Source organism: Papio anubis, chromosome 9 (genome assembly GCF_008728515.1).
Source record: "Papio anubis isolate 15944 chromosome 9, Panubis1.0, whole genome shotgun sequence".
NCBI lineage: Eukaryota > Metazoa > Chordata > Mammalia > Primates > Cercopithecidae > Papio > Papio anubis.
Genome location: NC_044984.1, coordinates 9204210 through 9276298, shown reverse-complemented (window position 1 = coordinate 9276298; position 72089 = coordinate 9204210). Strand labels below are relative to the sequence as shown.

Below are 72089 nucleotides of genomic sequence, written 5' to 3'. Positions count from 1 at the left end.
AGTACAATGACTGAAATTTTAAAATAATTTTAAAAATTCACTGAAGAAGTTCAACAGCAGATTTGAGAAGTAAGAGATCAGAAAACTTGAAACTAAGACAACTGAAACAATCCAGACCAAGAAAAACAAAGAAAAAGAATGAAGACAAATAAACAGATTCTAAGAAACCTGTAGGACATGAGCAAACATACCAAGATATGCACTGTAGAAATCCAAGAAAGAGAAGAGAAAGAGAAGCAGAAAAATACACTTAAAGAAATAATGAACAAAACTTTCCAAAATCTGGGGAAATATATAAATATATACACCCAAGAGGCTCAATGAACTCCAAAAGGGTAAACTTAAAGAGATCTACATTGAGACAAATTATAGTCAAGCTGACAAAATCCAAAGAGAGAATTTTGAAAGCAGCAAGAATGAAGCAACTCATCATTTACATAAGACCCTGAATAAAATTAATAGCTAATTTTCTCTGAGAAACCATGGAGATCAGAAGGCAGTGGAATGGCATATTTAAATGTCTGAAAGAAAAAATAAAACTGCCAACCATGCATTCTATATATAGCAAAGCTGTCCTTCAAGAATGAAGGAAAAAATAACACATTTTCAGATAACTAATAATTAAGGGATTTTATTACCAGTAGATATGTGCTACAAAAAATGCTAAAGGAAACCTTTGAGGCTGAACTGAAAGGACACTAGAAAGCAATTAGGAGCCCCCAAAATAAAGAATATTCATAAAGGTAACAATAGAGGTAAATATAAAACCCAGAATTACTGTATGTGTCATATAATTTATAACTTCTCCTATTTATAGCTTTCTATATTTATATTTATCTATAATTTCATAGGCAAATGAATAAAAATTATAAATCTATGAGAGTGGTCATATAATGTATAAAGATGCAATCTGTGACAATCTTACGAAGCAGGAGGGATGAAGACATATAGGATCAAAATGTTTGCATAGTTATTGAAGCTATGTTGATATTATGAAATTATATTGTTACAAGTTCAAGATGCTAATTATAATTCTCAAGGTAACCACTAATAAAATTACTAAAAATATACAGAAAAGGAAAAAAGGAAAACAATACACTATAAAAAATCAATTAAATACAAAAAATGTCAGTAACAGACAACTTGAGAAACAAAGACATATAAGATATAGAGAAAACAAATGATTAAATGGCAAAAGTAAACTTTGTTTTAGTAATCACATTAAATAAAAAAGGATGAACCCATCCTATGAAAGGGCCGAGACTGACAAGTTGGCTAAAAACCAAATAAATTAAAAAGAAAAACAAGACTCATCTATATGCTGTCTACAAGAGAGTTGTCTTAGATATAGGGACACAAGTTGAAAGTAAAAGGACTTAGAAAGATATTCCATACAAGCAGTAGTAACCAAAATAGTGTTGAGTGGCAATATTTTTGTCAGACAAAATAAACTAAGGTAAAAAATTTTACAAGAGACAAAGAAGGGCATTATGCATTGATAAAAATTTTGACATAGCAAAGTAATTATCAGTCATAAAATATATGTACTTACTAACAGAACCCCAGAATATATGAAGTGATAATTGCTATAATTTAAGGGAGAAACAAACGGTTGTATGAAAAGTTGGAGAATGAAATATTCCACTTTCAATATGATATTAAACAACTAGACAGAATATCAATAAGGAAATCGAAAATTTGAACAACACTATAAACCAATTATCCCTAATGGGCATATACAGAATAATCGACCCAGCAAGAGCAGAATACTCATTCTTCTCAAGTGCACATGGAACATTCTTCAAAATAGACCATATGTTAGACCACAAAACCTAAAAATATTAATACATTTGAAAAGTTTGAAGTCATAAAAAGAATCTTTTGCAGTTACAATGGAATGAAGTTAGAAATCGATAACTAGAAAAACCGGAAAAGTCACGCATATGAAGAAATTTAAAAACCCACTCTTAAACAGCCAGTGGTCAAAGAAGAAATCACAAGGGACTCTAGAAAATACCTTGAGACAAATGAAGTAAAAATACAAATAGCACATTGATGGTATACAGCAAACGTAGTTCTAAGAGGGAAATTTATAGCTGTGAACAGATAACTAAAAAGGAAGAAAGGTCTCAAATCGATAGCCTAACTGTACACTGTAAGGAACTAAAAAAAGTAAAGCAAAAATAAAAGTCATCTTTATGATTTGGAAGAGTAAAAGATTTACCTAAGAAGTCCCTAAATTTACTACTAATAAACGAAATTGTTTATATATTTAATTGCATTAAAATTCAGAACTTGTAATCATAAAAAGGACAGTACATGCTGACAAGCAAACACAGCAAAGGAAACCAGCCTACACTGCTGCTGTGAGGATAATTTGGTACACTTACATTAGTTTGGTGTCATTTCCTTCTTTCTGAGACAGAATCTCACTCTATTGCCCAGGCTGCAGTGCAGTGGTATGATCTTGACTCACCACAACTTTTGTCTCCCAGGTTCAAATGATTCTCACACCTCAGCCTCCCAGATAGCTGGGATTATAGCTGTGTGTCATCATGCCCAGCTAATTTTTGTATTTTTTTAATAGAGAGGGGGCTTCACCATGTTGGCCAAGGCTAGTCTCAAACTCTTGGCCTCAGGTGATCCTCCCACCTCGGCCTCCTAAAGTACTGGGATTGCAGGAGCCTGGCCTAGTGTCATTTCTTAAAGTTGACAAAAAGCATATCCTGGGGCCTAAAAATTCTATTCTAGGACAAGTGACAAGAATGTCATAGCAGCATACATTCCAAACTTGATAAAACCCTGGTGTCAACCAATAGTATAATAGATAAATTGGGGAAGAGTCATACAAAGAAGTACTATACAGAAACAAAAGTAACCAAATTATCAACAATTTGTCTCAGTTTTAAATTATCTTCTTTTGATATATATAATGTAGCATACCTATTCTGTGTGTGTTACTAAACAATACAAAATAAAAATGAAGAAAATTATGAGTAGGTAAGAATATAGCATAGCAGCAACATTTCTGGGAGAGGATGGGTTATGTTAGATTAATGACTATCATCTCTGTGTTTTCTGAAAGAATTTCCTGTTGAGATATAAAGGCCCCTCTGATCACTGGATTGGGCTGAGCAGAGAGCAAGGCCAACCATGGAAATGGATAAATGGTACTGAATGGACAAGACAGTAAGTTCTGAAAAATCTGGCAGTAATATTTGTATTTGAATTTACTTTGCATTAAATCTAAAGTATTCTCTAGTTACATGCTTTAAAAATTCTCATTTTAAGATTAGTCATAAAAGAAGATGGTGCCAACTTGTATGTTGCAAAGGCTTCACAAGTTCTTCAAATGAATCCAACACCTGTCATGGTGAGGTAGACTGACTGTGAACTTGGCTCCAGGCTTATCTATGTCATTTTCAAACACTTTCATTTTGAGCAAACCATACATTATCTTTAAGTCTGTTCCTGACCTCCACAACAAAGTTAAATTGCACTTGTCCTCCTGATTTCACAGGGTTGATGTGAGGAACAGAGGTTTTTTTTTTTTTTTTTTAATTAATTAATTAATTAATTAATTATTATTATACTTTAAGTTCTAGGGTACATGTGCATAACGTGCAGGTTTGTTACATATGTATACTTGTGCCATGTTGGTGTGCTGCGCCCATCAACTCGTCAGCACCCATCAACTCATCATTTACATCAGGTATAACTCCCAATGCAATCCCTCCCCCTCTTCCCCCTCCCCATGATAGGCCCCGGTGTGTGATGTTCCCCTTCCTGAGTCCAAGTGATCTCATTGGAACAGAGGTTTTGATGTTTCAGAGAAAGATTATGAGTGACAGCAATTACACCTATTATTTAAAATAAAATGATAGTTTTAAAATTTGTAAATGGGTAAAGTTTGGCACTAGAAAATTTAATCTCAGTTGTGTATTTATAGGATATTTAGATTACTAAAAATATTTGAGATAATGCTGGAAAAATTGGATTCACACAATTTCATTCAACGTTTGTCTGAGAGATGAGACGGTTTTGAAAAGCTACTTTATTATAATACATTCATCAATATTGGAAATATAACTTTATTTAATAAGAAGAGCCCCAGACTTGACATTGGCAGGTTTGAAATGAGTTTTTTCTCATTAGCTTTTGACCTTGGATAGGATGGTAAGTTTTAGAAATCAGAGAACACGTACATTTATACATTGCTGTATCTACACTGTCCAGCACATTGTGACTGCTTTATAAATATCTAGAATTAACTTTTATTTCCTATTTTACAATACGGAAGTAGTAAATTTTCTCTACCTAATTCTCAAAATGTTTTTTTTTTGTTTGTTTGTATTTTTGAGAGACAGGGTTTCACTCTGTTACCCAGGCTGGAGTGCAGTAGTACCATCATAGCTCACTGCAGCCTTGACTTCCCTGGCTCAAGTGAGCCTCTCACCTCAGCCTCCTGAGTATCTGGGACTACAGGTGTGTGCCACCTTGCTTGGCTTTTTTTTTTTCCAGAGATGGGGTCTCACTATGTTGCCTGGGCTGATCTTGAACTCCTGAGCTCAAGCAATCCTCCCATCTCGGCCTCCCAAAATGTTGGAATTACTTACTGGTGTGAGCCACCACGCCTGGCCTCTCAAAATATTTTAAGGATCAAATATATTGTTAACTAAGCAGTTGTTAGAAACTGCTCATCACTTAAAGAAATGTGAAATATTATATGATTAAGGTCTAGCGTGTTTCAACAGTTAGCAAATCATATCATAGATGATAGTGATTCCAATGAGCAAAGAGGAGAAATTTATAATCCAAATGCTGACCTAAAATATCTGTGCCAAGTCATCTAAACTCAGCTAAATAGCACTGCAGTTCCAGTACTAAAACAAACAGGGAAGTCGGAGGAATAAAATCAAGCATGGTTTTTAGATATAGCTGCTGAGTCTTCAGTTATTTAAGGCAGCAAAATGTTGGGAAACGGTGTAAAAGAAAACAGGTATCAGATTTCTCCCATCAGCCAGCTAAGGCTTTGGATGTACTGGAAAGAATATTACGCTTACAGACATGAAATAGGTTTGATTCAGGACTTTGCACTATTCCGGTAGTTAATTTATAACATCTCCTGCTAAGCAAAGCCCACTGACTAATTAGTCACCGCTACATAAGGAAAAACAACGTTATTTTTAGAGGTTGAATTAATGTTAGTTTTCTCACTTTCTCATCTTCTTTCTCTCTGCTTTTGAAGACATGTTCAGTGACACACTGATTCTGCTTCTTCTCTTGCAGGTTTCCTATCCTGGGAGCAGGAGAGTGTGCCTATTTGAATGACAAAGGTGCCAGTAGTGCCAGGTACTACACAGAGAGGAAGTGGATTTGTTCCAAACCAGATACATATGTCCAGATGTTACAACAAAGCCCCAACTAATCTTTAGAAGCACATTGGAACTGATAACCCCATTTTTCCCATTTTAGAATGAGCAAAGAATTTATTTTTTAAAATTGTATTTATTTTTTGTTGTTGTTGAGATGGAGTCTCACTCTGTCACCCAGGCTGGAATCCAATGTCACTATTTTGGCTCACTGCAAGCTCTGTCTCCTGAGTTCACGCCATTCTCCTGCCTCAGCCTCCTGAGTACCTGGGACTACAGGTGCCCACCATCATGCCTTGCTAATTTTTTGTATTTTTAGTAGAGACAGGTTTCACCGTCTTAGCCAGGATGGTCTTGATCTCCTGACCTCGTGATCCACTGCCTCGGACTCCCAAAGTGCTGGGATTACAGGCGTGAGCCACTGCACCCGGCAAGAATTTATTTCTTATACTAACAGGTATATGAAAATGTACTCAATGTCATTTAACTGGGAAATATACAAATAAAAATCAAAATATTATGGAATAAAATGTGATGTTCTGATACATGTGTGCACTATGGAATGATTAAATCAAACTAATTAATATTTCGTCATCTCACATACTTATCATTTTCTGTGGTGAGAACATTTGAGATTTATTCTCTTGGCAATTTGGAAAGATCCAATATGCTATTATTAACTATAGTCACTATGCTGTGCAATAAATCTCAAAAGCTTGTTCCTCTTAACTGCAACCTACTACCCTGTGACATGTGGGGAACATCTCTCTATTCCCCACCCCCAGTCCCTAATGGTTGAATACGCAATGGGGAAAAAATAGTTTTTTCAATGAATGGTGGTGGGAAAATTGTATATGCACATGCAGAAGAATAAAATTGGACCCCTATCTCATACCATATGTAAAAACCAACTGAAAACCGATTAAAGACTTAAAACTGTAAAACTACTAAAAGAAAACACGGGGGAAAGCTTCAAAACGTTGATCTGGGCAATAATTTTTGGATTTGTGCAGCAACAGTGAAAATCAACAAATGAAATTGCATAAAATAAAAAAAGTTTCTGCACAGCAAAGGAAACAATTAATGAAGTAAAGAGACAACTTACAGATTGGGAGAAGATATTTCCAAACTCTTGTTGGGGCTCAGAAACGGATACCCTAAAATACAGTGATTTGACCGGTGGAACCAAAGAAGCCTCAAGGTGTCTGTGACCTCCTCCTCAACCCCTGTTTCTTAATCCTCTGTTTTCCCAGAGCACAGAAGTAAGTTGTTCTCTGAAGTTCCTTTATCTGCTTCAAGTTCAGACTCACCAAATAAGAAAACAGCTACTTCTGGTGCCTTCCATGGGTTTTCATTAACTGAAGTTACATTGCAGGAAAAAGAATGAAGTCTCTTAACACACCTGGATAGATTTTTCTCACAAACCATTGTCTTCTCTGCAAGCCCAGTAGACTTTGTCCCAGGCCATTCGTGTGATCTTCACCCCATTAAGTTCTCCCCAAATTATTTACTATTCTCCTAAAATCATCCACACCTCTTCATCTCCCTTTCCTCTAAGAACAAGGATATTTCACCATCTATACCCTATTGCTTGGTGGGGTGATGACTCTGTGATTCTCTCCATGCATTTTTACAGATTTGTTTGCCATTTATCCTATTAATCTACCTCTGTCAATTGATGGTTAGCAAAACTTCAGAGGGGGAGAAGTTTTACTTTGGGTCCTAACTGTATATTCAACAAGGGGTTAATATTCAAACTATATAAGGAACTTGAACAACTCAAAGCAAGAAAATAAATAAACCTGATTTAAAAATGGGCAAAGCACCCAAATAGACCTTTCTCAAAATAGGAAATACAAATGGCCTAATGCTATAGAAAAAAAAAAATAAACCTCAATATCACTAATCATAGAGAAATGGAAATTAAAACCACAATTAGATAGCACCTCATACCTTTTAGAATGTTTGCATTCTCACCCATTCTGTTCTGAAGGAAAAATTATGTTTCATATTATCTTTTCAAATGCAAGAATCTGTTCATTCGGTTTCTCTTTTAAATCTTTCTCCAATGTAATTGCTTTGTTAGCAATTCAGTGTTTCCATATTAAGACGTCTAGGTGAAGACTAGGGATTAGGTAACTCCAGATGATACAGTAACTGGTGATCTGAAACCCCAGGTGGTTACTATCTTTGAGGTTCAAGGCTGTTGGTTGCCTAGATTTACATGTTACTGTTCTCAGCAGAGCAGCTTAATAATGACCTTAACATTCAGAGTGGGAACAAATTCAGGCCTGAGATATTTCTCTGCAATGATTGGCAGCCCTTAGAGAAATTCCCATACCTTCAGCTTTGCCTTTAATGCAGAATTTTGAAAAATTTAAAAAGCTATATCTGGATTAATTTGGTTTGGTGGAAAGATCCCAGGGATGCTTTCCATGGGTAGTGTTCCCAGATTTAGCAAACAAAAATAGAGTATAACTAGGGTTATATTTAAATTTCAGATAAACTGCAAATCATCTTCTGTATAGTATATTCCATATTACATTTGGGACATACTGACAAAAGTTCTTTGCTTGGGAAAACTTGAGTCAGCCTTCGAAATCTTTGGCTAGTCCCATGTGTGGATTTCCTTATAAAATTCAGTTTTAGCAAATAACCCTGCTAAGGCAGTTTAGCAAGAACCACCCATCCTTGATATCTGATCACTCTGGATATCTGATCAGGTTCCTCATCCACCATCGTCCAGGTGATGCCTATGCACCCTGATCTGTCTTCTGCAAGAATCCTGTGGAGTTGCTTTAGCCAGAGTGCCCCTTATGCCTGATGTTCCCGTTAGCAATTTTCCATCCACTGACTCCCACACTGGTCCTTGGCTATAAACTTCCACTTAACCATGTTGTATTTGTATCTCTCCCTCACTGCAAAACCTCATTGCAGTGGTCCCTTTACCTATCCCGATGGTCATAAATAAAGCCTTGCTAACAGTGCTTTAATAAGTATCATTGAATATTTTTTAAAAATAATATACTACAGAAAACCTTTTATCTGAAATTCATTTTTTTCTTTTTTCTTTTTTTTTTTTTTTTTGAGATGGAGTCTTGCTCTGTCACCCACGCTGGAGTGCAGTGGCACGATCTTGGCTTGCTGCAGCCACCGTGTGCTGGCTTCAAGCGATTCTTCCGCCTCAGCCTCCCGAGTAGCTGGGCCTACAAGCGCATGCCACCACACCCAGCTAATTTCTTTCTTTCTTTTTTTTTTTTTTAATTTTTAGTAAGGATGGGTTCCACCGTGTTGGTCAGGATGGTTTTGATCTCCTGACCTCATGATCTGCCCACTTTGGGCTCCTAAAGTGCTGGGATTATAGGTGTGAGCCACCATGCCCGACCTGAAATTTAAATTTTGTCTGGCAATGCTACCTGAAAACTGGTTTTACTCCCCTCATTCCTGGTCACCAACAATCAGGCCTTCATTTTGTCTCTTTTTGTTTAAATTTCGGAAACTGGGAGAAAAAAAACTCCAATAGACATCATTCCAGCCTTTAGTATCAGTAGGTGGCGCTGTGGAATACTGCCGTATTGCTGCTGGGCCTCCTATCAGGCTGGATCAGGAAAGCCATGTAAGCTTGGGGTAAATCCTTCAGCTCTTTTTCCTAGAGCACCAAATTATGTGATGCACAAAGCCTAGTACATATTAAGTACTAAGCACATTAAAACATTTGTTTTCCCTTTTTGATATGATTATCATTTAATTTTAAACAAATATAATTTATATGTTATATCTAAATATAATGTATTATATATTATATAAAATAATACACAGTGCATAACAATTGTATATTTATAAACTCTAATCCCAAATCTGCGAATTTGTTCTATATTCTGGAAGTATATAACCTAGGAGTGTTCTGTAAGTACTTCTCCCTTTTCATTGGAATACACAATTTAATCAGCTGTAAAAAAAAGTCTTTTTTTCTCATCAATAAATGAATTTTACTAAGGATTATCTCCAGCTGCTTAGTTGCAGCTGAATAAATTCCACAGGACTACAGTTCACTGTCAGTTGCACAATACCAGGAATGGGGGAAGAGTTGGAATTTGAGCCCAGATGCTGGCAACACCTGGGTCTAGGGTCAAACAGGGGCACCCCGAAGGCTGTGACCTTTCTGTCATATTTGGCTTAAAAACAAAGCAATGGCAATAAAGCATTATTTGTGTTGCTTCATATTTTCTAATTCTTAAAATCCATTTTCTCTAATTTATATCCCAAATAGAGAAACAGCTTTGCCCAAGCATTGGCTAGTATTTTTCGAGACTTGAAGAAAACAAACAACAACAACAAACAAAGCAAAAATATTCACAGATACAAGCAGATACAAGAGGCTCCTAATTCTCTCTTCAGCATTAACATACCAAGGTCATAGTTCGGAAATTACTACCCAGAACGTTTTATTATTACATAATAACCACTTTTTAAAATTAACATAGAGTGATGAAAAAGGGTTTGCTTTAAAACAACTATTTCAGTAAGACTGCTTCATATAAAATATTGGGTAAGACATTCTAATTTTTTTATAATTTTTAAGAGTGCATTTCAAACAGTGCTATGGTATTACTGGATGCTTGGGATGAGGTTGGAGCCAACATTTCTCATTGCTGATTTCTATACCACTAAATATTTCCCTCAGTTGGCAAGTTATCGGCATATTTTGTGACTTTTAATTATTCTTGATGGAAAGACACTTCTGTATACACTGGAAATCTCAGAAAATTTCTTTTTTCCTTAAGCTTAATTAAAATGTTTACTTTTCAGTAAAATTTGAAGCTTGAGTAATGTTCATGCCTGCTTTTCATTGAAGTAGAATGAAAAGGTTGTACAATAAAACATTATTTTCATGAAATTACTTCTAGTGTAATTCTGAGTAAATACTCTGAAAGGCAGCGAACTGTAAATATATTACAGCTATCTCTCATTCTTCAGGGTGGGTCTCAATTATGCGAAAGATGATTGGCTCTCTGTTTTACGTAACAGTCAGTTTGAAAACACTTTAAAACTGTCAAGTGAAGTGTGATGGCTAATTTTACATGTCATCTTGACGGAGATAAGGTATACTCAGTAGGGAAAGCATTATCTCTGGATGTGTCTATGAGGGCTTTTCTGGAAGAGATTGGTGTTGGAATCACTAAGCTGTGTAAAGATGATCTACCTTCACCAATGTTGGCAGGCATCATCCAATTCATGCCGCCCCTGCCCAAACAGAGCAAAAAGTCAGGAAGGGTAAATTCATTCTCTTCTAAACCTAGGGCATTCATTTCTTCCTGCTCTCAGACATTGGAGTTCCCCAGTTTCCCAGACCTTTGGCCTTACACTGAGAATTATGCTTTGTTTGACTTAGGCATATTTTAATAATACTTCACCTGTTAGTCATGAAGACATTTCCTGGTTCTAAGGCTTTGGACTCAGACTGGATTACAACACTGGCTTTCCTCGTTCTCTAGCTTGCAGAAGAGAATACTAGGAAGCTTGTACTTCCTACACAAATAAGAAGAGGAAACAAACTCTCTGGTTTATAAACTATGTAACCAACCACAATTCACAAAGGTTGCATAATTTCCTTGGCAGGAGGCCAAGATCTAAAGCCCAATATGATTGTGCTCCTCTTACCAGTTTTCTGTAAACAAAAGAGCATAGAACTAAAATAGAGCTTTGTTAAAATAATGTTGATTCATTTGTACGAAATATCAGATCACAGAAAAAACATATTTTTATAAAATATGAGCTCGGTCACATTGGCTTATGGGAAAATTAGGTTGTTTTTTCCAAATAACAAAAAGCCGCACGCAGCAAGCTGCCAGTGCTCCTGCAACACTTCTAACCAGAAAGCCTTATCTGACTTTTATGAAGTTCAGTATAATGCCCAAACTGCGTATTTCAAACTCTTGCCATCAGATTCACCTGAGAAGACAAAAGATACATTGCCTCTGAACCTACAGTCCCAGAGCGCCCGACATGAACTTGCTTACATCCAAGGCGGAGCAGCTTCTTATGTAGTGAATTCCCAAAGCATTGCTGAAATTATGAACAGTGCCCTGCTTCATACTGACAAGTGAAACCTTTATCTCTGATTGCCCAAAAATGTCTAATGAAGCTATAGCATCACTACAAGTTGGAATAGACACTTAATCCAGATTAAAAAGATATAGATAAAAATGAACTGAGTTCAAAGTCAAAAGATAAGAATAAATATGCCCCCCCCACTCCAAAAAAAGATCCTGACTAAATCCTTGGCAATGATATTAGAGATTCCTCGCAAAACTCCAAGGAATAAAACAAGAAACCATAAAGACAGATGGAGATCCACACGTTATAGTAAATCATATAAACAACAAAGAGATGGTAGTCAATTGTGTAAGAATCGTGAAGTTTTGGGTCCAAACAAAGAGAATTATGAAATGAAATAACTATCCAACTAACACAGGAAATAATATGAACAATGGGGTTAGGAGAGCAGAGGTTAATGTAAGAGATGTTTCCAAAAGTAATGATGCTGTCATGGAAGTTGGCAGATGATCAAACTATCAGGCATGTAAAACTGATCATGAAGATGTTCCAAGGAAATTATTCTAATTGTTTCATCAATATCGAATAAAAAATTAAATCAACCCAAACATAGAAAAGAAAAAAAGGCAAAAGGCATAGTATAATGATTCTCTTTTTACTCCTTTGGAAGGGATTGATAATATTGCAATTACTTCCTGTATAAAGAATCATCCATTTATAGATGACTACAAATTCAAACCTAAACATTCAAATAAAATGAAAAGAAAGTATGTACTGAGAATTGGAATGACTACTCACCTAGGTCAAACTCTCACCTAGGAATGAGGCATCAGGCACACAGTGCACTGAGCAAGGCTGAAGGTGCATTGACTAATCTAAAACCTACTCCAGAATGAATGAGACTGGTACAACTCCATTTGTGCTACATTTGGAGATATGAACAATATTTTGGAGTTAAAACTTAGACTGAAGGTTTCAAATCTACATAAATAATCAATTTCTTTTTTTTCTTGCAAAAGCAGAAAAGATGGAAGGACATTGGCACCTGCCAAGAGTGCTGATGAAACGGGATAGTTCCCTGGCCCCTCTGCAAGAGTGGCAAAGGGGTTGGCTTGTTTACTCAGCCCACAGCTCTCCACCCCTCATAGGAGGGGGAGTTCACAGGTGAGTGGTGTAGGGGCCAGGAGGAGGGCTACTGGGTGCTAGCAGGAGTAGAACTCTGTGCTGCCCCATGGCAGCATCTAGGGGGGCTTCTGTGACCCCCAAAGCCCCAGAGGGTGAAAGTTACAGTGTGCTCTTTTAACTTTTCTATCCACAGATGACTTAGGTATTTAACAGCTCAGTGGAGGGTCAGGGTGACAGCCTTTTGGACTTGCCCTCTTGGTACCCCAGTTCTTGTTTAGCGCCCAGGAAGAATCAGGTCATGCGAACAAATTGAAGGGTGGTGAATGTAGAGGATTTTATTGAGGGGTGGAAGTGGCTCTCAGCAGGATGGGGAGCTGGATAGGGGATGGAATGGGAAGGTGGTCTTCCCTTGGAGTTCACTGTCTTCAGCCAAATTCTTCTCTGGGTTCCCACTATCAAGCTGTCCCTCTGAGCTCAAACTGTTTCTCTCTGACATCCGGCAGCTTCTTCTTTCTTTCTTTCTCTGCCACACTGCCACTCTGCTTTTCTGCTGCTCTGCTGCTCTGGTGGTAGGACCTGTGGTTTTCATGGGTACAGGATGGGGTGTGGGGTGGGCCAAAAAGCAACATTTGAGTGGGAAAACAACAACAAATGTTGTCACTTTGGTCTGTGGTTCCAGGCTTGAAGATGTGTGGCTCTTGCTGGGGACTCCCCTCTTCTACCCAGTATTTCCCTGCCTCCCATCCGTATCACCAACATTGCTCCTAACCCTATTCAAAATGTACATTAAAATACAGAGGTGGAAAGTTATATGCTGCTACCCTCAGAGCAAACCCTTTCTCTCTTATATGAAATAACTAACTTTCCTCCACAGCATAATTAAAAAGGAAAACTAATAGTGACATTAGTCAGAAATCTGTAGACATCTCTACTCCTCCAGCAACTCTGAAAACTGGGTCTTCTAATGCGTTGGTAGCACTAAATCTGAAGACTGAAAATTTTCTATTCTGTTCCTTCTCTTCTTACCCTTATTTTAGTGGAACAATAAATTTCAGTAAAACTAGTGAAAGTGTATCTGCCAAGGTTCCAATTAACACAGAGGAAGAGAAGAATTGTTCTACAACTAAACTAGTAGAAAACTCAGAAAAATATCTCTACTTATAATAAACAGAAACCTAAATTACTGCATCCAACTACCTGACCATCATTCATTTTTAAGAAACAGACTTCCTTAACATTCCAAAGTTCTCACCCAAAAGAGATCTGATAGTTTTCTGACTGCAATCCATTCTGGAGAAGTTGCTACTAAATTAAATAGAATAAAGTTATTGTTCCTTTAAATACAGAATGGACAATCAAGACTTATGTCCCTTAAGGCACAGGACAGCTGTTAAATGTTGTTCCTCCATTGTACTAATCAACTTCATACTACTGGAGGATATTTGTAAAAATTATTTGTATGTATACACATACACACACATACTCTTAAAAGAATTTGTGCTAGGTCTTTTATTTATTTATTTATTGAGATAAGGTCTCACTCTGTTGCTCAGGCTGGAGTGCAATGGCATGATCATAGCTCACTGCAGCCTCGGCTTCCCAAACTCTGGTGATCCTCTCACATCAGCCTCCCAAGTAGTTGAGACCACAGGCATGTGCCACTATGCCTGACTAATTTTTGTATTTTTTGTAGAGACAGAGCTATGCCATGTTGCCAAAGCTGGTCTCAAAATTTTGTGGTCATTCTGCCTGCCTTGGTCTTTCAAAGTGTTTAGATTACAGTTGTGAGTCAAAAGAACACTTGCCAGTATATATGTTTATTTTATTTTTTTGCCATTTCTTTGTCTTAAACCTGGAATATCCTGCTTTAAAACTTTAAGACAAAGTATAAATTACTTTCTTTTTTTAATGAGAAATAATCACCTTTTGTCAATTTTATTTGCTGATTTTATTGAATTGCATATTCTACAGCGGAGACCTCAACATATTCTATGTGTTGTGTTTTAGTAGCTAGGTGAACATATATATGATATTTTCTACCCTAATGTTACTCTTTAATGCTATTTTAGCTTTTCTACCCACAGAGGACTTAAGTATTTAACAGCTCAGTGGAGGGTCAGGGTGGCAGCCTTTTGGACCTGCGCTCTTGGTACCCCAGTTCTTGTTTAGCATCCAGGAAGAATCAGGTCATGTGAACAAATTGAAGGGTGGTGAATGTGGAGGATTTTATTGAGGGGTGGAAGTGGCTCTCAGCAGGATGGGGAGCTGAGTTACATTATACGGTATAATTTACGTTAAAGCCTATTTTATGTTGAAAGAAGGAGCTAGAAAACTAGTGATGTTAATGTGTTAACATTTATTTTCAGTGATGAATCATTTAGTTTACAAGATGTATCTTGTATTTCCTTTTGTAATTGCCAAATCAGAGTCAAATTTATGGTAAGTTCATAGTACTTTAATATTTTACTAATATGAAATACTTGATTTTTACATCTTTAGAATTTGAATTGCACAAGGAGAATTTCCAATAAATATTTTCTGTATATAGCTATGACACTTTCTTCACAAATATTACATATTCTATGTGCCAAGGTCTTAAACAATTTCTTATGGAAATGTTGCGGTATTGTCAGTTATTTCCCAAATTTTATAGAGAGAGGAATAGGGATCAAGTTATGTTCATTTGGTTTTTTAACTTTTATTTTAAAATCAGAGATACATGTGCAGGATCTGCAGGTTTGTTACACAGGTAAATACATGCCATGGAGATTTCTTGCACTGATTATTTAATCACCCAGGTATTATGCCTAGTATCCATTACTTTTTAAAATTTTCTCCCTTCTTTCACCCTCTGCTGTTTTGTAGGCCCCCGTGATTGTTATTTTCCTCTATGTATATATGTGTTCTCATCATTTCGCTCTCACAAGTGAGAACATGTGGTATTTGGTTTTCCATTCCTGAGATAGTTTGGGAAGAATAATGGCATTCAGTTCCATCTATGTCCCTGCAAAGGACATGATCTTGCTCCTTTTTAAGGCTGCATAGTATTCCATGGTGTATATGCACCACATTTTCTTTATCCAGTCTATCATTGATGGGCATTTAGGTTGGTTTTGTGTCCTTGCTATTGTGAATAGTGCTGTAATGAACATATGTGTGCATGTGTCTATTATAGAACAATTTATATTCCTTTGGGTATATGCCCAGTAATGGGATTGCTGGGTCAAATAGTAGTGCTGTCTCTAGGTCTTTGAAAAATTGCCACACTGTCTTCCACAATGGTTGACCTAATTTGTACTCCTACCAACAATGTAAAAGCATTCCTTTTTCAATACAACCTTGACAACATCTATTACTTTTTTACTTTTTAATAATAGCCATCTGACTGGAGTGGGATGGTATCTCATTGTGATTTTGATTTGCATTTCTCTAATGATCAGTGACATTGAGCTTTTTTTCATGTAATTGTTGGTCACATGTATGTCTTCTTTTGAGAAATCTTTTCATGTCCTTTGCTCACTTTTTAATGAAGTCATTTTGTGTGTGTGTGTGTGTGTGAATTTGTTTAAGTTCCTGATAAGTGCTAGATATTAGATCATTGTCAGATGCATGAATTACAAAAATTTTATCCCATTCTGTAGGTTGTTTACTCTGTTGATATTTTCTTTTGCTGTGCAGAAGCTCTTTAGTTTAATCAGATCCCATTTGTCAATCTTTGCTTTTGTTACAATTGCTTTTGGCATCTTCTTCATGAAATCTTTGCCTATGTCTATATCGTGAATGTTATTGCCTAGGTTTTCTCCTAAGGTTTTTATAGTTCTGGGTTTTACACTTAAGTCTTTAATCCATCTTGAGTTGATTTTTGTGTATGATATAAGGAAGGGGACCAATTTCAATTTTCTGCATATGGCTAGCCAGTTCTCCCAGCACTATTTATTGGAGAATCCTTTCCCATTGCTCATTTTTGTCAGGTTTGTCAAAGGTCAGATGGTTGTAGGTGTGTGGTCTTATTTCTGAGTTATTTATTCTGTGTCCATTGATCTATGTGTCTGTTGTTGTACCAGTACCATGCTGTTTTGGTTACTGTAGCCTTGTAGTATGGTTTGAAATTGGGTAGTGTGATGCCTCTGACTTTGCTCTTTTTGTTTAGTATTATTCAGGCTATTCAGGCTCTTTTTTATTCCACATAAATTTTAAAATAGATTTTTTTCTAATTCTGTGAAGAATTCAATGATAGTTTAATGGGAATAGCACTGAATCGTAAGTTGCTCTGGGCAGTATGGCCATTTTCAAGATCTTGATGCTTCCTATCTATGAGCATGGAATATTTTTCCATTTGTTTGTATCTTCTCTGATTTCTTTGAGCAGTGGTTTGTACTTCTCCTTGAGAAAGCCCTTCACTTTTCTTCTTAGTTGTATTCCTAGGTATTTTGTTCTCTTTGTAGCAATTGTGATTTGGCTCTCCACTTGCCTACTATGGGTGTACAGGAATGCTAGTGATTTTTGCACATTGATTTTGTAACCTGAGACTTTGCTGAAGTTGCTTCTCAGCTTAAGAAACTTTAGGGCTGAGATGATGGGATTTTCTAAATATAGAATCATGTCATCTGCAAACAAAGACAATTTGACTTCCTCTCTTCCTATTTAAATATGCTTTATTTCTTTCTCTTGCCCAGTTGCCCTGGCCAAAACTTCTAACGCTATGTTAAAAAGGAGTGGTGAAGAGGTTATCCTCATCTTGCGTCAGTCTTCAAGGGGAATTCTTTGAGCTTTTACCCATTTAATATGATATTGACTGTAGATTTGTCATATATGACTCTTATTATTTTGATGTGTGTTCCTTAAATACCTAGTATTTTAAGAGTTTTTAACAAGAAGGGCTGTTGAATTTTATGGAAAACCTTTTCTGCATTTACTGAGATAATCATGTGGTTTTTGTCTTTAGTTTTATTTATGTGATGACTTACACTTATTGATTGGTGTATGTTGAACCAAACTTGCATGCCAAAGATGAAGCTGACTTGATCGTGGTGGATAAGCTTATCGATGTGTTGCTAGATTCAGTTTGCCAGTATTTTATTGAGAATTTTTGCATATGTTCTTCAAGGATATTGGCCTGAAGTTGTCTTTTTGTTTGTATCTCTGCCAGGTTTTGGTATCAGGATGATGCTGCCCTCATAGAATGAATTAGAGAGAATTCACTTCTTTTCAAGTTTCTGGAATAGTTTCAGTAGGAATGGTACCAGCTTTTCTTTGTACATCTGGGTGAATTCAGCTGTGAATCCATCTGGTCCTGGGCTTTTCTTGGAGGGGTTGGTAGATTATTTATTACTGCCTCATTTCAGAACTCATGATTGGTCTTTCAGGGATTCAATTTCTCCCCTGGTTCAGTCTTGGGAAGGTATATATTTGTCCAGAAACTTATCCATTTCTTCTAGATTTTCTAATGTATGTGCATAGATGTATTTTATATTCCTTTGAAAAAACTGAAGGATTACTTGGAGTACCAGAAATTTTAGTTTTAATTCTAGTAAAATGATTAAATAAAATTATGATGTAGCCATGCAATAGATACCAGTTTAACGTTCTGCAAATCTCATCAATCTAAAAATTATGAAGGGTAAAGATTATAAAAGTTTTATACGAAATTAGAAGTATTAGCATCTAAAATTACATAGTAATTTTATCACTTTATTAGAATTAAAGCCGAGATTTCGTAAATATTTACACATACATTTGGTATGGGAGTGCTGGGAAGGGAAGAACATGGTCCCTTTAAATGATATGGAGTGGGGAAAGGGGAAGTGCTAGGTAGATGAGGGTGTGGTCTCTGGCTAGGGCTCCACTTCTGCTCCACTGCCATGAGGTTGGAGCCCCACAACCTGCCTGTCTCTGTATGCTCCCCTAGAGATTTGAGCAATGGGGCACTGAAGAAGCAAGCCACACTCCCATCACATGCTCTGCAAGGGGACAAGGGAAATTTTTCCATTTCACATGGGGACTTGCCCAGGATCTCAGAAGTTGAGTGTGAGCAAATACAACACTATTGGGCCTACCTTTCTTCCAAAACCTTGCCACTTCTCTTTCTGTGGGTAAGATGCTCTGCTTTCTCTTTGTCTCTTTCCTCTCTCACATGGTTTAAAATGGCTATCTCTTCCTTTATAGTGTTAAGAGTTTTGTTACAGGCTGCAGCAATTTTATTAAGTAAAATGAGCATTTGGCTCAGCCAACAAAGGTGCCAGTCAGACCAATTGTTCCTAGAAGTGCCCTGTATGCCTCCATGTTGACAGCCACAGGTACACATGGCTCAGGGCACTTCCTGTTACCCTTTTTCCTCCCAGCTCGGGTGCCTGGGTGCGCCCACAGCAGGCAAAGGCCAAGTTCAACAGCCATGAGGGGGGTGGGAGGAAGTTGAGGCAGCAACCAGGACTCTACCAGGTGCTTCTTACCTGCCGTGCCAATGGAACCTCCCCTGGCCAAGGAATTCAACCTCGTCTGAACTGGGGGAAGAATGGGAAAGTTATAAGGATTAGGAGGGCCCACTTGCACTAAGCAAGTGGTTCTTCCCTCAGAATTGCTCCCAGTTTTGCCCCTTAAGCTATTTTTCTGGGTTTTTTTTCCTTTTTTAAGTGAGATGGCTCCCCCTTCCAACCCTGTTTCTGATAGGGAAGTTAATGGTGAAACGACCCCTGCTGGCTGAGAACTGCAAATTCAGCAGGGCATATTTGAGAAGCTCTAAATGGACACAAACGGTTTCTGAAATGCCTTTTCAGTCCCAAAGTTGATTCCAAGCTTCAGGCTGAGGTCCCAAAAAGGAAAACCAGGTCTGAGGGATCCAAAGACAGGCAACAGACACAGCATAAATGGGCAGAACTAATTTCTGCCAATTGAAACCTCCACCCCATGGAAGGAGGCCATGCTTCGTGGCATAAACAGGCCCAGGGAACTCAAAGTTTGCCAACAGCAGGGAGAAAAGTAGACGTAGGTGAGGGCAGCTAATTCCTAGTCTCCAGATTTTCTCTACTTCATAGGTACCTACTGCATTGGCACCTATGTCACTTGCCAAGGTCACTGGGGCTTAGGGACAAGAGGTGGAAAGTGAAGGGGGACACTCACTTTCTCTCTCCATTACACCCTGAGTATTCGCTGAAAGAAGACAATGATGGACTCCTCTATTCCCTGTCTTTCAGAATGGGCAACCAGTTCTCTTCACCACCTCCAACTTATACTCCTCTGGAGTGTATCCTGCAGTTGGGACTGTTCTGACCCTCATAATCTGGAGGAAAAACACCTCATAGCCCTATGCACAAAAGTTTGGCCAAATTGTGATTTACAGGAAAGACTGAGTTGGCCTCAGGAAGGAATCATTCATTTCAATACCACTTGGCAGTTGGAAGTTTTCTGCAGACATGACGACAGATGCTCTGAGGCCACATATATGCAGGCTTTCTCTACCTTGCAAGGCAATCCAGACCTTTGCTAAGGATAGATCCAGCCCTCGTGTTTGCCATCTCAGGGAAGGCTGCAAGGGGCAAGCCTAGAGAATTAAAGATAGGAGTCCCAGAGGCACCTCCAACAGAGAAGCCAGCTCCCTTTAGCCCTGCTCTTCCAGGTCCACCCCAACCTCCCTATCCAGCTTCAGCCTCTCACTTGCCCCCTCCTAGAAATCTTCACCCTAAACAAGCCCCAGTCTCACTCCTGCCCCTCCAACAGATGCCCAGTGAATTTGAGCCCAGTGAGGTCAAGGTCTCCTTCTTCCTACAAATTAAGGAGGATATTGACAAGTTTTCAGATGATCCTTATAGATACATAGAGGCTCTCCAGAATCTCACCCTAATATTTGAACTCCCTTGAAAAGACGAAATGTTACTTTTGAATCAGACCCTGATGGACACTGAGAAACAATCCACTCTGCAAGCAGCAGAGAGATTTAGGAATGAGCTTTGTATCACATATAGCATCAGGGAAGGGGATGAATATTATCCAACTGGAAGAGAAGCAGTACCGGTGAATGACCCTAAATGGCATCCCGATGATGAGATGGAAGACTGGAGGAGGACACACTTTCAGGTATGCATAATGGAAGGCTAGTATAAATTTATTACTCAGGCAGCCCCTGATATCAGGAGGAAGTTGCAGAAATGAGCCCTGGGACCAGATAGTACATTAGAGAACCTCCTGAAAGTGGCTACCTCGGTCTTTAATAATAGAGACAGGGAGGCCCAGGAAGGAGAGAGCAAATACACAAAAGAAGCAAAAGCTTTAAAGGCCACGATGCAACCCGACAAACCCTAGAATTCCCAGGAGACACCTGTTAGTTGCTAAAGATGTGGCAAGAGCAGTTACCTCTCTTCTAAAGTTTATTTGCCCCTGTACAAGGTTTCCTTTCTTTCAACAGAGTGAAACAGCTTGGGGTACAATGTTATTGTTAGTATATTTTTCTTCTTATCTCTGTAATATTTGGCACTAAATTCTTTCCTTTAATAATATACATGTTTAACCCTTGCATACTTAACCTTATAAAACTTGTGTTTTCTCTCATGCCCAGAAGTCATCAAACTTCGTATGTTCAGGCAACCAGAGCATCAGATGATGGTTCCGCTTTACTAGGAATCCCTAGGTAGACCTCTCGGAAGCCTCTGACAGCCATTTACCCCAAAACAATGCCCCCTGTCAGCAGGAAGCAGCTAAGACCAGTCACTGTCCATATTCTAATGGCAGTTAGATACACCTCTTCAGAGAGGGGAAATAATATGGGAGTGCTAGGAAAGAGAGAATGTGGCCCCTTTAAATGATATGGAAGAGGGGAAGAGAAGTGCTGGGTAGAGGAGGGTGTGGACCCTGGCTAGGGCTCCACACCCATGGACCTAATTGAGGACAGGCATTTCCTGCCCAATGTTGCAATTCCCAAGACCACCCTGGCCTGCCATGCCCCTATCTTGTGCCTATAAAAACCTGAGACCCTAGCAAGGCAGACACAGAAGTAACTGGACATTGAGAGGAGCACATCAGTGCAGGAACACACAGGCGGAGGTACACATAGGTAGCTGGACATTGATAGAAGCACATCAGCGGAGGAACACACAGGCGGAGGAACACATAGGTTGCTGGAAATTGAGAGGAACACAGTGACAGGCACCAGCATGCTGGTAGGCCACTGACTGACAGAACAATGCAGAGTGTGGCTGCGGTAGCTGGAGGAGAGCCTGGGCTGCTAAGCAGCCTGACTCCAGGGGAAAACCATCTCCCTTCTACCTCTCCCATCTGCTGGGAGCTATTTCCACTCAATAAAACCTTGCACTCCTTCTCCAAGCCCACATGTGATCTGATTCTTCTGGTATACCAAGACAAGAACCTCAGGATACAGAAAGCCCACTGTCTTTGTGATAAGGCAGACGTCTAATTGAGTTGACTAACACAAGGCACCTAGAGCAGCTAAACTAAAAGAACAAAACTGAAAGAGAACGCTGTAACACATGACTACTGGGGCTTCAGCTGCAGACATTCACCCCTAGACGGTTCTGTGGGATTGGCGCCCCACAGCCTGCCCGCCTGTAAGGTCCCCTAGAGGTTTGAGCAGTGGGGCACTGAAGAAGCCAGCCACACCCCTATCTCACACCCTGTAAGGGGATAAGGGAACTTTTCCCTTTTCACATTCAAGCCAGAACTGTTAAGAGAAACAATGGGTAATTTCCTGGCTTAATCTGGGTTCTAGAGAAGGTTGGTGTTGTTTCTACCTTCAGAATTGCATTGGCTACTTAATCTAAAAGCTTTGGTCAAACGAGCTGATTGTGGAGTTAACTGCTCTTCATTAAAGCTATTTAGAGCTTTTTCACTTCATATAAGAAACCCACCTATTGGGTATTATACTCAATTATACCTGGATGACAAAGTAATGTGTACATCAAACTCCTATGACATGCAATTTACCCATGTAGCCAACCTGCACATGTACCCTTGGAACCTAAAATAAAAGTTGGGAAAAAAAATGTTTAAACCACACATTTTATGTGATGATAATGTTAATTAATCACAGATGTTTGATAACTTAAGCATCAAATGCCTAATTATATATTTTTTCTTCTTAAAAGTAATATGAAAACATCAAATATCTGGAAACTGGAAAATAGAAGACAAATGTAAAATTTGATCAAAACATAAGTACTATGGCTATTTCTTGACATTCATATACATATTTTATATAGGCTTTAATTACCTAGCTAAAGCAAATTAATAATGTTGATTTTAATTTTTTTGTTAGTGACTATTTTCTTGAAATGAGGAGAAAATGATTTCCCTTTGGTATCAACATTGAGACCACAAGCAAGAAATTATAATTAGGAATTTGAAGGTCTTTCTTCAGTCAAACAATTAGAAGATAGCCTCAAGCAAACTCAAACTTTTTTTCTATAAAAAAGTTAAAGGTAACTTATTTGATCGTTATGAAAGAGAAAAATAAATGAACAGAAAAGGAGGGTAGCCTGGTGAGAAAGTAAGAATAAATATAAAATTTGACTGGTGGTCAATGAATATTTTCTAGGGAAAAAGGAATCTCGACCAAGGAATTACATCATCACAATTTCATTTGTAAGTCTTTTCATACATGGAAACTGAGGGATTTGTACATTGAGGCAGAGCAAGATTGTCTCAGTTCTTTTTTATTTTGGTTGATGACAGGAAGAGAATTTACAGCAAAGGAGAATCTGTACTTTTGTTTTTTATGATGGTATTTCAGTGTGAATCAATACAGTTACATTCGATGTGTTTCTGAGTCTTCTTTTTTAGTTTGCATAAGTTAGAATCCCTGAGCAAAAAACAACACTTCTATATCTTCACATGTATGGGCCAGATTCTTGCTGTGGGTATCTCTAACCCATAGCCCCTGGGTTTTTGGGTACACACAGTGAAAAAGTAGCCCCTTGTAACTGTTGCTCCTTGAATTCTTATTGTTTTAAAAAAGTTCCAGGAAGAAACTGAGCCCAAGAGATTGGATCCAGAGATATCTGAGTTGGAGACAAACTGTAGCTAACTCATCGTTACCGCAATAAAAGCCATCCCAGGGAGGGGCTTACTTGCTATTTTCTATACATGCAATGTATATGGAAGCATGATCAGTGACTGCACTTGTGCTCCCTTTACTCCATCTCTGCATACAATGACTCAGCTCATCAGCCCAATAAAAGCCTGGTTTTCGCTTTTGTTCGGGGTGGCACTGCTTTGGGAACTATTACCGATGCCCTCCTTATTTGCGGCAAGTAATGAAATCCTCAGGTTAAATCTTTCTTGGTTTTGGTCCTTGGACTCTCTGTCACTTGCCAAGCCACTGAACCAACATGTTGTGTAGGTAACATTTCCTGTTCAGTTGAAATCAGTCATCCCTTAACGTGAGAAGCAAACACCACTCCTGACGTCTAGGAAACAGCATAGTACTAACAGCTAGCCTTTGATGTTACTAGGTTCTGATGTGGCAGTCACAGTTAGACCTTGGGTTTTTCCTGCTGAATATGAGGAATATCACAGAGCACAACGTCAGCCAAGGTCATTCTGTGACAGTAATAAAGTGATGCAAAGAACACTTCTCAAAAACAAAAACAAAACAAAAATCAAGACCATCTCATAATTGTATCTAACCACAACAAAACAGTCATGAAACCCACAAAAATGCCAAATGCCATCTCCTGTCTCATGATCTCTGTCCCTGCTAACATGACTGATGCTGCTTTTTTTTTTTTTTTTTTTACAAATTACAGCTATAGTCTCACTTTATTTTTAATTGCCTTAAGATGCATTGAGTTAAATATGGTTAACTGTTCAAAAACCAATTAGTTGAATTTCTTGTATTCATCTGGAGGAAATCTGTTATTTTTATTCTACACCAGCACTGTCCAATCAGCTATCTGAAGTGATGAAAATGTTCTATATCAGTGCACCCAAAACTGTAGCCATTAGCTACATGTGGCTATTGAACAATTTAAATGTGGCTAGATTTTTGGTTGTATTTAATTGTAATGAATTTAAATTTATATAGCCACTTGTGATTGATTGGCACAGACATTGCTGGACTGAACAAAGGAGGATAAATGTGTCAATAAAGACAAAGACAAAAGAGTATATTTGGACGAAGGGGTCAGTAGTCTCCTTGCTTCTGAGCCTCTAGAGCCCTTCATATTTATTGAGTAAAGGAGATAGGGAGAAGGAGGTGGTTGTCAGTCAGCTGCTTGACTTAGTGCAGGCCTGCATGACTGTATTCTTTGAACAGTAGTCGCCAGATGTTCCAGCTGATAACCTCAAGGAGTGTGATGCCAGGGAGTGACTGCCTTGAGCACCATGGAGTGACTGCCCTCAGCATACCTTCTGGCAGCAGGAGCAGAAGTGAGTTTCCCCACATTCTGCATTCCTGATCAACAGTTTGCTATTTGATCATACAGCCTCCAGTGGAATGCTGAGTCTGTCATGACCCTTAGGTTTTTGGCTCCCTACAATTGATGGCTACTATATGGGGCCGAGTAACTCTGTAGGTCTGGTTTGGATCTAGTCATTACAGCACTTAGAGAACAATTGTTTCATGATAAAATTCCTTATCAGGATTGGGGTGGCAAAAGCAATACAAACTTCAAAATGAGCTCTTGATTACTGCTTGTGAAAAGTTGGTACATTTATAGATTATAGACATTAATCAGATATTTGTTTGCTATGATTACACAAATTAGCACCTACTCACAGCATAAGTCAAGGATTGATTTCAAAAGACCTGATGCTTTGGAAATCAGTTAGAAGAAATCGTGTTGGGGATGCAGTAAATTAGTAAAAAATTAGATACCATGTCTATAAAGTGCCCAGCAGGCTGGCAGATACTTGGTAGACACTCAAATCTACAAATCTATCTATAAATAAACAGTAGCTTCAAAAAGCAAGCAAGCAAACAGACAAACAAACAAAAACAAAACTAAAACAAAAAACAAAAAATCTGTGCTTCTACTCACCCCTAGGACCAAACTAGAAGTCCAGAGTTTGGTTGGTCTATTTGGATTTTGGAGAACACAGGCTCTACAGCTGGCCTGCTCCTTTCCATAAGACTACCTGAAAGAAAGCGGTGTACAAGTGGGAACCTAAACAAAGGCGGGTCTTATCTAAATTGCAAAAACAGGTAGCTTTCTCAATGCCTGTGGACCTTTATCATCTCAACTCAAATAAGATTTTAGAAGTGTCTGTCACTCCCATGAATGCAGACCGGAGCTTATGGCAACAGCTCCTAAGTGCCTCCCAGTGGTTACCTTGGGGATTTCGGACCAGAAAATTTCTAATGGGGCCACCTGGTACACACCATTTGGGAGACAATCATTAGCTGCTATTGGGTATTAACTGAGACTGACTTAATGACTAAAGGACATAAAGTAATCATGAAATCTGAGATAGCTGTAATGTCTTGGGCGATGTCAGAGAAAGGGTCTAACAAGGAAGGCAGTGCTCAGAAGGGCTTGACAATAAAATGGAAATGTACACAGGAGCATGCAACCAGGGGGAATGCAAGGAGGCACCCCCCATATTCATGAACAGGTGGCCTCCTTTCCCCCAGGACTGACTTTGGAAGCATCTGAGTTGCTGCTGAAACCTATTGCCATGTAGACATGTGCCCTATGAGCAACTCTCAGTCAACTAATAAAGATCTGCTTGGGTTAGGCATGGCAGCTCCAATGTGAATGGACGGTTTCCTGTTGGAAACTTACCACACATTAAGGCCAATGGATGGAAAGACTCTGAAGAACGTTAAGAATTAATCACCCTAATGTGCTGAATTTCATGCTGTTTTTCTAGCAGTAAAGAAGTGAACAATAATAAAACTCCTATGTTTAGATTTTTACTAACTCATAGGCGGTAGCCAGTGGCCTGGCCCTATAGTCAGGTAGGTGGGTGATGGGAAACTGGACCCTTAAAGCATGTTCATAAGGGATGCCACCCTATGGAAATGACTCTGGGAATTTAGGAGTGCATGAAAGTGAGACATGTCAATGTCCATCATAACAACACTCATTCAGGTGCGGAAGGTGATTGGAAGCTTTCATAGTAGATGTAACTGGTAGATGCAAGTGCTTGAAATACTATTGAATGATTGCAACAAAATATACTGTACCAATTTGAGCTGTTCCAGATCTGGACACTTCCTATTGCAGACTCTACCGCAGACACATTTTAACAAGCATTGCTATGTATTGCCAACCGTGGGCGATAGAGACATACCAGTGTCAATATGAGACACAATCCATGGTGTGCATATCATCCTCAGGTACTAGTTTATTAGAGAATTGAAATGAGTAGTAAGAACATTTGTTAAGATCAGGGGAGATAAATAGGCATGAAGCTCTGGCCTTCACGCCTTCATGATTGCGTGCTGTCACTCAACATGAGGGGGTCTAGGAGAGAGACCCCACTGGATAGATTCCTCTGTCTTTCTGAATGATTTCTGGAAGAAAGAGTGGAGGAAGGTGCTGGTTTAACTGTGTAATTCTTCCCAATATAATCTCAACTCTCTGTTTGTCTACCTAATACAGTGGTTCCAGAAACAGAAATGCAAACTGCAGATTCCTGAAGCAGAAATTATTCCTAAACAGAAACTGTAACTATAACATTATTATTATTATTATTATTATTTTAGACAGAGTCTCGCTCTGTCAGCCCAGCTGGAGTGCAGTGGCACGATTATAGCTAACTGTAACCTCTAACTCCTGGGTTCAAATGGTCTGTCTGCCTCAGTCTCTAGAGTAGCTGGGACTGTAGGAGCGCACCACCATGCTCCGCTAATTTTTAATTTTTATTTTGTAGAGACGGGGTTTTGCCATATTCCCCAGGCTGGTCTTGAACTCCTGGGCTCGAGCCTCACCTCCCACCTGGGTCTCCCGGAGCGCTGAGATTACCGACGTGAGCCACCGCGCCCGGCTGAACGCTTTTGTTTAATGGCGCCATCTTCTGGAAAGAGCCTGCACTGTTTGGCTTTGTTACCCGACAGACACAACAGGTGCAAGGACAGGATTGGCAAGTCCCTAGAAGTATCTGGAAAATTTCCAGGGATTTGGCCCAGAGGTAAAACCATTGTTAACCGCATTGTGAGGGGACCGAGGAGGAGGAAGTTCTGGTCCTCTGGGCTTCTCCTTTCTTTGTTACCCTGCACCCGCCTCGCCTTACCCTTATAGGGAAATTTCATTCTCTGGAAATTCTCGGGCTTCTGTGGTCAATGTGTCCAGTCTAGCAGTTTATTTTGCAGTGCAAGGCCCTGTGTTAGACCTTCTCCCTTGTCTGCTGCCATCTGGTCTTACTTAGCCATAGAAATGTAACCGTCTGCGTCTAAAAAGGAAATTCTCTAGCCCAGGCTGCTTAGCTTTGGATTTGGAGCGAGTGTGATCTTTTCCCCAGTGCTTCCACTTTCCTATCCATACCAGATTTTCCTAAAGAGCCCTTGGGAGGTCTCTAACATTTTAGGCTGTCCCAGCTGCCTTTCTAGTAGCGGCAGGTGGTGCTCTTTTGACATTTTCTTGTCCCGAGACTTACAGAATCCTGAGACGTCAACCACGCGAGATCCAACTATCTCAAAGAGGATGGATGGAGTCTTCCTTCTAGGCCATTATCTTACTGTGGATACTTTACCCTGGAATTCTTGAGTGACCCTATAGGGGCCATCATCCAGCCCACTCTGACCACAGACCTCCTGGCCTGCCGAATTTGGCTAAAGGGCCTGCTTAACTTCATGTTCCCCTCTCCTGAGTCCTCTATCGTTGCTCCTGGGTGCAACCAGCAGGGTGACGGGTCATTTAACCCTTCGGGTCATTTAACCCTTCTTACGGCCAAAATGTCCAGCCTTTCAGAGTGATAATAACCCTGGGCCAACATATGCATACAAACATTGGCTTCCCAGTGCCCTAGGTTCTGTCTCCTCTGCAAAGGGAGCCTCAGTTGGCCCTTGTAGTACTCAGTTAGACTTGATGGATACAGATTTTGGCACGGAGGGAGGTTCTAGAGAAGCAGAGTCTTCAAGATGAACATTCTGAATTGATTGTCAGGTTTCTGGAATTAGTTCTCTAATCTGTTAGATTTGATTGCATGAGTGACTCCGTTTCCAGTGTAAAGACGGCACTGGTGCTCTATGGTGTATCTGGCAGTAGAGTTAGGTAAAACATCACCACTGAATCCTCCCGATCAAATGCTTATAAAAGACAAGGTTCTGGGTGATTATGTATTTTATACCTTAGAACATTTTAGCGAAACTGAGGAGTACAGTGAGATGAGCTGCTTGTTTCTAACTGCACTGGAAAAACTGGGGGAAGGAAACAATGACCTTAGGACTTTGAATTCCCAGCTTAAGCTCTGTTCAAATAGTCTGAAAACTTTGATGTCTTCCCTGAAGGAAATCTTTATTTTCCATAGCCGCAGGGCTTAGATCTCTAAAAAACAAAACCCAACCAACCCCAAAACAACAACAAAAATCAAAACCAAACCAAACAAACCATATTCTTATTTTGCAAGGACATAAATTGTAATGATCCCATTACAATATAAATGGAATACCTAACCTTGCAGGATTTCTTCTGTTAAAGTGGTAGCATTGATGGAAAAAAAAAAGGGATCCCAAAAATTAGAATGGGAATGAATGGAAATATCCAAACCAAGCTAGGGACATCAAAACTCTAAATTCCGCTGAGTCGTTTTTGCCAGTAGAGGTCTCCCTTCCACCATTGCCTATAGAAATTAACAGGCAATTTCCTCCCTTGACCGAAGAATCTGTAATGCCCTTCCTTGGATAGAACAATTCTAGGTCTAGCTAACAGAAGTCTAATTGGAATCACCAGCACAGAGTCACAACTCCAGAATCAATTTCCAGACTTGAATCAGTTTCCAGACCCAGAACTCCTTCAATTAAGTGAGGACGGCTAAGTCTGCAGAGGAAGGATTCTGTTAAGCTGGCTAAATGTATACAACTCAATCTTTCACTGACTCTTCCTCAAAGAGACATGTGACCACGTACCTGGGTGACTCCTAAGTCTGTCAGTCACAGACTGGGTGATTGTGCATTGGAATAAAAGAAAATAATCAGACTTTGAGGGGGTTACTGGACACTGGCTCAGAATTAACACTAATAGCAGAAGACCGAAAACATCACTGCCTTCCACAAGTGAGAGTAGGAATCTGGCAGATTCCCCACATTAACTGAATGACCTGTGATGTTAGAGTGATTATGATAGAACAGACCAAGTGGAAGCCACTAGAACTGTTTCTACTAGGGAAAATAAATCAAAGCAATACCACATTTTTGGAAAGACTACTGAGATTAGTACCACCATCAAATATTTAAAGTAGGAGTGGTAATTACTAATAAATCCTCATGCCACTCACCTATTTGGACTGTGCAAAAAAGAGATGGATTTTGGAGAATGACGGTGGACCATTGTAAATTTCACCTGGTAGTGACTCCAGTTGCAGCTGCTGTTCCAGATATAGTTTCAATCTTTGAGCAAATTAACCCTACTGGATAAGCATCTACTGATCTGGCAAATACGTTTTTCTTAATATCTGTTAGCAGAGACCACCAGAAGCAGTGTGCTTTCACTGGAAAAGTCCAGCAATACACCTTCACTGTCCTACCTCAGACACAGATCAACGCTCTATTCATATGTCATAATTTACTCCACAGGGAGTTTGATCATTTTTCATTTCCACGAGACATCACACTGGTCTATTATATTGATGATACTGGACCTGGTGATTGGACCTCGTGATTAAGAATTAGTGACTACTCTATTGACGAGACATTTGCAAGCCAGGGAGAGGGAAATTAATCTGACAAAATTTCAGGGAACTTACTTCTCAGTAAAAACTTTGAGGGTCTAATTGTGTGAGGAATGTCAAGATATCCATTCTATGGCGAAGGACAAATTATTGCATCTGGCCCCACCTACAACCAAAACAGAGGCCCAATGTCTAGTGGGCCTCTTGGGTTCTAGAGGCAAGATACGCTCTATGTCAGCACCAAATATGTGGCCCCATTTTTCCCGTAGCCAGTTTTCAAAGTTCTAGGAATCAACGGGTGAAAACATCAGTGGCCCACACACTTTTATCTCTAGTGATCCACTAGAAAAAATGTTCTTCTCATTCCTATGACCTTGTGCTCTGCTGGTCTAGTGGTCTGAGTTCCAAAGAGGATAATTCTTCCACCATGGTCACAATAATAGTTCCTTTGAACTGGAAGTGAAGACTGCCACTTGGCCACTTTGGGTTGCTCATGCCTTTGAATCAACAGGCCAAGAAAGGAGTTACTGTACTGACTGGTGTGGGTGATACAGATTCTAAGGGAAAACTGGACTTCTAATATACATTGGAAGTGAGGAAGAGTGTGTCTAGAATACAGGAGATCCCTTGGGGGCATCTTTTAATATTTAATACTACCATCTTCTGTAATTAAGGTCATTGGAAAATCACAATTCAATTCAGGATGGTCCAGACCCTTCAGGAGTGAATGTTTGTGTTACTCCATTAGGCAAAGAAGCACAGCTAGCTGAGATGCTTGCTGAGGGCAAAGGAAATACAGACTGCATATTGATGCAAGGTATTAATAAGTACCAACTATGATTAGGTAACTGTTGCAGAAATGAGGACTATAATTGTTGTATTTCTTTCTTATTTTGCTATGCATATATTATTTATATGTAAAGTCTATACAAAATATATTTTTGTGTGTATATATACAAAGAATATATACGTATATAAAAATATATGTATATGTATATATGTATATCCAAGTAATATACATATATATTATTTACCTGTTGATATATGGTATATAGAGAGAGCACAAATTTTTTGGTTTTCCTCTCTTTCTTATCCTTTTATCATTTAAGATAAGATGTATTAATAACAGTGAACTTTACATGTATACCTGCCATCTGCCAGATTCCTACTCTCACTAGTGGAATACAGTGAAATTTTCAGTCACCCAGATACATGGCCATATGTCTCTTTGAGGAAGGGTGGATGAAAGATTTAGCTATTTAATGTTACATCTCAATATTTCAGTTACATGATTATCAAGAAGAGTGAATGTTACACAAAGACTCTGCATCCTTTTTTTGAGGAAAGGTTTTGCATATTCTTAGTTGCATGCAAGATAGTTGTGTCATTTTAGGCAGAATTATGCCTTTGTTATCATCTTTATTTGGAGATTAAGTATGGTTTAAGGAGATTATGTATGAGTATCAGACTGACAACATGTGGACTGTGATGATTTGTTTTACATGTGGACTTGGCTAGGTTTCAGTACAGTCATTCAATCACACACCAGTCTAGATGCTGCTGTGAAGGTATTTTGTAGATATAGTTAACAGCTACAAATAAGTTTACTGTATGTAAAGATCATTCCTAATAATGTAGGCGGACCTTATCCAATCAGTTGAAAGTCCTGAGGTTTTCTGGGGAAGGAGAAATTCCACCGTAGACTGAAGCATCAACTCCTGTCACAGTTTCCAACCTGTCCCTCCTATGGCATGCCCTGTGGATTTGGGATTTGCCTAGGCAGCCCTCACAATTGTGTAAATCAATTCCTTGCAATCATCATTCAATCAATCAATCAATCACTCAATCAATCAAACAATCTCTCTTCCTTTCTCTAGCTCTCGTTCACAAATTTTTGGTTTTTTACTCCTCTACCTTCAGCATCCGCTCTCCCAGCTGACACTCCAGAGGTCCAATTACCATCTCCACCATCTCAGCTCCACTGCTGAGCTCTCTCCAGTTCTGGCCTTTATTCCATCTTCTTGTTCTGACCTCTCTTTGGAGGACTTTCATCATTGGTTCCGATCTTGGCTCTGATTCTCCCTTACCATCTCAGTTTTTCTCATGTTCTCATAATGTCACATTGGGTCCTGTTCCTGCAGCACTCCTTGCTGACATCATTGGCCTCCTCTCTGCCATCAGAGGCCCCTCTGACATTGGCCTGCACATTTTCACTACTTTTTTCCCTCCTGCCCACAAATTGCCTTGTATCTTCTGCCTTCAAAGACTTTCTGGCCCCTGGGTTCCACTCATCCGTCATGTGTTCTTAGCTCACCTTCACAGTTGACTTGCTTATCTTGGTTACCAGGGCCTTCGCTGCCATGAGTCCTTGCTCCCCACATCTCCTTTCTGGCTCATTCTCACCACTTTGGTTCTGCCTCCCCAGCCCTTTGCATGACTGTATTTTATGTTCTTGTGGGACTGTCTTCTGCCCTCACAACTTGCCTTTTCCATGCTTTTCCTGGAGCAGGCAGGCCCAGGATCCTGTTCCTATATCTGTGTCTCACTCTGTCTCGGGACACCTTCTCTCATGATATTGTCTTCTCGCCAAACTTGGTCATCTTCATTTATCCCACTGATTCATATTTCTTTTATCTGCTATCACCAGTCACTCTTCTTCATCCTCCTTAGACTTCACTGTGTCTCTGACTAACACTAACTCTGACTCAGACAGGGCATGGCAACTTGATGAACACTGTCCCAGAGAGGTTACCTCCAGATGATTCTATTTATTGGTCTTGAATTTCCCAATAACCTGGAAATTGACTGTCTATTTCAGCCATCTCCTGGCGGCTGGTGGCTGCCAAGAACTTGTCCCATCCCTCTTGCTCAAACTGGGATATCAAGCAGAGCTTTGTTCTCTTCATCAGAGGCCTCTTCCTGAGAAGACCCCAGAGGCAGGCATATGGATGCCTGTAGCCTCTATCTCCTCAGCACTGAAGTCTAGGAACTTCTATATGCATATGTCAACAAAGATTGGATTTCTAGATTTGAGAGGAGAAAGAAAATAATGAGAGATCATTCCCAAAACATTTGAGGCAAAACCACTGAATGGATTATTATGGGACCATCCTAGAATCACTTGCTAGACTCCATCTTGGAATCACATGAGAAGTAAACCACAACCCCCATGTCCTTGTGTGAGCTGGATGCAAACCAGAGCACTGACACATCTCTAGCCGGGTCTGAATCCTAAGAACTTGGTGAACCATTAGCAGCATGAACAATGTCAAGTATTGTTGTGTCCATCCCTCTACCCGGCGAGTCCTGGATGATTATTATTCCTGGAAGTATTTCTGTGTTTTAAAATAGCTTAGTTTGAAAATTAGTGAAACAAAACTGGGCGCGGTGGCTCACGCCTGTAATCCTAGCACTTTGGGAGGCGGAGGCGGGCGGATCACGAGGTCAGGAGATTGAGACCATCCTGGCTAACACGGTGAAACCCTGTCTCTACTAAAAATACAAAAACTTAGCCAGGCGTGGTGGCGCACATGTAATGATGATGGGTGTAATAAGCAGAAACCCTGTAGCAGTCCAGATAATTATGTCAGAGAGACCACCTACTGCATATATTCTAAGACAAGTTTTCCCCCAGTGCTAATGTTTTGGAATTGGAAACGTCTTATCAATGACTTGCAGTAGTTTAATGGGCAACTTTATTTTTGCTTTCTAATTGATATTAATCTTACACCTTATAACTGAAAGGACCTTAGATTCAATAAAATAAGTAAATATTTATCTTGTTTAAGCTTGTTTTGCTTCTCAGTCACCTACAGCTGAATTCACTTAGCATATTAAGTGATATAGCTATTTGCTGGAAAATAGTAATTAGGCATACAAGTGAGATAATAGCTTTCCTGCATGAATTACCTTTGTACTATGTTTAAAACAACCAGTTGACTATATGTGCCTGGGTCTATTTTGAGCCTATCTTTTCAGTTTCACTCATGTATATATCTCTACTTTGACAGTTCTACCTGATCTTAACGAACTTAGCTTTATAGTAAGACCTGAAATTGAAGAGTGTAAGTCTTTCATTCTGCTTGCTTTGGGTTTAGCTTGCTCTTCTTTTTCTGTTTTTTTTTTTTTTTTCCTTTAAGTAGATGCTTGGATTATAAATTCTACATTATCTCCTTTTCAAATATAAGCATTCAATATTATACATTTCCCTCTAAACTCTGCTTAAGCTAAAATCCATTAGTTTTGATACTTTATGTTGTTATTTTTATTTTTTATTTTTATTTTATTTATTATTTTTGAGACGGAGTCTCACTCTGTCGCCCAGGCTGGAGTGCAGTGGTGTGATCTCCACTCACTGCAAGCTCTGCTGTCTCCCACATTCACGCCATTCTCCTGCCTCAGCCTCCTGAGAAGCTGGGACTACAGGCACCCGCCACCAAGCCCGGCTAATTTTTTTTGTATTTTTAATAGAAACGGAGTTTCACCGTGTTTGCCAGGATGGTCTCGATCTCCTGACCTCGTGATTCGCCCGCCTTGGCCTCCCAAAGTGCTGGGATTACAGGCATGAGCCGCCGCACCCGGCCTATATTGTTATTTTTATACAACTCAGAATACATTTTTAAAATTTCCCCTGATTATTCCTCTTTGGCCTATACATTATTTAAAAGTCTGTTGCTTAATTTCTAAATATTTAGGCACTTTCTTTCTTTTATTAATTTCTAGTTTATTATGATTTGAGATATATATTTTATATATCTATATTTCCCATATTTGTAAATATTTTCAGATTTTTATGTCCCCAGATATGATCCACATGAACATTTCATGTGCACTTGAAAAGAATGTATAATCCCTGTTGTTGTACAGAGTTTCCAATAATGTCAATTAAATCCAGTTGGTTGATAGTGTTGTTTAGTTCTTCTGTTTCCTTACTATTTTTTCTTTTTGTCTATTAGTTTAATTAGTTACTTAAAGAGGTGTCTCCAGCTACAATTGTGAATTTGTCCATTTCCCCTTTCAGTTCTGCAGTCTTTCCTTTGGTGCATGCACATTTATAATTGACCCTTGTTATGGGCTGTGGGGCCCAGAGAGTGGAATATTATGGGCTGAATTGTACTGCTCCAAAATTCATATTTTGAAGTCCTAAACCCTCAGTATCTCCGAATGTGACTGTATTTGGAGTCACAACCTTTAAAGATGTAATTTACTAACAGTGAGGCCATTGGGGTGGGCCCTAATCCAATCTGACAATGTCCTTACAAGAAGAAATTTACACAGAGAGACATCAGAGATGTACAGTCATTGAAAAGATGCCTTATGAAGGTACAGCAAAAAGGTGATCATCTGAAAACCAAGGAGAGATGTTTCAGAAGAAACCAAACCTGCCAACAACCTCAATCTTGGACTTCTAGGCTTTAGCTGTGAAAAATAAGTTTCTGTTGCTTCAGCTACCTAGTCTGTGATACTTTATTGAAACAGCCCTAGCATATTAATACAACTCCTTTATCATTATGTAATGTCCCTCTTTATTCTAAAGAGTGTCTTGGGTATTTGTGTGTGTGTGTCTTTTCATATACCTCTTACTTGTTTGTTGAAAGTTGTACATCTTCATCTTGTCTAGGACAGTGGGAATTGAATTAAAATGCTTTTGTACTTGGAAGTGAGCACACAGGTCCTTCTCCTAGGTCTTTAATGTGGGGTTTGAGTTAATCATTAAAAGTTGGAGCCAGGTGCGGTGGCTCAAGCCTGTAATAGCAACTGTTCATGACACTGCCGTGGGAGGAACCCTTGAGACCAGGAGTTTGAGAACAGCCGAGGCGGGGCGCGGTGGCTCACGCTTGTAATCCCAGTACTTTGGGAGGCCGAGGTGGGCAGATCACAAGATCAGGAGATTGAGACCATCCTGGCTAACACGGTATTTAGTATTCTCTACTAAAAATACAAAAAATTAGCCGGGCGTGCTGGCAGGTGTCTGTAGTCCCAGCGACTCGGGAGGCTGAGGCAGGAGAACGGCGTGAACCCGGGAGGCAGAGCTTGCAGTGAGCCACTGCACTCCAGCCTGGGTGACAGAGCAAGACTCCATCTCAAAAAAGACAAAAAACAAAACAAAAAAAAGAAGCAAAAAAGAGAACAGCCTGGGCAACATAACAAGATGCCCATCTCTAAATAAATAAATAAGCAGAGTGTGGTGGTGCATGGCCTTCTGGAGGCTGGGAGGGCGGATCCCTTGAGCCCAGGAGTTCAAGTGGGCTATAATCACATGACTGCAGTCAGCCTGGGTGAGACAGAGTGAGATCCCGTCTCTAAAAATACAACCAAACTAAAAAGAGTTGGTTTGGGTTTGTGATTTGTTCTTGCTGTGATTATCCTCATTGTTTCACACACTTTAAATTCCTGTAGTGATAGCTGGTGTTTAATCTGGAGATTTGTTTGCCAGAAAAATATCTTCTGCATCCTGGGCATTTTAGTTTCCATTTGCGCAGTGCCTTGGAGAAGATTACTTGGCACATTCTGATTTCTCTTCTTTTTCTCTTCCAGCAGCATTCTCTTTCACTCCTTTTCTGAAAATGCTATCTTGGTAGTGCAAGGCAGTGAGTGGAAGGGGAGATTGCTGTTCTCACTGGAATTCAATCTTAGGCACTGAGTGAGTGCCTGTAATGTTAGTACCTGGCCTGCTCAGGTCTCTGCCCCTACCCTGGATATAGTTGTTGGTCCAGTGTGTATTCCTGCCCCTCTTACAAGAGTAGATTTTGTGTTTTGGCTCTTTCTCCCACCTGCAATGCTGTTCCCCCAGGTCCCTAAGCGCAGAGATGTTTGTTGCCCTTCTCCCCAGCACACACAGTAGGTCTTTTATTTTATTGTGTAGATAGCAGACAGGGGAGAAGGTGCTCTGTGGAATTTCATGCCATCTCTGTATTTTTTTTTTTTTTTTTTTAGACGGAGTTTCGCTCTTGTTGCCCAGGCTGGAGTGCAATGGCTGAGATCTTGGCTCACTGCCACCTCCACCTCCTGGGTTCAAGCAATTCTCCTGCCTCAGCCTCCCGAGTAGCTGGGATTACAGGCATGCACCACCACGCCCGGCTAATTTTGTATTTTTTAGTAGAGACGGGATTTCTCCATGTCAGTCGGGCTGGTCTCGAACTCCCAACCTCAGGTTATCTGACCACCTCGGCCCCCCAAGTGCTGAGATTACAGGTGTGAGCCACCTCGTCCAGCCGCCACCTCTGTATTATCACTGTTTTCTCTCTCCAGGTCTGCATCACAATGGATACGAAGAATTTCTGCTTCTTTCTCATCATTTCTGTGAGAGTCAGGTGGAGTTTGTAGAGAAATAGCCTGGGCGAGGTGGTGGGATTCTCTAATCTCTGCAGACCCCAGGAGCTTCACACTGTTCTGCCACCCTACACTTAGCCCTAATCCATCTTTCAATTATCCTGGCTGAATTCTTACTGGAATCTGGTGTTGGATTTCTCTATCCTAAATAAGTGAGATGTGTCTCCTCTCTCTCGCATGTGCCTATCACCATAGATTTTGGCCAGTTGGTTGTTCTACAAAGTTCATTCTTCAATGGATTTGAAAAATACTGAGAAGTTAATTTGGCTATTTTCCATTATACAAGGGGTAGCAGCATTTCTCTGAGATATCTGCAGCATGGAAGTGAAAGCCATACATCTCCCTTACTTCTTTTTATGCCTCTTTCCCTGCCTCTCTGCCCTCCTTCTCCTTTTTCCTTCATACTTCTTATTTTATTTGCCACATGATGACACTTGGATACCCTGGATGGACTATGGACTAATAATCCTTTTTTTTTTTTTTTTTTTTTTTTGCCATTTTAACTTTAACTTACTTGAGAACTTGAGAATAATTGCTAGAAAATGATTTTATATTTCTTGGAGTAAATGTTCTTGTAACCTTTTATCTGTTTTTCACTTTTTTGGGGGGGAAGGTGTTTAGAAAGGGACATGCTTATGCATAAATCATACACTAATTCCTTTTAGAGTCTTGTTTATTCTTGAAAGGGAACAGTTGGGTCTGACTCATATATTTACTTAGGAATGATGTGAAGAGGTAAAGCTTAAACTGGAGGAAGTAAGTTTCTGTTAAAATGTGTTGTCTTAGACCACCATTCTCCTAAATCTGGTTTATTGTTTGCTGAGAGACATGTTTTTCTACATTTTCACATTTTTCCTTTTGATTGTGAGCAGGAGATATATGAGATTCTTTTTTTTTTTTGAGACGAAGTCTCGCTCTGTTGCCCAAGCTGGAGTGCAGTGGCCGGATCTCGGCTCACTGCAAGCTCCGCCTCCCGGGTTCACGCCATTCTCCTGCCTCAGCCTCCCGAGTAGCTGGGACTACAGACGCCGCCACCTCGCCCGGCTAGTTTTTTGTATTTTTAGTAGAGACGGGGTTTCACTGTGGTCTCAATCTCCTGACCTTGTGATCCGCCTGCCTCGGCCTCCCAAAGTGCTGGGATTACAGGCGTGAGCCAGATATATGAGATTCTTAGTGAAGTCATTCATTGTGCAATGGCTCCATGCTATTATTTATTGTTGATTCCTTTGAGAACACTCTTTTTAGATGCTTTTTAGTTACTCCCTGCTTCCTCTTTCTTGCTCTTTAAAATTGAGCTCTAGAAGAACGAAGGTCTCTTATCAATTGCTAATTCCATTCTTGATTTGGCTCATAGTTTGCTGCGCCTGACAGAGTCTTACAGTTTGACATTTGGGGTAATGCTAGTTTCACTGAAGATATTAATAGGTTACTTCTCTTTTAGTTTTTCTTGGTGTGGATTTCTGTGAAACTCAGGAGGGACTTTTTCCCTCAGATGTCTCAACAGCTGCCCTTTTCTAAGTTCTGTCAGATGGCTGATGTTCAACCAGGTTTGTAAAGCACTGCTAGCTATCGGGTTTGCAGAAACTGAGCTGTTGGCGTAGCTTGTGATTCTAACATACTGAGTCCCATGCTGAGAACTCTTATTTAAGATTGTAATTTAACATACACGTTGACCTTATCACTGAGAAGGTTTAAAGTAGTGTCCAACCTCCATTCAGCAAAACTTCAATTTAAATTAAGGCAGAGTTAGCTAAATGTTAGCTATCCTCTGGAAATACTAAATCTAAGTAAGAGATACTGTTCTGCCTTACCTTTCTCACAGCGTCATCCTTAATTTCAGCTGCCATGATATCTGGCTGTGGCCTTTATGAGCGTTGCAATAAACGTGGGTGCTAAAAGCATATATTCAATCTCTTAAATTTTAAAATGAATCTGCTAAGAAGTGAGGGTCCTTTGAAGACAAGAACTTAGGTATAAAATATAAGATGAATGTCCCCTCCTCCTAGCCAAGGGAAAAAAAAAAAAAAAAAACCTCGAAGGTAATCATGTAATTCAACAATTCATTCAACTAATATTTGCATAGTTAATAGAACATGAAGTTGAAACTTTTTTCACATACTTTCGCCAAGTTTGTAGCACAAAAAATTCACTGCCAATGTGGGGGATGCTGTCATCTCTAAATGTCAAATCTCACCATAGCAGTAATGTCTTGAATCACCATGAGATATGAATTTTTCGTGGCATAGTCATTTTGACTTTCGTTCCAAGATTTCTTAGTTTCAGCAATCCAGTGACATTTTCCCTTATGCACCTTTCCAGTCTTTGGCAGGACATGATTTAAGGACAGTAGCAAAGTTGAAAGAAACTGGGAGAAAGAAAGATAAGCAATTAAAAGAAATGTAAAACTGTATCCTAATGACGTATACTAATTGCAGGGTCTCAAATTTGGTTATATTATGTGCTAAGCTTTCTTTGAAAAAAGTACGTGCTTTGTTCCAAGGTACATTTGAAAAAAAAATTAAAAGAATTGAAGTCATGTGTATATTCATTAATTCATTCACTCATCCATCCTTTTTCCCTTTAATTTATTCTTTTAAAAATATATCAAGTTTTGGCCAGGCACGGTGGCTCATGCCTGTAATCCCAGCACTTTGGGAGGCCGAAGCGGGTGGATCACAAGGTCAGGAGATTGAGACCATCCTGGCTAACGCGGTGAAACCCCGTCTCTACTAAAAATACAAAAAGTCAGCTGGGCGTGGTGGTGAGTGCCTGTAGTCCCAGCTACTCAGGAGGCTTGAGGTAGGAGAACGGTGTGAACCGGGGAGATGGAGCTTGCAGTGAGCCGAGATTGCACCACTGCACTCCAGCCTGGGTGACAGAGAGAGATTCCGTCTCAAAAAATATATATATACACACGTATATGTATATATATATAAAAATACATATATGTATAATGTTTTCTATAAGCCAGGAAATGCACCAGACTCTAGGATAAAACAATGAACATCCAAGCTTCAAGGAACTAAAACTTTAAAGGAAAAATAGAAATTAAAAATGTTAATTAGTTGTCCACTAGCACATCAGAAATGTTGGGAGTTTATATCACACTAGAATAGTTATTCACAAGCAAAATTTGTGCTATAGGTGGTCCCCCAAAATCAAACAGATTCATCTCTACTATCACACAAAAGGATCTTGACATCTAAAAATGTGCTCTTAACAGCTAGTTCTAATTTATAATATTTCCCAGCAAATTTAGATGATGATACAGGGTATTCTAGATATACCAATAATTTAGTATTCCTGTAAATAAATATTCTTTACACAGACAGACAGACAGACACACACACACAAACACACACACACACATACGCGACCTGAAGTCATTGAAAGTAAACAAAGCCAGACAGATCCTGGAGGGGGGATGACACTTCAAAGAAGGTATGGCAGGGCAAAAGTTTATCATTTTTACAATTGTTAGCCTTAGGCCAATTTTAGTCCCATGTAGAGTGTGTAAAACATCATTAATAAACCTGCAGCCTTTCTAACCTGAATAACCAGAGAACAGAGTTAGAAGAAACTGCAGATGCTGAAAATGAAGAATCAATTCCATAAAATCAAAAACATAAAGGGGGTGCTCTAACTTGTGTGTATACTTTCTCCCCAAAATCTCTGACTGATGCAAGCACAAGCCAGGTTACAGTAAGAACAAGAGAACTGGACTGAGATTTGACCTGCTGCCCCAAAGATAGAGATTTAAATTTAAGTCCAACTACACCAGTTGCTTGCTAAGGAAGGAAAATTGGCCAGGTGCAATGGCTCATGTCTGTAATCCTAACACTTTGGGAGGCTGAGGAGAGCAGATTGCTTGAGGCAGTTTGAGACCAATCTGGCCAACACTGCAAAATCCCTTCTCTACAAAAGACACAAAAAAGTAGCCAGTCATGGTGGCATGTGCCTGTAACCCCAGCTACTCGGAAGGCTGAGGCAAGATACTTGCTTGAGTCTGGGAGGCAAAGGTTGCAGTGAGCCCAGATCATGTCACTGTACCCCAACCCTGGTGACAGAGCAACTCCATTTAAAAAAAAACAAAAAAACAAAAAAACAAAGAAAGGAAAGTCAACACTTTCACTTTTTTTGGAGAAATATGAGAAAACAGAGACTTCTCAATATAATTTTTACAGTGTACAGTATATAATCTCAAATGCCTTACATGAAAAACCAGAAAAATATGACCAATTCTAAAGGAAAAGGACAATCAGTGCAGCCCAATATAAGGATGATGCAGAAATTAGAAGTACCAGGCAAATATTTTTAAGCAGCTATTGGAACTGTGCTTAATGACATAATAGAAAATACGCTTGCAAATAATGAAAAAATAGGATACCTCAGCAAAGAAGAACAGTAGGAAAAAAGAGCCAAATGAAATTTAGGATGAGAAATATAGTAAAATATTTTACATAAAAACCATCTCTGGATATACTTAAAAGCAAGATTTAACAGGAAAACAAGTTAGCGAACTTGAAACTGTCCAATATGAAGAAAAATGTTGGAAAATTTTTAGAGCCTCAAGGACTTGTGGAATAATGTTAAAACATATGACATCCATAGAATTGAAGTCCCAAAACTCAAGAGAAGAGAAAGAAGGCGGCAAAACAGGTTGAAGATATAATTGATTTTTTTTCCAAATTGCTTAAATCTATAAATTTACACATTCAAGAAGTTCAGCAAAGCCTAAGCAGGGTAAATATTAAGAAATGTATATGTATGAATAAGACAGTCAAACTCCTTAAAAGACAAAAATAAAAATCTTGAAGACAGTTTTTGCACATTACCTGCAGGAAAACAATTATGCAAAAATCCTTCATCATCCTCATTATAAACTATAGGGCTAGAATACAGTAAAAAATATCTTTAAATTGTCAAAGGAAAAAGTAACTGTCAACGAAGTATTCTATATCCAGTGAAAAATCTTCCAAAAATTGTGGGAAATTTAAGGCATTTTCAGAAAATGCAAAGAACCCCTTGACAGCAGATAATCACTATAGCTAATGTTAAAAGAAGTTTTCAGGCTGATGGGCAATGTTTCTAAATGAAAACTTGAATATTCAAGGAAGAACATAACAAATGGCAGACATCTGGATAAGCATAAAAGTATAAGATAAACAACATATCTTCAAAAGACATTTGGTCTTGCTTACAAATTAAGTTCATACCGTTGCCCAGCTTATAAAGTTCTTTCTCAGACTGATGTAATGTACCTAAATCAAACCCTTTCTGAATAAGTGTATAATTATGGTGAAAGGTAGAGCAACTATGTAGCTGAAAAATTTTAGGACATATTTAACGAAAACTATAAAAACTACCTTTTCACTTCTCTGATAGACTAGATAGCTGGAAGCAGTGTTTCTCAAATATTTTTATGTCATAGAATATAAAAAATGATTTCTAAAGTAGAACAAGATAGCTAAATAATAGTTTATTTATAGTCTGTCAAATAGCAACTTTGTTTTGTATAGTTCAGGAACTTTAAGGCATACAAACGTGTTAAGGCATGCAAAGAAACAACTTTAGGAGAAACAACACTGTTGTTTCTTTGAAGATGTTTTCACTACGGGACAATTATAACCTGAAATAATTAGGTTAAACATATTGCTTTCCTTGTAAGAAATGAGGAAATCGCTAATGGAAGGCACTTAGCTAGAAGCAGAATGGGGAGCAGCATTTGGTAAATGAGTTCAAAGGGCAAGGTGGCCCTTCACGGTAATAATCTATTTATTGGTGCTGGGATTCTAAGAACAAGCTCTTGGTTACTGAAAGGTGATGGAAGAAATCAATGAGATTTTCATCAGTCTGAAACCTTAAGAAGGGCTTCAAGACATCCAAATCATTAGCTACACTCTGCCCTCTTAAAGGTGAAAATGCAATTAATCTCTGGAAGAAATCATCCTTAATTTTTCCTTATGAATCCCATTATTGAGGTCAACCAAATTTTTAAAAATCATCAAACACTTCAGGAAACAAGCCAACATATCCATAGGAAATCCAAAGAATGAATTTGGTCACCAAGGACTTTAGATATTTGAATAATCCTATGTATTATGAAAAATAATGTTTAAATCATTTTAAGAAATAAAAGAAATAAAAACTGATCACATAACAAAAAAAATCAAAAGTCAGTAAGTTTGAAAATACATCCCTAGAATCAAAAACTCTTATCATTGAAATTGAAAACTCAGTGAATGAGAGCAGATTAGGCACAGGAAAAGGGATAATTAGTGAATTTAAAGATATATCTGAAAATATTGCTAAGAATTCAGCACAAATTGACAGGGACAAAGGTGAAGTTAGGTGAAATGGAGGATAGAAAGCAGAGACCCACCACACATCTAATTTGAGTCCCAGAAAGAAAACAAAGAGAAAGTAGAGAAAGAATTTGGAATGATGGTTGAATACATCAACTATGTTTTACTTTACATATTTTAAGTCTATTTTGCTATTTTTTAAGATCAAACACATTTAGATTTGATGTGCTTTCCTAATCAATTGAAAGTAGAACCTTAGGAGAGGTACCTCATCCATCTGTAACAATAGAATAAGGGTAAGAAAACAGATTTGGAAGCATTTAAAGCCAGAGCTTTATTTATTATCTCCCTGTGTCACAGATATAAGGACTACAATAGGCCGGGCGCGGTGGCTCAAGCCTGTAATCCCAGCACTTTGGGAGGCCGAGACGGGCGGATCACAAGGTCAGGAGATCGAGACCATCCCGGCTAACCTGGTGAAACCCCGTCTCTACTAAAAAATACAAAAAACTAGCCGGGCGAGGTGGCGGGCGCCTGTAGTCCCAGCTACTCTGGAGGCTGAGGCAGGAGAATGGCGTGAACCCGGGAGGCGGAGCTTGCAGTGAGCTGAGATCCGGCCACTGCACTCCAGCCTGGGCGACAGAGCGAGACTCCGTCTCAAAAAAAAAAAAAAAAAAAAAAAAGGACTACAATAAAGTGCTTTTGCTTTGGGGATAATGTCTCACAAAGTTAAGAAAAATATTAACTTATGTTGTATGACATAGTCTTTAGATTGTGATTGAGGGGGCTTGGGAGCATCAAAATCCAATTTAAAGTCTTAATGAATCCTCAGAATTTGATTCTAGGTTATAATTTGGACATGATGAATAAGTTATTCTAATATAATTGTTGTGAAAAGATATATAATGCTTCAATACAGAATTAAAATGTAAATTAAAATATTAAAATCAAATAATCTAAGAAAATATAAAGGCCATCTAATGACTTTTAAAATATGCAAATACATTCATATGAGAGAGCAAAAGAAAGATTAACAAAATTACCATTTAAAATTCTAAATATGTAATAACACTAAAAAATTGAAAAACCATCTGCAATGACCATGAATTTTAAGCGAAAGAAATTTTAACCCTAACCTGTACTTGCACATACCCCAATAAAAAACAAAATAAAATACAGTTATTTCAATGAAATACTTTTAAATTCATTTAAAACTTATGGTATAAGCTCATTTGTCTCATTTTGCCTTGTCCTTTTACATATTCATATTTTTATCATAATTGTAATGAGTCCATTAAAAGCAATGATCTAAACCATCTGTCTATTGTGATAGAGAAGTTTCTCTTCTATTCAGATATTGTCAAAGGAAATCAGGGCTACTGTTCATGCTTGGTTACTCAGGAATTTGGCAATACAAAATAACATTATCTATTGAGGTGATTGTTCCAGATTTGTTTTCTCCAGTACAGTTTTTCTCTCTGGGCTCATTATACAATTTAGTATTGGATAATGAATAGTGTGTCACGCAGTGTTGAACTAGACAACTAATGAAAGAAGAAACATGTTTTTCCAATTAGATGCAAAGCCCAGAACCTTTAGTTTGTAGTTATTCCATGAAGTCCAATAATACAGAAATTCCATATCAAAAGTTAAATGATTAAAAATTTAAGAGAAAGGCGGGGCGCAGTGGCTCATGCCTGTAATCCCAGCGCTTTGGGAGGCCGAGGCGGGTGGATCACGAGGTCAGGAGATCAAGACCATCCTGAAAAACACGGTGAAACCCCGTCTCTACTAAAAATACAAAAACTTAGCCGGGCTTGGTGGTGGGCACCTGTGATCCCAGCTACTCGGGAGGCTGAGACAGGAGAATGGTGTGAACCCGCCAAGTGGAGCTTGCAGTGAGCGGAGATCCTGCCACTGCACTCCAGCCTTGGGGACAGAGCAAGACTCCGTCTCAAAAAAAAAAAAAAAAAAATTAAAAAAATTAAGAGAAAAACATAACTACTTTTTCCAAGATTTAGAGTCTCCTTTGCACTCTTATTAACCTTAGCAATGTTAACTTTAAAAGAATTGGAAAAAATATGACCAGAAGAATAAGCACCTGAATTTTTTCCTGGAACTGTCATAATTACTTTAATAAACACAAAATGTCCAGCTCTGGATATGACTCATATTTAGATCATTTGTGTTTAGTTGAGTTCCTGGGAATTATATCAGGTGTCACCTGGTTGATGTTTTGTATGTTTTGGCTTTGGCTAATGATTTGTTCCTTTGAGATTCTGCATATAAATGCTGCATGTATGAGATAGAGTTAGCCCAGAGTAGTTTTTTTCTGCAATGAAGAAAATATTTGTCTTTCTGCTGGCCATTTAACTGAAATTATCTTTGATAATTTATAGTCTCACAACAATGTATATTAAGTTATTAGTATTGACCATCTAAAACCACATAAACATATCTGAAAGTAATAAAAGTAAATATTTAATAGTGCTTGCCATTTGCCAGGCATTAACACAAGGTACCATATTCACAATATATTTAATTCATTTAATGTATTAAATATATGATCTCTAATTCTTATGTTGATACAGAGTACTTTTAATCCTTCAACATATATACGTCATAATATAGTGTATCCAATGCAAGAATTTTATTAGTGATGCAGCTGGGGTTTGAAAACAGGTCCTGGGTCTCTAGAATATCCATGAACAATGTTGCATTCTAGAGAAACTTTTTAAGAAGATGTTTTGTCTTTGAAATCTATTAGTAACATCAATTTTAGTAGCAAAAAAATCTGTTTTGCTAAAAAACTATTTTAGTAACGTAATATTTTAAAACTATTTAGTAAGGTAATTCTATTACCTTAACATAACGAAAAGAAGTAGAGTAGGGATTTTTAATGCTAATTATTTTTGCTCCCCCTACCCCCATTTTATAGCCCTAATTAGTCTATTGGCTAGTTACATTAAAGTAGTTAAACCACTTATTTCTCTGGGCTTCAGACTGCCCATCTAAACTAGACTTTGCTGATTTCTGGAGTCCCTTCTAGTTCTAAAGTTCTACAACTCTGCTTATTTACTTGTAATAGATAATGCCGTTCATAACTTACTAACATAATTCTCTAAGATTCAGTCACATAGACGCTGCATTGACCTTTTCTAGGGTTTAGTTTAATCTGGAAGTCTGAATTACTTGGAATGTATATCATCTGTATATTATCTCTGTTCTGTAGATATTTGTAAAGAACTTTTCCCCAAGCATTTATTCAACAAAACATTAAAATAATTGCCATATGAATAATTGGGCTATATTTGGCTATGTCCAAAGTACATTAGTATAAATTTATAATGCTCAATTGAATTGATTTATTGTAGAAAAATTTCTCACCTGTTGCCACAAGATTGATGATGCTTAGGAGTAGTTAATATAAATAAGCATATACAGAAATACAAGTCATAATTTAATTTGCTTTCTTCTGAACATGCTTTCAGAGACATCTGTGTATATCCCAACATCAGACTGCACTAGGAAATTCACTGCATGATCTTGATCATAAAATAAACAACTCATCTTGGCATCACTTCTCTTTTATCATTGAGATGAATTTACAGTATATATTTTATCACATGGTGGAATTCTATAGAAAATCTCTAATTTTAGTTGTGTATCAAATTTTACACTTTTTGTGAAGTCGTATCATATTGTTTAGGAACCATTTAAATAGGAAACACAGTTACAACAAGTTATGAGAAAAATAATACCTTGAGATGAACAAATAATATTAGTAATTACTTACCCAAAATATTCAGTACGATTACTGTTACCAGAAGGATAATATTATTGCACATCCAACGTTAAGGACAATTCCATGGTGGTGAGAATCTACAAAATTGAATAGATTTCCCTAGTAAACCCAGCAGGTAGTTCCTTAGATGGTAAGAGATAGGAGAGGACCAAATAAACTTTCTCACCTATCATGTTCCTGAGTTACTTTCCTTTGAAATATGTAGACCCAGCTTCTTGGTTTTTTTTTTTCCAACACAAAGCACACATATGCGTGTGTTCTCTGGTTTGAATAAATATGATTTTTTCCTTGTGGATTCACTGTATACATTCCCCAGTATTGATCTTACTTATGATCACTGTCTGTGTCTCTGCCTTATCTTTTTTCAGACGGAGGAGTCTGCAGGATCTCGGCTCACTGCAAGCTCCGCCTCCCAGGTTCAGCCATTCTCCTGCTTCAGCCTCTGGAGTAGCCGGGACTACAGGCGCCCACCACCAGGTCCGGCTAATTTTTTTGTATTTTTAGTAGAGATAGGGTTTCACCGTGTTAGCCAGGATGGTCTCGATCTCCTGATCTCGTGATCTGTCCACCTCGGACTCCCAAAGTGCTGGGATTATAGGTGTGAGCCACTGCGCCTGGCCTCTCTGGGTTTTTATGTAAGACTGTGGAACTCTCAAGATTCTCTAATAAGCTTATTGACAACCCCACTAATTTGAGTTGATCTTTTCTGTTTCTCCGCTTACATAATGTATCCATTTCCTGTGATAGATCATTGTCATTCCACAAAATCATACATTTAAACATAAAAGAAATGTTAGAGATTATTTTAACACAATACCCATGTGTTAAAATGGATATATTCAAGTTCACAGTCACACAGTTACTTGAGAGCAGAGCTGATATCTAACCTCAGGTCTCTTGACTACCAGACTAGTGCTGCCTTCGGTATCCACACTTCTCATTGCATTTGAAGTACTCAAAAGATAATAAATAAACCAAATAAAAGAAGTTGTACATTTAACTTTAGGCTGAAAGTTTAAAACAACAGTCTCTGGTACATACAAGTTACGGTACATTGTTTCCACTAGATACGTGACATAAACACACAATACACTGAGAAAGTACTGAAAATAGCTGATATTGAAATATAATCATATCAAGACTGATTAAGTGGAATGTTTATTTGGTAGATTATTATTGAGTGCATTGTTTCATGTTCTAATTATTGTTGTTATTAATTAAAATATCTTTAATAAGAATTTATTAATTTTCAAAACATCAAAAGAAGTCCACATATTTTCACTCATCAGACAAAACAGTCAAAATTGTAGGAGTCAAGTCAGTCACAGAAAGAATGTGGTGATATCACTCTACGTTTCCTTTTTTTTTTTTTTCCTTTCTTTTCTTTTTTTTTTGACAGGCTTTTGTTCTGTTGCCCAGGCTAGAGTGCAGTGGCATGATCATGGCTCACTGCAGCCTCCACATCCCAGGTTCAAGCAATCTTACTGCGTCAGCCTCCTGAGTAGCTGTGACTACAGGCACGTGTCACCGTGTTCATTTTTAAAATTTTGGGTAGGCATGAGGTCTCTCTGTGTTGCCCAGGCTGGTCTCAATCTCATGGGCTCAAGCAATCCTCCTGCCTCGGCATCCCAAAGTGTTGGGATTACAGGCGTGAGCCATTGTGCCTGGCCACTACACATGTTACTAATATGAAGAACTGAAATTATGGACCCCTCAATTTAGGAGAATAAAATTGTAGATTTCATAAAAAGACTAACATAAAAGATATTGATCACTCTTTTAGGCCTCCGAAGTAAGATTTAAGCCAAGCATAAATTTCTGGGGTAGTCTTAGTTCAAGCACAACCTCTCACTGATGTCCTGCTAAGCTTCCTGGTGACATTCCCTTATGCTTTGTATCTTGGAGAACCAATGAACATTCATCGTCTAATGAGATTCATTTATTTATTCAACCATTTATAAATTATTTTACTTATCAAGCATCTGTTAATTTCCTGCTCTATATTTAGTACTGTGTGAGGTGCTAGAAACACAAAGATTCATAGATTAGGTAGAAAGATTCAGCATTTTCCAGCCTCTGAAATGGCAAGGAATATGATAACCTTTAGGAGCAAAGAAAAGGCCAGTAGCCACAGCAAAATCAGTGAAAGTTAGGAAGTTAGAAGACATCAGGAACGATTGTGTAGGACTCTGTATGTAAGATAACAAAAATCTAATCTACTCAACAACTCTTTCCCTCGATGATGATGTGACACACGAGAACAAAAGTTGCATTTATCTAACACCACACATACACAGCACAAGAACAATATGATATGTGACTTCTGGTCATAAGCATGACTATAGGTAGGTAATTTAATCTTCATATAGTTCGTTTTCCCATTTTTAACATTATAAGATTGAACTAGGTCACATTAAAAGATGTTGTCCCCAAATCACTAAACTGGGAAAAAGAACAAAGTTTTATTTATAAAAGTTCAAACCATAAACAGAAAGGCAATTAAACCCTGGAATGCAAAATCAAAACTATTGGTTTTCTTGCTTAAACTGAGTAAAATAACCTCTAGAAAAAAGAAACGAATTGCAGGATATTTTTGAAGCATAGGGGAATGAGACTGCAGTTGTAGTCCATGGTATTTTTCAAATTATGTTTCACTATTTCATAGGAAATGAAAGCACCTAAGCTGGAAGAAAAGAAAGTAAGTTAACCTCTGCTGGGCAAAATAGAGAGGTAAAATTTAAAACAAGAAACAAGATGCTTTTATGACCAGAAAAGGGCACACACTGGATTCATTTGATAAATATAAACTTTTGAAAATATAAAGAAGAAATACATTCCTTGGAAATACGGACAAACAAAATATCAGATTCATTCCACAAGGGCAAATGCAAAGGAGGAACCTTAAATTATTTAAAACACCTATATAAACTCTATGATACAAAAATTCTTACCCTAGAGCAGAGAATGGAACTGTAACATGACAAAGAAATTTCCTTAATACTTCAGGGAATAGAAAAGACACTGGCTATGGAAATCTATAATTTTTGAGGGGGTTTTGTGATGAAGGCACCATGTTAAGTTGAGGCATATGCTTATCTCCTCTGGTTCCAGAAATATTCAATTACCTAGTCATTAATTCTAGCCTTTATAAAATTAAATCTAACATGTCATGTTTTCTTAAGTTAGTTTAACATTTTTATCCTATTGATATTGTAAAAGAATAAATAACAATGTGAGTAAATTGCCACAGGTATTTTTCCCAGTGGAGATGAATTTATCATATTATGTTAAAAGGACAGATTTGACTGAGAGTGAGCAAAGCTATAGAGCAGAAAGGGGTGATCCCGCTAGAAGCTGCTGTGTGAATATAAACATTCATCACAAGAAATCAAGAAATAGAAAGGCTGCGAAAACAGAGGCAAAGTTCTACATATTAAAATCAAAGTTACAATTTATTTTATGAACTCAGGCATTTTGCTTCATTAAAAACATTCGCTCTTATTCTTAACATTCAATGAATTTTGCTTTGAATCTAGTCTCCTATTTTCAGTTTGGCAAATAGAGACACAGGATAGAAATAAAGGAGATTACTAGTAAAATTTTAATTCTAAAAGGCACCCTAAATCCAGCTTACCAGATCTCTGAAGTGGAGACGGGAGTTCTAATGGGGAAGTCCTAACAGTTTTGATGTCAGCATAGACTACATCTCCAGCCAGCGCATAGACCAAAAAGAGACAGAAGCCCACAAATGATGTCCCACTGAAGGAACAGTCATATTTCTGCAAAGAAACTTCTGGTAAGTTAAGTAAATTGAGATGACAGATTTCCTTCTGCTCCCCTAGTGGGTGGTGGACTTCCTCCATGAATAAATGACAAAACCAATGTGTTCAGTCTTACTAATCAGGGTAGCAGATTTCCTGAATACTTGTATGACATGAAAGAAATTACTAACCATAGAGTAGGTTCTTGTTTTTCAGTTAGTTTTCTGCCTAAACTTGAAATGCTTTTAACTTTTATTAATACCACAGAAGATAGCTCATCATTTTCTTCTATAGGCCACTTCCTCTTTTAGTTCAGGCATATATTCTCTGGCAGAAACTCTGAGTATCCAGCATCTTCTCCAAAGTAGGATAGCTGTTTGGAAAACAGAACAAGAAAAAGAAGAGATTTTATTATGAAAGTCACAGAAAGCGGCACTAGGTCTTTTATTCTCCTCTCGAAATGCATTGTGTATCTAGATAGTACCTTAAATATTCTGAAAGCTATTTGCTTTCCTGTATGCTTTATAATATTAACATTAAACTGAGGTAAAACATGAATTATGCAGAGGACTTCTGAACTAAAAAATATATATTTAAGAAACAGAAATAACTCTGTTAAAATAATTCAAGATAACAGCATAAAAGAAAAAAAACCTAATTTTAAAATGAGGTGTTCAGAAATTTACCATTGAATACAACACAGCAAACATAGATTTTATCTCCTATTTCTTCTAAAATTCCACCAAAATTGTATTAAGTGAATAAAAATTTGTAAGTCTAAAACAGTAACACAGAAAGGCTCAGGGTTCTATTAGTTAATGAAATATTTCAACTAATTCCTGGGAAATGGAGAGTAGATGGAGATGTGATCGTTGATGAAGAAGTAAAATGAGAGAAAAATGCAGCCAAAACCATGCAGAGGGAAATAATGGAGGAGAGCCTAGCCATCTGTGAAACCGTCATAGGACGTAGAACTCAGAAATGTCAGATATGAAAAATGGCAGGATCCAGTAGCTTATGACCAGTAGATTAACTGGAAATCTGCATATGGAAAAACTAGTTTACTCCATACCCACTCAAGTGCATTCTACAGAATTAATCTAAACTGCAATCACCCCATCCCTACCCCTCATCCAAGAAATTTAACTTAGGTTAATTAAATAACTAGAGAACAGATCCTGGCTTTGTGGCATTTAGGGATTCCTCAGTATAAAGACCAACCTCTGACCCTGGATGAGGCTTGAGCACTGACCTCTGTCTCTTAAGACTGCCATGACACTCTCCCTTTTCTGGGCTGTTTTAACTGTTTGTATGTGACTAGACAATACCTACTACATTTTGATCTCCATTTTATACATGAAAAACTGACTTTTAGAGGTCTTATCATCTGCAGGTGGTTACATAACCAGTACTTTTTTTTTTGAGGCGGGGTCTCGCTCTGTCGCCCAGGCTGGAGTGCAGGGGTGTGATCTCAGCTCACTGCAAGCTCTGCCTCCCAGGTTCACGCCATTCTCCTGCCTCAGCCTCCCGAGTAGCTGGGACTACAGGCATCCGCCACCATGCCGGGCTAATTTTTTGTATTTTCAGTAGAGACAGGGTTTCACCGTGTTAGCCAGGGTGGTCTCGATCTCCTGACCTCGTGATCCGCCTGCCTCGGCCTCCCAAAGTGCTGGGATTACAGGCGTGAGCCACCGTGCCTGGCCTATACATGTTATTTTTTTTAACAAAGGTTATCCTATTATATTTTCTCACTGTGTTAGAAGTGCTTAAATTAAAATTTAAATGTATATTGATGGACCACAAGTCATATCCAAGTCTGACACAATAACTTATCCAAGACAGACACATAATTTTGAGATCCTGGAGGTGAATAATAAAGACAGTAAGTGCATAGAAGTATATTTCTCTTAATGGAGAGGCTTCATGTTTATTTATGTATATGTTTTCAGTAGTGGTTTGTGTCATTAAATTTTTGGAAAGGAAGGTTTTTTTATATTTAGTTTGAAAAGAAGAATGTGCTTACATAGCCAATACCTAAATGCAATTATAAAAGTGTTTTAACATCTTTGTATGCTTGTTTCTTCATTTGTGTCACTTCATGGTATTTTTTAAAAATTTCCACAGTTACTTGTTATAGTTCATATTTTCTGCTTCTTGGCATGTTGGATAATTCCTGATTAGATGCTGGGTATTATGGTTTATGTTTACAGATGCCTTGACGTTGTGGTTTTTGTGTAAAACATGTTACATTGGTAGTCTTCATGTAAAGACTATCAGGTAGTTAACTTACCTTACATGGAGATACGTTTCATAATTTTGAAACCTGTTTTTAATTTTTGCTGGGTTATGAGCTAATCTCACCTCCTCTTCAGGGATAGTTTATTTCTGCTACCAAGGTCTGATGTCTCCGAAAGACCCTGGTGATCACTGATGACAGCACAAGAAGAGATTAAGTGTTAATAGCATTAAAATGTCAAAGATGCAGAACAGACAGTACAGTGTACTAAATAATTAATGACATTTTGGGGGAGGCTAAGAATAAGGAAGTTTTGCAGTTACAAAAAGAGGAAATACGTTCTAAAATAAAGAGTAAAATATTAGCTTAAAAGAAATCAGTGACTTCAAATACAGATTTAAAAAATTGAAGTTTACACAAAAGTGGAGGTACCAGTATTCTCTAGCTAGTAAATGATGTCAAAGGTAACTCAGAGACATTTAGTTGTAAGCACACGAATTTGCTTAAGAGAGTTTTGTTAACAAAGACAAGATGCATGGGCGAGAGCAAAAGAGACAGAACAGTTTTCAGTAATTTGGCTGGAAAGAGTTGTATTGTTCTTATGTACCCGAAGTATAGTTGGACTGAATACAAAAGTTGAGATCTGTTATCAGATTTCCTCTGAATTTTAGTTGCACTTTCTGCCAGATGACATAATTATTAAAAAACACAATACAATTTTGATTTCTGATCCTGTGTCTGAGGCTCAATTTTTCTATCTGGAGACTTTCAGGATCTTGTATTTATTCCTAGAATTCTTAAATTCTGCAGTGAGGTGTCCTTTAAGTCTATTTTTATTCTTTCCATTGGGCATTCAATGTAAATCTTTAAACAGGAAACTCACACCCTTAGCTTCTGAGACTTCTTTTTTATACTTATTTCCTATTTTTCCTCATATCTTTATTCTAATGTCTTTTTTCTAGCATTCCTGTTAGTGAAATCCTAGTGCTCTTGGGCTGATATTCTGCTATCATTATACTTTTTCTTTTACCTCTTCCTCTTTAGTGTTTATCATCTAGGAAAGTTCTCAAGTTTTCCCTCCACCCATTTTATAGAATTTGTTTTTTAAATTTATTTTCTTATAATTTTAATTTTCAAGGATTATTTCTTGTTGTCAAATGATCTTTTTTATAGTTTACTTTTTGTTTAAGTGATGTAGTATTTTCTTTCTCCACTCCTGAGATTATGAATTATAAGAATATTTTAAATCTTTCTTTTATTTTTACCATCAATTCTAATTTGAACTTCATCTTATGTGTACTTGTTTTTGTTTTGATCTCTACTTTTTTTTTTTTTTTAGATGGAGTCCTGCTCTGTTGCCCAGGCTGGAGTGCAGTGGCATGATCTCTGCAATCTCCGCCTCCCAGGTTCAAGTCAAGTGATTCTCCTGCCTCAGCCTCCCAAGTAGCTGGGATTACAGGCATGTGCCACCACACCCAGCTAATTTCTTTGTATGTTTAGTGGAGACGGAGTTTCACCATGTTGGCCAGGCTGGTCTTGAACTCCTGGCCTCAAGTGATCTGCCTGCCTCAGCCTCCCAAAGTGCTGGGATTCAGGCATGAGCCATCGGGCCCAGCCTGATCTCTACTTTTGTTGGAGACTTTTCTAAATATCTAGTAGTCCTCAGGTGTCTAACAGTATGCAAGACTGAGGTATTAAATAAACAAAGGGAATTTCTGTGTCTGGGATCAGTGGACATCACTGGATGTTTAGGCAGAAGTTATTTATTTCTTCTTAATCTCAATGTTTGTAGGTCTTTATTATTAAGCAGGTCAGTTTTTTCAAAGAAAAATTCTCCAATTTTCTTCTTGGGTGCCTTAAGTCTGATTGTCAAGGATATTGAGGTCAATTAGGAGATGGGTCAAAGCATCTCTCTGTCATTCAGAATTTCAATTAATTCCTCTGTCTTTAATAAAGCACTTTCCTCACTTAGCCTTGCCGAGAAACTCCCACCCTGGATTCAGCCTCCTTTTGATTCAGTAATGACAGGCAATACACTTCCAATCTTCAGTAGACATACAGGGTTGCAGTTTGGTTGTTCAAGGTGTTCCTTGTATATATTTTCTACTAATTCTACAGTTTTTCCCCATATTGAGCCCATACTGTGTTAGTTTTCTATTGCTAAATAACAAATTACCTTAAGCTTTGTGGTTTAAAACAATGCACATTTGTTATCTCATAATTTCTGTATGCCAGGAGTCTAGGCATGGTTTGGGTAGGTGCTGTGCTTCCGACACTCACAAGGCTGCAGTGAAGGTGTTGGCTGTGGCTCTCATCTCATCCGAGGCTCGTCTGGGGAAGGATCTGCTTCTAGGTTCACACCGTTGCTGGCAGCATTCCCTTCCTTGTGGGCCATCAACTGAGGGCCTGAGTTTCTTGGTGGCTGCCAGCCAGAGGTAGCCCTCAGTTTCTTGCTGTAAGGACTTTCCCAACATGGCACCTTGCTTTCTCAAAGCCAGCCGTGGAGAGAGTCCCCTCTGGCAGACAGTTATTATAATCTTAGGTACATAACATTACATTCATGTAATCATGCATATACCATGACCTTCTGTATTTTATTGCTTAGAGGCAAATTACAAGTCCTATCCACACTCAAGGAGAAGAGATCACACCAGGGCTTGAAGACCAGAATACAGGGATGGTGGGAGCCACCACAGAGTCTGTGGCGCACAGGGTCTCTGAAGCTCTAGCATCCAGGGACCTATGCCTAAGTTACTTAACATATTCCAAACCTTGTAGACATTTCTCATCTCTGCCTAGTTGCTCCCAATCATTTTTATTCTATTGAATGTTTTTATTAATATCATTTTTACAGAGATCTGAGAGAAAGCAGAAACAAATACATCTGTTGAATATTACCTGAAAGTACCCTATTGAATTTTTAGGTAGACTTTGTAAGTTTGAAAATTAAAACAAAAAACTTCACATCTATGAGAAAAAAAATCAGATATATTACTTTTAACACTTTATTTAATTTTCTTAATGAGCAACCTAATTTAGAATATTAATCAATTAGTTTTCTTTCCTTTTCTTTTCTTTTTTTTTTTTTCTGGGCGGTCTGCTCATGCATGTGGGCTGGGGTGCAGGCCGGGTCTCAGCTCGCACTGCGGCTCCGCCTCCCGGGTTCCGCCATTCTCCTGCCTCAGCCTCCGGTAGCTGGGACTACCAGGCGCCCGCCACCATAGCCGACTAGTTTTTGTATTTTTTTTTAGTGAGGCGGGGTTTCTGCCTCGTTAGCCAGGATAGTCTCGATCTCTGACTACGTGATCCACCCGTCTCAGCCTCCCAGTGCTGGGATTACAGGCTTGAGCCACAGCTCCTAGCCAATCAATTAGTTTTCAAGCCCACTTCATATATATATATATATTTATGCCAAAAAGTTTCCATTCAGAGAAACATTGGGTTGGATTTGTATTCATAGATTAATTTTTATGAAATTTCATACAAAATTTATAAGATTTATATTGAATTTGTACTAATTTATGTGAAAATATCCATATGAAAGTAATTCATACTGAACTTATATAGTTTGATGATTTGATTAGCTAAAAGTTAACATTGACTAAGAACATTGTGTGTTTCAGATATCAGTTCATTTAAGTCTTCTGGTATCACAACTGTGGGAGCTAGGTACCTTTATTATCCCTAATCGCTGATGAGGAAAACAAGGTAATTCACTCAAAGTCACACAGAAGGATAGGAGTTGAGCAGAAATTTGAAACCAGATTACTTGACACCAAAGCCTATCAACTCAATAGTTAAACTATATTGCTTTCCCTGGAACTGGAAGTCGAGATTAAAAATTATGTCCTCCCTTCAGGGAGCTGATTTTCTAGTATGTCAATAAGTAAGTAATTTACTGACAATTTATATACAAAACAAAAATGCCCCAACAGAGCACGCATGAGGTTTTACTGCAGCCCACAGGTGCATCAGAGAGGAAGCGCCACTTGAAATAAGATGTTACATTGAAATAAATAAACATTTAGTTTTACTAAGAAACAGAGATGATGAATCAGTGGTCTAACCACACTGAAATGGGCGGTGAAGAAGCATTTTCAGGTTTTGCAGCAATTTGTGTTAGGCTGGTTTCTCTTTGTCATTCTAGGGTTTAAAAAACTTCATACAAACGGAATCACACAATCTTGTGATCATTTATGTTTGGCTTCTTTGCTTAACAGTAGATTTCTGATATTTGTGTTTTTGCATATATAACGAGTATAGTGCTTCTTGTATGGATGCTGCAACATTTATCTATTTTATAGTTGATGGATATCTGATTCCAATTCAGGACTATTTTGAATAAAACTGCTACGAATATTTATTCCTTTCTTTGGGTGCCCATACATGTTTGTTTCTATTAACGAGTGAGCGGAATTCCTGGGTCACAGAGTATGCTGATGCACAGCTTTAGTAGAGACTACCAAATTAAGATGGTTATCAATTTGAACTTCCGCCAGAAGTTTATGAGCATGTCAGTTGGTCTACATTCTCACCAACGTCTGGTATTCTCAGATTTTATTTTTTTAATTTCTTTAAAAATTTTAGATATTCTAGTTGGTGTGTACTGACTCCTTTAAGTTTACTCATTTCTCTGATGACAAATTTGAGTGTTTCGATAAGGCTTTTTTTTGCCATTTTGGTGTCCTTTTTCTGTGAAATTACTTCTGTAGTCTTTTTCTCACTTAAACATTTGTTGTCGCCTGTTTTTTCAAATTGATTCATGGGTTTGAAAACTCTCACTCTCCCAGTCTTTGCCGAGAGACTTTGCGTGCACGTAGGAGCACATCCTGGACCCTCAGCAGGCAGGCAGTCCGCTGTGCTGTTCCTTCACTTCCTGCACAGGCTGAGCTTCAAGGTCAGCCAGAGGTGAGAGCTTAGGTTCTTCTCAGGTAACTCCTGAACTCTGTATACAGCCCTGTACATTCACACTGCCCTGTGCTTGTGCATGACCTTCAAGATTCCAATAAATATGTTGGAGATTTTGAAGCCTACTATAGACATCTCATCTCCAGTTTTTTGTTTTTTTTTTTTAAGTTTTCATCAGTTCTTTGTCTCAGTTTTTATTATATTGCTGCCTTGGGAAGTTAAACAATTATCCCTGGTGTTTTTGACAAACACCCTCAGAAATTATGGAAAGAGTAGATGAATTTAAATAGTCCGGAGGTGAGTAGGCAAGTTTCAGCAACAGTGCAAGCTGGAGGAAAAGGAGGTGTTCTGCCAGTAGGGGGCCAGTGTGATTGAAGTTGCCATAAACTTTAACAGAAATGAAACCAGGCATTCAGCTTTAAGTACATATATAATTTGAGACAGAGTCTCTCTCTGTCGCCGAGGCTGGAGTGCAGTGGCAGGATCTTGGCTCACTGCAACCTCCCCCTGCCAGGTCGAAGTGATTCTCTTGCCTCAGCCTCCTGAGCATCTGGGATTACAAGCACCCGCCACCACGCCCGGCTAATTTTTGTATTTTCAGTAGAGAGGAGGTTTCACCATGTTGGCCAGGTTGGTCTCAAATTCCTGATCTCAGGTGATCCACTCGCCTTGGCCTCCCGAAGTGCCGGAATTACAGGCATGAGCCACCGTTCCCGTCCAACGTCCTATATTTTTATGTGTCAAAATATGTCATGTTTTTCCAAACTGCCAGATTGCCTGGGTATGAAGCCTAGATCTGAAATTTAAAGCCTTCCGGTAAAGCAATTATTTGTGACTTGGTTTTGTTACATATTAAATGAGATATTAGATCTAAGTCACAGGGCTGTTTTGGAGATTACATGAATTATATATAAAACATTTAGTGTCTGGCATATAGAAACACTATAGAGATGTTGGTTATAATTATTGTCATATTTTAATCATCCTTATTGTAATTACCACCATCTGGTACACACTTTCATTACTTTTATTATTTTGGTGCTTTGGATAATACAAGGAGCAAGAGTGCTAAAACTTAGCAAAGTAGTGTGGGTTGAAGACCACATCATATAGAACCAGCTATAAACCAACAGGATGTGACCAGTGGAGCAGACCAGAGCAACAGTTAAGAGAGAGGATTAATAAGCAACAAACAAGTTTTTAAGTACTCTCTGAGAATTCTTAGGATTATTCAGAAAAATATATTTTTAAAGGCAGAATGAGACTTCAAGTTATTTTATTTGGCTATTACGAAAAGTATGGATAATCCATTGCTAGGCAATACCAACCCTCTTTCCACTGAGGACAGTTTGAAAGGCTGGACAAAATGTTTCAAATTGCTATTTTAATTTAATTTAATTTAATTTAATTTTTTAGACAGCATCTCACTCTGTTACCCAGGCTCAAGTACAGTGGTGCAGTCACAGCTCACTGCAGCCTCAAACTCCCGGGCTCAAGCAATCCTCCCACCTTGGCCTCCCAAAGTGCTGGGATTACAGGCACAAGCCACTGCACTCAGCCTCAAACCATCATAAAGGCATCAATGAAATTACACGCTATTGAAAAATAAAGCAATACAAATCCAAGAGAAAACTGAAACCCAGAAATAAGAGCTGCTTTTCCAACAGAAAATCTTACAGATAGAAAATTTAAAAATTTTAAAAGATACTATTTTTTTATATTGCTGCAGTAACAAATTACCACCAATTTAGCAGCTTAAAACAACACATGATTGTCTTGCAGTTTATATGGCTCAGAAGTCCAGGCACAGTACTACTCAGTTGGTTTTCTGTTTAGGGTCCTATAAGGCCAAATTCAAGGACCTGTATTTTTTTTCCTGGAAGCTCTGGGGGGAAAAAAATCTGCTTTTAAGCTTGAAATAGTTTGGATGTTTGTCCTCTCCAAATCTCATGTTGAAATGTAATGCCAGTGCTGGAAAGGAGACTGGTGGGATGTCTTTGGGTCATGAGGAAGATCCCTCATGGATGGCATAGTGCTATCCTCTTGGTAATAAATGAGATCTCACTGTGAGTTCAGGCAAGATCTGGTAAGAGCATGTGGCACTTTGCCCCCAGCTCTCTTCACATGGTGGCTCCCCATTACCTTCTGCCATGATTGTAAGGTTCCTGAGGCCTCACCAGGAGCAAATGCTGGAGTCATGATTGTGTGGCCTGCAGAACCATGAGCCAATTAAACCTTTTTCCTTTATGAATTACCCTTCCTCACGTCTTCCTTCCTCCCTTTCCTTCCTTCCTTCCTTCCTTCCTTCCTTCCTTCCTTCCTTCCTTCCTTTCTTCCTTCCTTCCTTCCTCCCTCCCTCCCTCTTTCCTTCCTTCCTCCCTCCCTCCCTCTTTCCTTCCTTCCTTCCTCTCTTATTTCCTTTCTTCCTTCCTTCCTCCCTCCCTCCCTCTTTCCTTCCTTCCTTCCTCTCTTATTTCCTTCCTTCCTTCCTTCCTTCCTTCCTCCCTCCCTCCCTCCCTCCCTCCCTCTTTCCTTCCTTCCTTCTCTTCCTTCTTTTTCTTTCTTTCTTCTTTTTTGACAGCATCCTCAGTCTGTTGCCCTGGCTCTAGTGCAGTGGCAATCCCAGCCCAATGCAGCCTCTACTTCCCAGGCTCAGGTGGTCCTTCCACCTCAAACTCCTAAGTATCTGGGATGATAGGCGCATGCACCATGCCCAGCTAATTTTTGTATTTTTAGTAGAGACTGGGTTTTATCATGCCATCCAGCTGGTCTCGAACTCCTGAGCTTAAGGGATCCACCCACCTCGGCCTCCCAAAGTCCTAGGATAACAGGCGTGATCCACTGCACCTGGACAGGGAATTCTTTATAACAATGCAAAAAGAGTGTAATACAAAGGTTATTCAGGTTGTTGGCAAAACCAGTTTATTCGACTATAGTGCTCAAGTTTCCTTTTCTTCTTGGCTGAGGACTGAGAGCCTCCCTTCTTAAGGTCAACAGTCATTGTATTATTGATTTGTTGTCTAGATACATGATGGATAGGTAGGTAGGTAGATAGATAGATAGATGATGGGGGTGGGGAGAGACAGATTCCTTTATCAATTACACGTGTTAGAATGTCTTGCACTCTGTGACGACTTGTCCTTCTGTCCATGATATCTTTTGAAAACTAGAAGTCCGTAATTTTAAGTTTACAATGTGCACATTTTTGTTTGTTTCAAGTTATTGAAAAGTATATGTAAAATAAGGAGAAAATAAGGTGAGCTTCAGGTCTCAGAACCTAGAAATTTGGAAGTAAGTCAACTTCTGGTAACATAGTTCTTTAGCATATACGAAGCACTTTTACATGCATTATTTTAATTACATTTTACACTTGGCAATAAAAATATTGAGAAATATGGATGGGGTGCAGTATTATCAAGGGTTAGGTTTCACTTTTCTAGATTAAGTTATTTCCTTTATAACTAGAAAAAATATAAAAAGTAGTGTTGAGAGAGTGGTGACTACCGTATCTTTCCACTACAGAAATCAAGAATCATCATCCACACACACACAAGCCACTTGAGTGTAAAAATTTTGAAAAATTTTATTGTTAATTGACAAATTATAATTGTATATATTTGTGGGGTATAATGTAATGTTATTTGTACACAGTGTGGAATGATTAAATCAAGCTAATTACCATATCCCTATAATTATGTGAAACGTGCAGCTGACGTATTCCCCTTTCCAAAGGAAGAAATTGAAATTATGTTGAAAAAGCAACGCAAAACGTGGATAACTGATGGTTTTATTTTACATATATTTATGTAACTATTCAACATGAATGTAGCCTACAGAGCCTACAGAGTTAAAATTTTGATGATTAGCTAAAGGTTTGAATACGGGAGTATATCTTTAATATGCTTCCATCGCACCCTACATTTTTCCTATTATAACCTTCATCACACCGTATTAATTCATCTTCTTGCTTGTTTTCCAAACAGACCGTGAATTCCACAAAGTCAGTTGCCATGCGGAATTTGCTCAGTATTTTAACTCTGGTGTCCATCATAGCAGCAGGTGCTTGCCAAATGAAATTTTAAAAAGGTTTTCCGAAAACAAACACAAATAAGATATATTACGTAGAAATAGACATGTCTTGTAGAAACGTTGCTTTATGCCAATACTGGAAATGTGAAGACATTGTGTTTCTAGTTATAATAATCATCATGAGTGTTTAATACATGCCTACGGTGTACTAGGGAGCCAGATAATGTTTTAAGTTTGTTTTCATGTACTAACTAATTTAATATCTAGCTAATTTTAGCTGAATTTTGAACGAGTTCTGATAAAATAGCTAGTCAGTCCGCGCGTGGCAGAGATGAAACTAGGGCGGTCTGGCCCCCAGTGCCTTGGCTCTGAACAGCGCCATGCGCTACATATTTTGTTCTATACTTAAAACAGAAGTGCAGTAATCTCCTACACCCACTAGATGGCACTGCAACTTTTGTAACGGGGACAGAGCCTGGGGCAAGAGGGGCTCTTGAGACAAACTGAGTTTTTATATTTGTAATTGCTCACTAGCAAGCAGAGCCATACTTTAAATAATAAAATTATTCTCTTTAAGAATTCTATTTTTTTAATCTATTTAAAGAAAGCAGTGGTCCTTAAGAATAAAATGACTTCAAATTATGTGTAAAAAAAAATAACTCTCAGTTATCCGTGTTTTACCCATTGCCTTTTCAACATAATTTCAACTTCTTCCTCTGGAAAGGGAAGCACGTCAGCTGGTCATTTCACATAATTCTAGGGATTCAATAAAATTATTTTTAAAAATGATAAAATTCATTGAATTTTTAGGTGATACAGTCAGTATTCAATGAGTTAAAAACTGTATCATACTAATATAGAAATAATATTTTTAAGCTTGCTCAGTTTTCATAATTTGATTAGATTTTATGCACATAAAAATATGTTATAACTAAAATGTTAATCACAAGACATTGTTTTCTAAGATGACTCGGGAGTAGATTGTTCTTAACGATAGACTATTAGAGCTAGGAGGCTGCTTGTTTCATTTTTTTCCCACAGCTGTGGGAAGTCGGGAGCGCAGAGGTCGTTATTTTTCACTAAGCAGTGTCTGAAATCCACATTTCCGTTTGCCATCTGTCAATAGTTTAGAGATACCATACACATCACACATTTCCAACAGGCAGAGAAGAATATTGCAAATTACATTTATAAAACAATTTTGAAGGTAATGGAATGTATTAGGCTATTCTTGCATTGCTATGAAAATATCTGAGACAAGGTAATTTATAAAGAAAAAAGGCTTAATTGGCTTACGGTTCTGCAGTTTTTACAAGCATAACACTGACACTGCTCAGCTTCTGTGGAAGCTTAGGGGAGCTCTTATGGTAGAAGGTGAAGTGGAGTGGGAGCAGGCATGTCACATGGAGAAAGCAGGAAAGAGAGGGAGAGAAAGAGAGAGAGAGAGTGCTGCACACTTTTAAAAGACCGGATCTCCTGAGAACTCACTCACTGTTGCAAGGAGACCACCAAGAGGATGATGCTAAACCATTCATGAGAAATTCGCTCTCATGATGTCATCGCCTCCCACCAGGCCCCACCTCCAACAAAGGAGATTACCATACAACATGAGATTTGGGCAGGGACACACATCCAAGCTACATCATCAAGTTTTTTGCTGATTGAAATATCCCATGAAGATTATGCCTCATTTCTATGTATTGAAGTATTTTACGTAAATAACTAAAGTGTATATAGCACTTCAGAATTGAACAGGATACTTTCAGAGCATTGACTATGAGGAGTAATTATTACTGAGCATCTTCTATACGCAGAAAAATGAATATGCATACATACACCCTTTCGCATATAAGTATATGAAAACAATTTGATATGTATAAGCTGATGTAAAACTAAGGGTTTTACCCTAGATGGGATTTTTTTCTAAGTTATAGTACTCTGTTTTCTTCTTTCTCATACACTATATACTTTTAAATGTATTTTGAAGGAATGAACTTTCTTGGAAACCATTGTGTTTATTCTACTTTTATTTCACATACATGAAAACAGCTTATAATTGTACTGAACACAAAATACAAACAAATACATTTTATTGCACATAAAAATATTTTAAAAGAAGTATTGAAGTATTGCACATAATAGAATTGATTAGGAAAGTCACAAACCTATTATAAGACTAGTATTATTCTAGGTTTGAACATTACAGAATATTTCCTGATAGAGATTTGCCACATCACATATTGCACATTTTCCAACACTTTTCTAGGTTTTACAAATATTCCTCATACTCTTTGCTTATGTCTTTTCTCTGTAAAACAATGTATAAAAGATTATAAAGGTAAAGAAATATGTACCATCGAAAAGGACCAGTCTATGGCTGAGGAAGTAAAAAAATAAATACATGATCATCCCATTCTTTTTGGGGAAAAATAACAAAGTAAATTGGCAAATTTCTCTAAAAAGAGAGAAATATTACAAATCTTAGTTTCATAAGCATTTGTCCATTTATAAATGCTCCCTGAGTTTAAGGGATTCAATGACTAAATACCTATGTTACCAGCCACAATTCCTTTGTTTACATTCAGTATCTAGTACCAACATCTAACTCCTTCCAATAGTGCAAAGGCATGAAGCGCTCTCACTGTTGGTAGTCATTCAGCAATAAATAGTAAGTCCATGCCTAGTTATTTCATTATTTCTGGATTCAAAATAATATAAAGTGCATCCAAAGGTTTCATAGTCATTCTTCTCATTCTTGGGCATGGTTATCAGTCAACCTGTTATGCTTCCAGCTCATGGCAACGAGAGCCCACAATGAAGATGTTTCCTGGAATTTCTTCCTTTTTTCCATAGTTCTGTTTGGAAGAAAATTCCCAAGATACTACAAAAAATTTTTTTTTTTCACAAAGTCTGCATGGAAAACTTCAGACCACAGAGCAGCATCCGTTGACACAGATTTCCTTGAGTTCCATTCTACAATAGTCAATAAGTGAATATGTTTCCCTATTATTTGTAAGGTTTGTTACATATCCAGTATAAGTTCTTCTCACATTCCATGCTGCTGACTTCCATGTTTTTCAGAAAAGCGCACTTCTCAGACCCTGTAAAGTTGAACCTGTCAAACAATAAAGAAACTTACAATTATTTTCAGCTCATTGTTTTCATTCAGTTACATGAGAATGAACTCAAGATGGTGACCTCTGCTTCTTTTAAATTCTCAGCAGGATACATAAGTCAAATAATCATAGACTAATTTGTAGAAACAATGGACAAGAATTGAAAAAAAAGTATGTGGAAAAAAAATATGGAGGTAAGAGGAAAGCACGCCATTCATTTGGCTGGCATGGCACCAGAGAAGTGATTCTTGGTCATTTTTGAGTTCATAGATTTTTCAATAAATAATTTCACAAAATTATATGCATCCAACAGCCATGCATACTAGTGCATACAGCTTTAGGGGGTTTATGGTTCCTGAAACCCATCTGTGGATATGGAACCATAGGACAAATATTAGGAATTCCTTTTCTAGAGACCTGAATTTTATTCTCGATACTTTATCAGTATTATGATCAACAACAAACTTATAAAATGATCTTCAAACATTAAATGTATTTTAACTAAAAGTAATGAAAATAGAGTATCTAATTCTGGGGCAAATTTTCTTTCAGGTCTATAGAAATTCATAATTAGGCATTGAAACTATTCTTTATTCTGTGGAGATGAAAACTGAGAAACAGTAAGAAGGATTTATTTTCCAACAACTATCTTATTAGTAAAGACTAAATGTGACGTTGAAAGTGGGGTTTTGTTGCATCATCATAATTATCATTAGAATATTTCCAAATGAACCAGATCTATTCCTCACATTAGAGTTTGCTGAGAAAAATTACTATAAGCATTTATTTTATGTATTATAAGTGTGGATAAAGAAAAAAGAATAATAATAAAGGCTGTCATTAACGAATTTGAGTATACGCATTCAGAAGAGATTGTTAGAGCTCTTGAAGAGCTCAGCCTTCGTATCTAAAGTGCTTTGAAAGGAGAAAAGAGACTTCTGAGATGACTTACCATGTTGTTAAGATTCTTTGCCATGGTGATGAGATGCCACTTCCATGGGTGACCAGGTTCCTTTTTCAGTCCAACCCAGTGTTCATCTCCACCTGCGTATCGTTTTAGAAAGTTCTTAAAGAAAGCACAAGGGAGTTGTTACATTAAACACCCTTCTGGGGAAGTAGATAGTAAATCCTGTTTCTCAAAAGCTGCAACTTGAGGCATGACAGCTCATCTGACCATTGACTCATTCTATATAGGATCAGCATATTTGGATTTCTGGTCTTTGAAGCTAAGCAATCAAGTCAAATTTAAAAGACTAAAGTGAGTAAATCTCATTTTGACCTCAGGCTGATCATACGGTTCTCTGGGATGATATTTTCCTACATCTGAAATAGGTACAATATTGTTTTTTTCTTCCACTCAGAAACAGAAGGAAACCACTGATTAGCCATATTAATTAAAAGAGTAATATTTTATCATTTTTTTCATTCTTACCATGTCCTTAACAGAATCAATGACAGCGAGAGTAGCACCATGTTCAGAACAAGCATTTTGGGCTGAAGTCCAGCTCCTCTTCACAGTAGAAATAAAGTAGCATTTCCTCTGGTAGCTAACCCAGTCATCAGAGCATGAAGCAGCATGGCTATCTGATGGCATTGAGAATGTGTATTGGCCTGGACAATTGTATTGGCCCACTGTGAACAGAAAAATGCTTTGTTTTAGTAACAAAAGAAATGAAATACCCATAGCATGCAAAACTAGCCTTAGGATGCTAAGTAGTGCTAGGTGGTGATAAAGTAAAGGATTAAAGCTAAAAAGGAGAATTCTGAAAAGGGTATGAAGAAAGAAAGTTCTCAGGACCATATCTGATTTTCCATTGAGCCTAATCATCATTGGATGGAGGTATGAGGATGAGGGGATGTACCTTTGGCCATAATGTCAGAAAATGACAGAAATATAGAAAAATTCTGAAAATTTGGACTAGATATTTCTTTGGACTAAAAAGGGTAAAGGACATTATATATTTCAAATAAGGTTTTGAATCTGAATGCAGAGGTGGAAGAATTTGAAGATGCAGTATTTATAACACTAGGTTGGAAAGATGAAGAGAGTAAATTTTAGGGAACCAATTGAAAATACAGAAAGACATATGGCTGAGAATATCTCAAAAAATGGTAAACATTCCCATTTGTAAAAGACACAAATACATCTCGGTATAGCTGGAGGTACTGAATACTGAATCACTACTGACTCTCTGGGAACTTTTAAATATAATCTTAATTATTCAGAACTACCATTCTGTGTCCTTTGAGATAAAACACAAAAGACTGGCCACTTCCTGATTAATCTATGACTTTAGATACGATTTTTTTCCATAATCAATGAATGTGAAGTTCACATTTTTTTTCCAGCTAAATAGCTATTTATTCAGAATTCAAATCAGCTCCCTTCATTCTAGATGTAAACGTCTTTTCAAATGCAATTTTATTCTACAGTAATATATAAATCATAGATACTTTAATACTTATAAAAGTATTACATTATTTATTTGAGGATTGTGGAATTCTGTCTAGTATTGATTAGGAAATTGGCCACATATGGTACACGGGATGGTTCTAAATTAGCTACAATTTCTGATTAACTAGACTAAACTAATATTGATTTCAGCTGGGCATGAATGCTTACAGCTGGGAGGCTTTGAAAGAATTGATGAAGAGCAGACCCACCTGATAAGGCAATGAGAGCTATGATTAAAATGGTGATGAAGACCACATTCATTACAGCACACAGGACAGGAACTTGGAAGGATCCTTCACGATGTGTTGAAAAACGGGGGCTGGTGGCGTCATCTGGAAGGGAGAAAGTTGAGGGTGAGTTCAGGCAGACTATAGAAGTACTATAGGAATATGCGATATTCTTTCGAGGCATTTAAATTTAATATTTCCTATCTCCTGACATGAAATTTCTCCATCTCTTTATAGAAATTTTTCAAAAGATGTTAAAATAATAGAGGAAATGTAACAGTATTATATTCAGTGAAAGTTTTTCCATTTACCCTCTGTACAGTGGTGAAACAAAGTAAAAGCCTTTTTTTCCCAACAAGTAGTGTTTCAGTGGAAGGATTTAGAATAGGAATATGATGTTAATGATAATTGATAGTTACAAAAAACTCTAGGAGGATATCTGTTCTATAGTCTAAGTAAATAACTGAGGAAAGAGAAAAGAGAATTTTGTGATTTAGATTTTGGATTTTAATTTTGCAGGATGAGCTGTTAAGATTCTTAAAATGTGGCCCCACAAGGAGTATACAGGTCCCTGTCATGTTCTCAAACACTGAAATGTAAAATGGCTGCTTGAGTAACTGACAATGCAAAACAGTTTCAAAATAAAAAACATTCAATTTTTCAATATGGATGATTTTCATAACTTAAAAAAGTTTACATAAGACATATCTTGAAACGCATGTATTTTTATTCTTCAAACATTTATCTAAAGGTAAACTGGACCAAGAGATGTTACCTTTTTTCATAGTAATTTACTGGGTACTGGTGTCAACATCAACTTTTGCTTTATCTGGAAGTTCTTTTTCCCATCACAGATCTGCACTCAGATTTTGCAAGAGAAGTCTTTACTTCGCTGCCATCTAGCTCGATTTTCTCAGCTTCTCAAAGTAAATTTTCCTTTTATCACCTCTATAGAATCATCATCGGAAGCCGCCTTTGCTACCCAAGGTACCAAGTTCGGAGCTCTGTCTGGTTTCACTTCACGTTATGTGAGTCATTTGTGCTGCTTGAACTCGGTATTGCAACAGCTCTGTCTCCTCAGTGAGCACTAACACACCCCAATAACCCATGGGCTCCAGGGTCTCACTCAGACTATTGGCTCAATTGGGGAGTAAGCTTTGAGATGACTCTCAGATGATACTTTACTCCCATTAATGAGGGCTATTGTTACCCACAGTTTGACTTATCTCCTAGGTGACAAAACATTTCCCCCAACAGCACACTTTTTCTTTGGTTTCAGGTCTCGCACATTAATGGAGAAGTTGAAAATAAACCCAATTTGCTACTTATTGAATCACCCAAAGATGACCTTCAGTGATTCTTCCTACTAATAAAGCACCTACTAGGGCAGCCTAAATTAGACATTCAAAAGAAAGTTGAAATGGCATCAGGAAAATTTAAGAGTTTCTGCATTAGGTCCTTATTTCAGCTATGCTCTCTATTTATTGAGTAGTAATTATTATTATTATTTCTTTTTGGCAACGCAACTGTGCTATAAGTAACGGCTCACCTGATTACCTGAAAATTTGCTTGCTTTGCATTTGTTATCCACACTAAATTTCATGTTCTTAAACACAGGATGGATTTATGAGAGGTAACTGATGTTTTTCGGAAGTAAGCTAATATAGTAGACATATGCTTAGAAAATAATCCCTTTCTACAAGATCGTTTTAGTTCTGCTGTCTCTCACATATCCCTTTGTTACTAGATAGCTCTTGCTGACAAGTAAAGACTAATTCCTAAGTGCTAATGCTTTAGGGTACCTCATTAACAAAGGAGAAAGGAATAAATGGAAAAACTCAAATAAATTTTACAGAAATAAGGTATAAAAAATAGGCAAAATCCCAGTAACAGGAAATAAACTAGATAGGTGGATAGAATAGACAAATAGAAGAGAGGAAAATTTCTAGGATGATTATATTTTGATGAGAAACAAAGGAAAGGAAGAAAAAGTCTAAGTTACATAGACTTTGAAGCCAGAGATTGGAAAGGTTAACTAGAAGGATGAAATGGAGGAAAAAAGTCTGATAAAGAATACCAAAGCAGAAGATTGCATTTTCAGGAATTCTTTTGTGACTTTTTTTTTAGTAAATTACACATGGACACTGTAAATTTTCATCTGCTCGTATAGCTATTCTCTCAAAGATGGCAAACTTGCCCGTTTCCAGCAACGACATGATGCTGTCATGAGAACACAGGATAAGGCACGCTGAGAGCAGACAAAGATGCAAAGGAAGGCAAACAATGTAATTGCTTATGTGGAAAATAGAATTTTTCATAAAGGGAGACAGCACTTCCTGGAGAATGTACACATGGATATGAAAAAAAAAAATGATGGAGAATAACTGGGCTAGAGCAGAAAGTTTTCCAGTTAAATCTAAACACTGAGATGATATAAACTAAAGCAAAGAGAAAGATCTTTAAAGATCTTCTGAAATTAATTTTTGCAGCTTTCTCTTATCTCAGATATTCTATCTTCTTATAGATAAAGAGGGATTTACCTCTTCCCTGAAGAAGAACCTGTCTTCTCTAAAAGACAAAGCCTCACTTTCTTCCCTAACAACCATTAGATATCACATATATAGAGATTAGCAGTATATTTTCTCTACGATTATATATCATATATAGAGATTATATATCATATATAGAGATTATATATCATATGTAGAGATTATATATCATATACATATCATATATAGAGAAGAGTATATCTTCTATAACTACTATTATATGTCATACACAGAGATACTAGACAGTAAATATGCAATCAGATCTGACTTACTTTCTTGTCCACTCTCCGGATGCAAAGAGCTGTTCTCTGTTACGTAACAATGATCAGAGCTCATCTTTATTCTCAAGATTCCCTAGTTAATCTGAGGTCAAGTTGATCTACAGTGAAAGTCTTTCCTGGAGCTCTTGTTCAGTCTCTGAGGCTCGGAGGCATCGGAGGGAGTTTATACTCCCTGATGAAGTCTCCACCCCCTTCCTCTTACCGCCTACTTGCTTGACTACATTGTTTCTCTTTAATTTATGCTCCAGTGGACCAGACAATGTATAGTGTGTTGTTGTGGTGAAGTATGGGTTTTCCCTGTTGTCTGAAATGCGCTTTCTCACAACTGTAAGGTGTAGCAGGAGGAAAGTGGGATTTTCCCAGACTCTCAGACATCCTGCCCTGAATTTCTAGAAAACGCAAATAGTTTAGGAGACAGCATAATCTAAGTAAAGAATTAAAAGTTAGAGATTCCTGTCTTTGAGATAAAAATAATTTGGAGAAGGAGAGTGTAGTATTTTCCAGGAATCCCGTTCATCCATTTATTCATACATTTAACTGATATTTACTGAACACCTGCTATGCACCTGACACTGTCTGGGGCCCCAGGATTTATTGTTGAATATGAATGTTAAGATCTCTGTGCTCATGGATCTCTCTCCAGCCTGGAAGAGTTTTATTTAGAAAGCTACGAATTGGTTTTTGGAAGTGTGTCATTCACTTCTTCTCTGGCGACTAGATGTATCATGTAGTAAGAAGTTGTTTTAATGCAGGAAA

The 72089-nt window shown here is 38.0% G+C and overlaps 3 protein-coding genes across 8 annotated transcripts in view; 1 reads left to right on the top strand and 2 right to left on the bottom strand.

The window, feature by feature from the left end:
* CLEC2D (C-type lectin domain family 2 member D) overlaps window positions 1–5563 on the top strand; it is a 25659-nt gene extending 20096 nt beyond the window's left edge. For 3 of the 6 annotated variants that reach the window (XM_009180171.4, XM_003905958.5, XM_021922019.2), the window contains 2 exons: window positions 3086–3189; window positions 5290–5472. In XM_009180171.4, the coding sequence (XP_009178435.1) occupies window positions 3086–3189; window positions 5290–5428 (243 nt within the window). In that variant the 3' untranslated portion in view covers window positions 5429–5472. Of the gene's footprint in view, window positions 1–3085; window positions 3190–3291; window positions 3374–4367; window positions 4470–5289 lie in introns of those variants that run through there. The other 3 variants (XM_021922021.2, XM_021922020.2, XM_021922022.2) reach the window with 2 other exon arrangements.
* A 26148-nt stretch (window positions 5564–31711) lies between these two features.
* Window positions 31712–51844, bottom strand: CLECL1 (C-type lectin like 1). Its single transcript, XM_009180172.4, is given in 5 exon segments — window positions 31712–33352; window positions 39856–39975; window positions 39977–40026; window positions 51406–51568; window positions 51571–51844. Coding segments are annotated over 5 exon segments (507 nt in total). The 5' UTR covers window positions 51727–51844; the 3' UTR covers window positions 31712–33334.
* A 12870-nt stretch (window positions 51845–64714) lies between these two features.
* CD69 (CD69 molecule) lies at window positions 64715–71498 on the bottom strand. Its single transcript, XM_031650260.1, has 5 exons — window positions 71325–71498; window positions 68486–68608; window positions 67254–67453; window positions 66777–66887; window positions 64715–65822 (listed from the first exon to the last, which is right to left on the bottom strand). The coding sequence occupies exons 1-5, from the start codon at window positions 71386–71388 to the stop codon at window positions 65712–65714; spliced, it is 609 nt and encodes a 202-aa protein (XP_031506120.1). The 5' UTR covers window positions 71389–71498; the 3' UTR covers window positions 64715–65711.
* Between the last annotated feature and the right edge of the window lie 591 nt (window positions 71499–72089).

What these genes read in the sequence shown, in the direction of transcription:
- CD69 (XM_031650260.1), bottom strand. Translation starts at nt 71,388, where the DNA reads ATGAGCTCTGATCATTGTTACGTAACAGAGAACAGCTCTTTGCATCCG. An exon ending in TCCGGAGAGTGGACAAGAAA is followed by an intron (nt 68,609 to 71,324) that starts GTAAGTCAGATC and finishes TCTCCCTTCCAG; the next exon opens with ATGACGCCACCAGCCCCCGT. An exon ending in TTGATTCTGTTAAGGACATG is followed by an intron (nt 66,888 to 67,253) that starts GTAAGAATGAAA and finishes GCTTTCTTTAAG; the next exon opens with AACTTTCTAAAACGATACGC.